The following is a 72,089-nucleotide window of genomic DNA, read 5'->3' on the forward strand; positions in this document are numbered from 1 at the left end:
CATAGGGCGATGTCAGGATAACCAATCCAGGCTAAATCCCTTGTAGCGACAAACACCAGTAATGAGCTCGGATCTGAGTTACCAGTCCAGGATAAATTCAGACCCTAGTCGGATTATCCGTCCAGGCTAAATCCACAATGCACACATATTCTTCGGGAGGCTCGATCACTCAAGGAACACCTGTCCGGGCTAGATCCTTCCTATATGTGAGATTAACGGATTACCCGTCCGGGCTAAATCCTTTTCTGCAACACATGCAGGATCTCAAGTCATGTAAGCCATGGTTTATCCATCAAACTTTCCTTTTTGACTTTCACACATTCATATTCACATATTTTAGACAATAATTATCATATTCAAATAATTTGGTGACTCGGTTTAGCGGTCCCGAAACCGCTTTCTGACTAGGGTCACTTTAGGGCTGTCACAACTCTCCCCCACTTAAGAAATTTTCGTCCCCGAAAATCTTACCGGTAAATAGGTTTGGGTATCGTTCTTTCATAAAGTTCTCGGGTTCCCATGTGACAGCCCAAAGTTGACCCTAGTCGGGAAGTGGTTTCGGGACCGCTAAACCGAGTCACCGAAATGTTTGAATGTGATACTTATTGTGTAGAATATGTAATTATGAATGTGTGAAAATTTCAAGCTTCAATTGGGTTGATTTCATGTGAATTTAGTCAATAGGACTTATGTGAGAAAATTCTAAAATGTGATAGGTCAGTGTAGTCGACCCCTGTAACATGGGAGACTTTGACTAATAAACTGTACTAATTGGCCCGACCAAAAATTCTAGAAAAAAATCCATAGGTGGGGACATGAGTCTAGTTTCAGGGAAAAATTACAAAACTGATTTTTGAGTTGTGAAACTCAAGATATGATTTTTGAAGCGACTAGTACTCAGACTGGGCAGTGTCTGGAAAAATTTTTCAAAGTTTGTTAACATCTCGTGTCCGACTCCGGTGTCGGTCTCGGGTTCGGGGTGTTACATTTTATTGGTATCAGAGCTACGGTTTAGTCGATTCTAGGACTACCGTAATGTTTTGGGTCTAGCTATACATGCCATTTTATGTGATTACTTGATAGTGTGGTGATTTCCGACAATTGTAAATGTGTTTATTTATAGTAATGGATCCCGATCGTGACCGAGAGGTAGCTGATGATCTTGAGAGTGTAGCGCCTGCTCCCGTACAAGGGACAGTGCCGGCAAACTCTCAACCTAATGCTAGTAATCAGAATGATGAAGCTAGACAAGCATTCTATAGCGTGATGAATGATTGGTTTAACCAATACATTCGAACTAATATGGCTGTTCCACAACCTCCATTCCCGAACAAATACTACCCCCGCACCTACAATACCGCCGGTAACGGACCAAATAAGGTCACATAAGCCCCAGTTGACAGAATCCGAAAATATGGGGCTACTGAATTTAAGGCTATGGATAGCGATGATGCCGAGCAAGCTGAATTTTGGCTGGACAACACTATCCGGGTACTCGATGAGCTATCTTGTACACCCGATGAATGCCTAAAGTGTGCTATCTCCTTGCTACGTGATTCTGCCTACTATTGGTGGAGTACTCTGACTTCTATTGTGCCCCGAGAGCAAGTAACTTGGGAGTTTTTCCAAACTGAGTTTCGGAAAAAGTATATCAGTCAGAGATTTGTTGATCAAAAATGGAAGGAATTTCTTGAGCTTAAGCAAGGCTCCATGTCGGTTACTGATTACGAGCGAAAATTTGTTAGACTTAGCAAATACGCTCGGGAATGTGTTTCGTCCGAAGCTGTTATGTGTAAACGCTTCGAGGATGGGCTGAATGAAGATATAAAAATGTTCGTTGGCGTTCTTGAAATACAAGAGTTCGTGGTACTTGTTGAACGAGCTTGTAAAGCCGAAGAGCTTAGAAAAGAAAAGCAAAGAGTTGATGAGGGAACTGGAGAGTTTCGTAAAACATCCTCAGGGAGGTCTCTTCAACAGACATCGAAGAGATTTCGAGATGATGCAGGCCAGTTTAGAGGCACTTCGGGCCTTTTTGGACGAGATCGTGATCGACCCCCTGTGGGTACACGAGGCACTTCGGTCGCCAGTGTTGGGAATGAACGTCGAGACAGGACGAAATGCCGATATTGCGGTAAATGGCATTCGGGGAGTTGTAGATTTCCTGACCGCTCCTGTTACAAATGCGGATCAGTGGACCACTTCATTAAAGATTGCCCGAGGTTGTCGGGACAGAATGCAAATCAGAGTGGGAGACCGGGTGCTACCACTACTCGAGGTAGACCATCTGGAAATATGGGCAATGCTGGTGGTGGTCAGAGAGGATCTAGAGATGATATAACCAGATCCGAAGCCCGTGCGCCTGCTAGAGCTTATGCTATACGTGCCCGCGAGGATGCTTCTTCGCCTGATGTTATTACCGGTACATTCACCCTCTTTGATACTAATGTAATTGCTTTGATTGACCCCGGTTCTACCCATTCTTACATATGTGAAACCTTAGCATCCAGTAAGACTTTATCTATTGAGTCTACTGAGTTTGTAATTCGGGTGTCAAATCCCTTGGGTCGTTACGTGCTTGTCGACAAAGTGTGTAAGAAATGTCCCCTGGAAAATTCGAGGTTCCTATTTTCCAGCGGACTTGATGCTTTTGCCGTTTGATGAATTTGATGTTATCCTTGGGTTGGATTGGTTGACTGCGCATGATGCGATTGTGAACTGCAAGAGCAAGACTATTGATTTGAGGTGCGCAAATAACGAAGTAGTCCGAATTGAGTCTGCGGACTTGGAGGGGATGCCAGCTGTAATATCAGCAATGTTGGCACAGAAATATGTAAGAAAAGGGTGCGAAGCATACCTTGCATATGTGCTTGATGACAAAGAATTAGAAAAGAAACCCGAATCTGTGCCGGTGGTTTGTGAATACCCGGATGTTTTTCCGGAAGAATTACCGGGTTTACCACATGTTCGGGAGGTAGAGTTTGGTATTGAGCTTGTACCTGGGACTACGCCGATTTCGATAGCTCCGTATCGTATGGCACCAACCGAGTTAAAGGAGTTGAAAGCTCAGTTGCCAGAACTGACGGAGAGAGGTTTCGCTCGACCAAGTTTCTCACCTTGGGGTGCACCAGTATTGTTCGTGAAAAAGAAGGACGGAACCATGAGGTTGTGCATTGACTATCGTCAGCTGAATAAAGTGACGATAAAGAACAAATATCCGTTGCCGCGCATCGATGATTTGTTCGACCAACTGAAGGGAGCCTCAGTGTTCTCAAAAATAGATTTGAGATCGGGCTATTATCAGTTGCGAATTCGAGATCCAGATATTCCCAAAACTGCCTTCAGAACGAGATATGGTCACTACGAATTCTTAGTGATGCCGTTTGGGCTCACTAATGCCCCTGCGGTATTTATGGATTTGATGAATCGGATCTTCAGACCGTATTCGGATCAGTTCGTAGTTGTGTTCATTGATGACATTTTGGTCTATTCAAGAGATGAGACCGAACATGCTGAGCATCTGAGGCTAGTGCTACAAATTTTGCGGGATAAGCAGTTATATGCTAAGTTCAGTAAGTGTGAGTTCTGGTTAAGAGAGGTTAGTTTCTTGGGTCATGTGGTATCCGCGTCGGGTATTCGAGTTGACCCGAACAAAATTTCAGCCATACTTGACTGGAAACCTCCGAGAAATATTACTGAAGTTCGGAGCTTTTTGGGGCTCGCCGGTTATTACCGACGATTTGTGAAAGGTTTCTCAATGATAGCCACACCAATGACGAAGCTACTTCAAAAGGATGTTAAGTTCGAGTGGACGGAGAAATGTCAGAAAAGTTTCAACCAACTGAAAACTCATTTGACTGAAGCTCCAATTTTGGTGCAACCCGAATCAGGTAAAGAGTTTGTCATTTATAGTGACGCATCCCTACTTGGGTTGGGTCGCGTATTGATGCAAGAAGGTCGAGTCGTGGCCTATGCGTCGAGACAATTGAAGCCACACGAGAGGAATTATCCGACCCATGATCTCGAACTAGCTGCCATCGTGATTGCTTTAAAAATATGGCGACATTATCTGTTTGGTGAGAAGTGCCATGTATTTTCGGATCACAAAAGTCTCAAATATTTGATGACTCAACTAGACTTGAATCTGCAACAAAGACGTTGGCTTGAGTTGTTGAAAGATTATGAGCTTGTCATTGATTACCACCCGGGAAAGGCTAACGTGGTTGCGGACGCCTTAAGCCGGAAGTCATTGTTTGCTTTACGAGCGATGAACGTGCATTTGTCTGTTTTACCAGACAGTGTGTTAGTAGCTGAATTAAAAGCTAAACCATTATTGACTCACCAAATTCGTGAAGCTCAGAAAGTCGATGATGAATTGGTTGCAAAACGGTCTAAGTGTTTTCCGAACGAGGAATCGGAGTTTCAAATTGATGATGATGATTGTTTGAGGTTCAGAAATCATTTGTGTGTTCCAAGGAATTCGGAACTCATTTCGATGATTCTGAACGAAGCCCATTGTAGCCGAATGTCAATTCACCCGGGGAGTACGAAAATGTACAACGATTTGAAACGTCAATTTTGGTGGCATGGTATGAAACGGGACATCTCTGACTTTGTTTCGAGATGTTTAATATGTCAACAAGTGAACGCGGAACATCAAGTGTCTTCAGGATTACTCCAGCCGATCATGATACCCGAGTGGAAATGGGATCGAGTCACAATGGACTTTGTGTCCGGACTGCCTTTGTCAGCAGTAAGAAGGATGCGATATGGGTTATTGTTGATAGACTGACTAAGTCGGCTCATTTCATCCCCGTACGTACGGATTTTTCATTGGATAAACTAGCTGAATTGTACGTTTATCAAATTGTGAGATTACACGGGGTACCTGTTTCTATCGTGTCGGATAGAGATCCGAGATTCACCTCACGATTTTGGAAGAAATTGCAAGAAGCTCTGGGTACCAAGTTGCATTTTAGCACTGCTTTTCACCCCCAAACCGATGGTCAATCCGAGCAGATAATTCAGATACTTGAGGATATGTTGAGATGTTGCATCCTCGAGTTCAGTAGTTCATGGGAACGGTATTTACCTTTGATTGAATTCGCTTACAACAATAGTTTTCAATCAAGTATTAAGATGGCACCTTATGAGGCTTTGTACGGTCGTAAATGCCGTACACCATTGTTTTGGACCGAGCTCGATGAAAGCAAAATTTTCGGAGTTGATTTGATTAGAGATGCTGAACAGAAAGTAAAGGTAATCCGTGAAAGTCTGAAGGTATCCACGGATCGTCAGAAATCGTACGCAGATTTGAAACGAAAAGACATCGAGTATCAGGTGGGAGACAAAGTGTTCCTTAAGGTTTCACCTTGGAAAAAGATACTCAGGTTCGGCCGTAAGGGCAAGTTGAGCCCAAGATTCATTGGGCCGTACGAAATCTCCGAACGAGTTGGTCCGGTTGCGTATAGATTGATTTTGCCCCCGGAGCTTGAAAAGATTCATGATGTCTTTCATGTTTCGATGCTTCGACGCTATCGATCTGATCCATCGCATATAATTAGCCCATCAGAGGTTGAAATTCAAGTCGACATGAGCTATAAAGAAGAACCGATGCGTATCCTAGCTAGTGAAGTGAAGGAGTTGCGAAACAAAAGAGTTCCGCTAGTAAAGGTGTTATGGCTCAAACTCGGGATCGAGGAAGCTACTTGGGAGACCGAGAGCTCGATGAAAGAACGATACCCAAACCTATTTACCGGTAAGATTTTCGGGGACGAAAATTTCTTAAGTGGGGGAGAGTTGTGACAGCCCAAAGTTGACCCTAGTCGGGAAGTGGTTTCGGGACCGCTAAACCGAGTCACCGAAATGTTTGAATGTGATACTTATTGTGTAGAATATGTAATTATGAATGTGTGAAAATTTCAAGCTTCAATTGGGTTGATTTCATGTGAATTTAGTCAATAGGACTTATGTGAGAAAATTCTAAAATGTGATAGGTCAGTGTAGTCGACCCCTGTAACATGGGAGACTTTGACTAATAAACTGTACTAATTGGCCCGACCAAAAATTCTAGAAAAAAATCCATAGGTGGGGACATGAGTCTAGTTTCAGGGAAAAATTACAAAACTGATTTTTGAGTTGTGAAACTCAAGATATGATTTTTGAAGCGACTAGTACTCAGACTGGGCAGTGTCTGGAAAAATTTTTCAAAGTTTGTTAACATCTCGTGTCCGACTCCGGTGTCGGTCTCGGGTTCGGGGTGTTACATCCCAAGTAGCTTCTTCCATCCCGTGTTTGAGCCATAACACTTTTACTAAAGGAACCTTTTTGTTTCGCAACTCTTTCACTTCCCGAGCTAGGATACGAATTGGTTCTTCTTCATAACTTATATCAGCTTGAATTTCAACCTCGCAGGGACTTATTATGTGTGAAGGATCAGATCTGTAACGTCGAAGCATCAAAACATGAAAAACGTTGTGGATCCTTTCAAGTTCAGGGGGTAAAAGCAACCTATATGCAACTGGACCAACTCGTTCGGAGATTTCATACGGCCTAATGAATCTCGGACTCAATTTGCCCTTACGGCCAAATCTGAGTATCTTTTTCCAAGGTGAAACTTTAAGAAACACTTTGTCTCCCACCTGATACTTAATGTCTTTTCGTTTCAAATCCACGTACGACTTCTGACGATCTGTGGCTGCCTTCAGACTTTCACGGATTACTTTTACTTTCTGTTCAGCATCTTTAATCAAATCAACTCCGAAAATTTTACTTTCACCGAGCTCGGTCCAAAACAATGGTGTACGGCATTTACGACCGTACAAAGCCTCGTAAGGTGCCATCTTAATACTTGATTGAAAACTATTGTTGTAAGCGAATTCAATCAAAGGTAAATACCGCTCCCATGAACCACTAAACTCGAGGATGCAACATCTCAACATATCCTCAAGTATCTGAATTATCCGCTCGGATTGACCATCGGTTTGGGGGTGAAAAGCGGTGCTAAAATGCAACTTGGTACCCAAAGCTTCTTGCAATTTCTTCCAAAATCGTGAGGTGAATCTCGGATCTCTATCCGACACAATAGAAATAGGTACCCCGTGTAATCTCACAATCTGAGAAACATACAATTCAGCTAGTTTATCCAATGAAAAATCTGTGCGTACGGGGATAAAGTGAGCCGACTTAGTCAGTCTATCAACAACAACCTAAATCGCATCTTTCTTACTTGCCGACACTGGCAACCCAGATACAAAATCCGTCGTGACTCGATCCCATTTCCATTCAGGTATCATGATCGGCTGAAGTAAACCCGTAGGCACTTTATGTTCCGCCTTCACTTGCTGACATACTAAGCCCTTCGAAACAAAATCGGAAATGTCTCGTTTCATACCATGCCACCAAAACTGACGTCTCAGATCGTTGTACATTTTCGTACTCCCCGGGTGAATTGACATTCGGCTACAATGAGCTTCGTTCAGAATCATCAAAATAAGTTCTGAATTTCTTGGAACACACAAACGACTTCTGAACCTCAAACAATCGTCATCATCAATTTGAAACTCTGATTCCATATTCGAAACACATTCAGCCCGTTTTGCAACCAGTTCATCATCGACTTTCTGAGCTTCACGAATTTGATGAATCAACAATGGTTTAGCCTTTAATTCTGCCACTAACACATTGTCGGATAGAACTGACAAGTGTACATTCATCGCTCGTAAAGCAAATAGTGATTTATGACTTAAGGCATCCGCAACCACATTAGCCTTTCCCGGGTGATAGTCAATGACAAGCTCATAATCTTTCAACAACTCGAGCCAACGTCTTTGTCGCAAATTCAAGTCTCTTTGAGTCATCAAATATTTGAGACTTTTGTGATCCGAATATACATGGCACTTCTCACCAAATAAGTAATGTCGCCATATTTTCAAAGCGAACACGATGGCAGCTAGTTCAAGATCATGGGTCGGATAATTTTTCTCATGTGGCTTCAGTTGTCTCGACGCATAAGGTACAACTCGACCCTCTTGCATCAATACGCAACCCAACCCAAGTAGGGATGCATCACTATAAATGACAAACTCTTTGCCTGATTCGGGCTGCACTAGTACTGGAGCTTCAGTCAAACAAGTTTTCAGTTGATCGAAACTTTTCTGACACTTTTCTGTCCATTCAAACTTAACATCTTTCTGAAGTAGTTTCGTCATTGGTGTGGATATCATCGAGAAACCCTTTACAAAGCGTCTGTAGTAACTGGCAAGTCCCAAAAAGCTCCGAACTTCAGTAATATTTCTCGGAGGCTTCTAGTTAAGTATGGCCGAAATTTTGTTCGGATCAACTCGAATACCCGATGCAGATACCACATGACCCAAGTAGCTAACCTCTCTTAACCAGAACTCACACTTACTGAACTTAGCATATAACTGCTTATCCCGTAAAATTTGCAACACTAATCACAGGTGTTCAGCATGATCGGTTTCATTTCTCGAATAGACCAAAATATCATCGATAAACACAACTACAAACCGATCCAAATACGGTCTGAAGATCTGATTCATCAAATCCATAAATACCGCGGGGGTATTAGTGAGACCAAACGGCATCACTAAGAATTCGTAGTGACCGTATCTCGTTCTGAAAGCAGTTTTGGGTATATCCGAATCTCGAATTCGCAACTGATAATAACCCGATCTCAAATCTATCTTTGAAAACACCGAGGCTCCCTTTAGTTGATCAAACAAATCATCAATATGCGGTAACGGATATTTATTCTTTATTGTCACTTTATTCAGCTGACGATAGTCGATGCACAACCTCATGGTTCCGTCCTTTTTTTTCACAAACAATACTGGTTGGTGCCATACGATACGGAGCTATCGAAATCGGTGTAGTCCCAGGTACAAGCTCAATACCAAACTCTACCTCCAGAACAGGTGGTAAACCCGGTAATTCTTCGGGAAAAACATCCGGGTATTCACAAACCACTGGCACAGATTCAGGCTTCTTTTCTAACTCTTTGTCATCAAGTACATACGCAAGGTATGCTTCACACCCCTTTCTTACATATTTCTGAGCCAACATCGATGATATTACAACTGGCAACCTATTCAAGTCAGTAGACTCAACTCGGATTATCTTGTTATTTACACACCTTAAATCGATGGTTTTTCTTTTGTAATTTACAATTGCATCATGTACGGTTAACCAATCCATACCGAGGATAACATCAAATTCGTCAAACAGTAAAAGCATCAAATCAGCCAGAAAACAGGAACCTCGGATTACTAGGGGACATTTCTTGCACACTTTGTCGACAAGCACGTAACGACCCAAAGGATTTGACACCCGAATTACAAACTCAGTAGACTTAACAGGTAGAGTCTTACTGGATGCTAAGGTTTCACATATATAAGAATGAGTAGAACCAGGGTCAATCAAAGCAATCACATTAGTATCAAAGAGAGTAAAAGTACAGATAATAACATCTGGCAAGGAAGCATCCTCGCGTGCGCGTATAGCGTAAGCTCTAGCAGGAGCACGAGCCTCAGATCTAGTTGTAGCATCTCTAGATCCTCTCCGACCGCCACTAGCATTGCCCGTATTTTTAGATGGTCTACCCGGAGCAGTAGTAGCACCAGGTTTCCCACTCTGATTTACGTTCTGTTCAGACAATCTCGGGCAATCTTTAATAAAGTGGTCAGCTGATCCGCACTTGTAACAGGAGCGGTCATGGAATCTACAACTCCCCGAATGCCATTTACCACAACACTGACACTCCATTCTGTCTCGACGATCATTTCCAACACTGGCGACCGAAGTGACTCGTGCACTCACAGGGGGTCGATCACGATCTCGTCTAGGAAAACCCGAAGTGTCTCTAGATCGGCCTAAATCATCTCTAAATTTCTTCGATGACTGTTGAAAGGGCCTCCCCGAAGACCTCTTAGAAACTCCTTTGCTCCCATATCAGCTTTTCTTTTCTCCATACTGAGCTCCTCGGCTTTGCAAGCTCGCTCGACAAGTACCACAAATTCTCAGATTTCTAAAATGCCAACATACAGCTTTATATCATCATTCAGTCCATCCTCAAAACGTTTACACATCACGGCTTCAGAAGAAATGCATTCTCGAGCGTAACGGCTAAGCCTTACAAACCTTCGTTCATAATTGGTAACCGACATGGAACCTTGTTTAAGTTCAAGAAATTCCTTCCATTTTTGATCCATGAGTCTCTGACTGATATACTTTTTCCGAAACTCGGTTTGGAAAAACTCCCAAGTTACTTGCTCTCTGGGCACAACAGAAGTCAACGTATTCCACCAATAGTAGGCAGAATCACGTAGCAAGGAGATAGTACATTTTAGGCACTCATCAGGTGTGCAAGATAGCTCATCGAGTACCCGAATAGTGTTGTCCAACCAAAATTCAGCTTGCTCGGCATCATCGCGGTCCGTAGCTTTAAATTTAGTAGCCCCGGGTTTTCGGATTCTGTCAACTGGGGGCTTATTTGACCTTATTTGGTTAGTTGCCAGAGGTATTGTAGGTGCGGGGGTGGTATTAGTCGGGAATGGAGGTTGTGGAACAGCCGTATTAGTTCGAATGTATTGGTTGAACCAATCATTCATCACGCTATAAAAAGCTTGTCTAGCTTCATCATTCGGATTACTAGCAATAGGTTGAGAGTCCGCCGGCGCTGTCCCTTGTGCAGGAGCAGGCGCTACACTCTCAAGATCATCAGCTACCGCTCGGTTGGGATCGGGATCCATTACTATAAATAAACACATTTTTAATTGTCAGAAATCACCACACATCAAATAATCACATAATGGCATGTATAGCTAGACCCAAACGTATTACGGTAGTCCTAGAATCGACTAAACCGTTGCTCTAATACCAATAAAATTGTAGTACCCCGTACTCGAGACCGTTGCCGGAGTCAAACACGAGGTGCTAACAGACTTAATTCATTTATTTTCACAGTCCTTTTTAAAAATTTCCAGACAAGCAGGCTAACTGCGTCACTGTCACATTAAAAATCATATCTTGAGTTCCAAAACTTGAAAACCAGTTTCGTAAATTTTACCTAAAACTAGACTCATATATCCATCTACAAATGTTTTTCTAGAATTTTGGTCGAGTCAATTAGTACAGTTTATTAGTTAAAGTCTCCCCGATTTCAGGGTTTGACTACTCTGACCTTCATGCATTACGACTTAAATATATCCTTGTACAAGGCTTCAATACTTATGTCGTTTGTTTCTAAAGAAACTAGACTCGAAAAGGAATCTGTACATATAGGGCATTACTTCTAATTATCTCTGGTTAATTTATAGTGAATTTCCAAAGTTGGAATAGGGGATCCAGAAATCGCTCTTGCCCTGTTTCACGAAAACTTAAGCATCTCATAAAATACGGCTCATATGATCGTTTCGTTACTTTCATATAAAAATAGATTCATCAAGGTTCGATTAAATAATTTATTTACTATTTAATTCCATTTCTACTATTTTTAGTAATTTTTAAAATCCACACCACTGCTGCTGTCAGCATCTATTTTTAAGGTAAACTTTACCTATTTCATGGTTTTCCGTGAATCAACTAGAATTTGTCATACAAAGCACCAAAATGATCATGATTAACCATTCCAATGGCTAATCGATACCAAACATTTCCATACCTCTCAATGAACAACATACAAAACGATTATAATGCTATGCTCAAAGTATATATAAGCCATTTTCGCATGGCTATCCAAATTTATACAAAACCAAAGGGTACATGACCAACAACAAAAAGGGTAGTCCTATACATGCCATTTTCAGAGTTCAACCAAAAGTGTACCAAAAGGGATTTGATAGTGTGGACGACTTCGACTTCGACAATCCCGAGTCCGATAGCTGACGAACCAAAATCTATAAAACAGAGATTCAAAGAACGGAGTAAGCATTTAATGCTTAGTAAGTTTTGAGCAATGAAATTAGGCACAACTGAAGTATAGCATTCATATAACTAAACAGATAATTTCAAATACACATATTCTCAAAAATCAGTCCTACTTCACATTTCCAACCCTTATATTCACACATAAGGGATCAACTTAACCAAAGGCCGGAAGCTCATTAATTGTCTGAGCGAATAATATTTAAAAGGAATCAACTACTCCAATGCATATACGAAACATACCTCATCGTTGGGATTTTACGAGCGTATTAATTGAAATTATTACAGCAAGATCGCTCATTCCCAAACCAAGTACCTTCGGAATTCAGCCGGATATAGCTACTTGCTCAAATGCCTTCGGAACTTAGCCCGGTTATAGTAACTCGCACAAATGCCTTCGGGACTTAGCCCGGATATAGTAACTCGCACAAATGCCTTCGGGCTTAGCCCGAAATTAGTCACTAGCACAAATGCTTTCGGGACTTAGCCCGGTTATCATCCGAATATCCATGCACATATCAATAAATCATGACACATCTATATTTCATTTTCATAACTAGAATTCAAACACAAGTCACTTATCAAGCATTATCATTTTTGGCTCAATAGTTACATACAAAGAGCATGATTTTGATTTACTTAAAACATGATCTAATCGAATCATAATCTAAGATCCATTACTCAAAAACTTACCTCGGATGTTGTCGAACGATTTCGGCGGCTATTCAATCACTTTTTCCTTTCCCTTATCCAACTTTGGTCCTCTAAGCTCTTGAGCTAATTCAAACAAATTTAACTTAATAAAGTCTCATTATGCTAGCTTATGGCCGAATATGACAAGGAGTTTGATAGGTCATATGGCCACCTTTAGCTCAAATACAAAATGGTCATACGTATTTTTAATCACATTGAGCAATTTAATACAATTAATCTAACATTTCCTCATGTGCACCTTTATGACCGAATACACACATCATTAACCTAATATCAATTAACTAAGCACTTTAACAAATTCTCCTTGAGCCGATTATCTAAGTCAAGATAGATTCATCATTATGCTCGCCTATAACCGAATACATGCAACACCAATCTATCTCATGTGGCTGAATATGCATGTCTATGTTGAGGCCAATTATATGCTTAATACTTCCTACAAATATGGTTACTTGTATTGACTACATACCATTTTGTTTCAAGTTCAAAAGTCGGCTAATACACATATATACACTAGTAATCAAATACTAACATTTGCACTTCACCTTACTACCATTTTTTATCCAAATAACATGAATTAACAACCATATTTCTCTTCTACTTCCTACCATGGCCGAATGCATCAAGACACCATACCATTTCAATTTTGGTCATGGGTTAAACAAAGAACTTGATGTCTAACTCAAAAATGCTAAAAAGAAAATCCAAGAGTCATCAATCCAACATCACATGTATCATTACAAAGCTTCACATTTAGCATTCAAATGACATCAACACAAATCCACCTTAGCCGAAACTTAACTCATCTTCATGCCTCATCACCACAACATCAAACACCAACCAAGAAGACAACACCCATGGTCGAATATCATCTCCATCACATAGCAAAGATTTACACCATGGGCTAGGTAGAACTCAAGCTAACAACTAAAAACATGCATGAATCTCATGGAACAACATCAAACATACCTCCTCCTAAACACCAACCAACCGAACATGAAGCAAGAAAATCCTCTTCTTCTTCCTTCCTCAAGTCACGGCAATGGAGGAGTAGCCTAGCTCCTTTTTTTTCTTTTTCTCTTTCTCCTCCTACTAACCACTATTATTTTATTACCCATGCTCCTTATTTTATCATTCCTCCCATAAAACACTAACATAACATGTTTATGACATGTTTTACCCATCACATTTTGTCCACCCTCATTGTCATGGCCGGCCACTACCAATTAAGTGGGGAAATTGACATGCAAGTCCACCCTTTTTAATTGCATGCACTAATAGATCCTTATAGATTAACCTATCACATTTCACAAGTGTCACACATAAGTCCTATTAACTAAATTCACATGCAATTAACTAAATCAAAGCTTAAAACTTTCACACATTCATATTCACATATTTTAGACAATAATTATCATATTCAAATAATTTGGTGACTCGGTTTAGCGGTCCCGAAATCGCTTTCTGACTAGGGTCACTTTAGGGCTATCACACCTTTTTTCATGGAGATACTTTCAAGAATACTTTATCTCTAACTTGGAACTCAATTTCTTTTCTTTTCAGATCATCATATGACTTTTGTCTATCCGATGCCGCTTTTAAGCAATCATGTATCACTTTAACCTTTTCTTCAGTTTTTTTGATTAGATCAACTCTGTGAATCTGATTCTCCTTGAGTTCTATCCAATACAATGGAGTTTGACACTTTCTGCAGTACAAGGCCTCATAAGGCACCATCTTCAAACTCGTTTGAAAACTATTGTTGTAGGCAAACTCTAACCAATGGCAGGTATTTTTCCCAACAGCCCTGAAATTCAAGGATGCAACATTGCAACATATCCTCAAGAATCTGAATCATCCGTTCAGATTGACCATCAGTCTGTGGGTGAAAAGCTAAACTAAAACTCAACCTAGTACCCAAGGCTTCTTGTAACTTCTTTTAGAATCTCAAAGTGAATCTCGGGTTTCTGTTTGAAATAATCGATAACGATACCCCCTGTAATCTCATGATCTTAGATATATACAAATCAACCAACTTGTCAAGTGAATAATCTGTCCTTACCGGAATAAAATGAGCCAACTTTGTCAACTTATCAACCACAACCCATATAGCATCTTTCTTTTTCGGGGTCAATGGTAAACTTGTCACGAAGTCCATAGTGATTCTATCCCACTTCCATTCAGGGACCATCACACACTATAGTAAACCAGAAGGTACTTGATGTTTAGCTTTGATTTGCTAACATATCAAGCATTTCGATACAAATTTAGATATGTCTCTTTTCATGCAGTTCCACCGGTACATTTTCTTCAAATCATTATACATCTTGGTACTTTTCGGATGAATAGACAAACGACTATCATGTGCCTCTTGTAAAATCCTCCGAATAATTTCATTGTTCCTCGGTATGCAAACTCTGTCTTTGAACATCAAGCATCCATCAGGACTACTCTGAAAATCTAATTCATTGCCCGACTCACATTGAGCTCTTTTAGCTTGCAGGACAATATCATTAGTTTGAGCATCATAAATTTCCTGAAGAAATATTGGCATAGCCTTTAGCTCTGCCAAAATCGAACCATCATTAAACAACGCCAATCGAACGTCCATGGCCCTTAGTGCAAACAAAGATTTTCTTCTTAACGCTTCGTCGACTACACTCGCCTTTCCTGGGTGGTAATTGATGATCAGCTCGTTATCTTTAATTAGTTCTAACCATCTCCGTTGTCTCAGATTCAATTCTTTGAGTCATCAAATACTTGAAACTCTTGTGGTCTATGAATATACGACATATCTCACCATATAAATAATGCCTCCAAATTTTCAAGGCAAAAACAATAGCGGCAAGCTCTAAGTTATGCGTCGGATAATTCTTCTCGGAAGGCTTCAACTGCCGCGAAGCATAGGCTATCACTTTGCCATCTTGCATAAGTACACAACCCAGTCCATTTAAGGACGTATTGCTGTAAACCACAAACTCTTTTCCTGACTCAGGCAATACTAGAACTGGAGCTTCAGTTAGCAATGTCTTCAACTTTTCGAAACTCTGCTGACACTTTTCTATCCATTCAAACTTCACGTCTTTCTGTAGTAACCTCGTCATTGGAGTCGCTATCATGGAGAATCATTTTACAAATCTTCAATAGTAACCAGCTAAGCCCAAAAAGCCTCTAACCTCGATTACATTTCTAAGTGGTTTCCATTTAACGATGGCAGAGATCTTACTTGGATCAACTCAGATGCCATCACCCGAAACAATATGACCCAATAACCCTACTTCTTGGAGCCAAAATTCACTCTTGCTAGAGTTAGTATACAATTGCTTTTCCTGTAAGGTCTGCAACACAGTCCTCAGATGTTTCGCAAGTTCTGTCTCATCCTTGGAATAGATCAAAATGTCGTCAATGAACACAACGATGATGTAACACCCCGAACCCGAGACCGTCACCGGAGTCGAACACGAGGTGTTAACAGACTTTTAAAAATTTTCCAGACACTGCCAATCTGCCTAATAGTCGCTTTAAAAATCATATCTTGAGTTTCACAACTCGAAAATCAGTTTCGTGATTTTTCCCTGAAACTAGACTCACATTCCCATCCACATATTTTTTTCTAGAATTTTTGGTCAGGCCAATTAGTACAGTTTATTAGTCAAAGTCTCCCATGTTACAGGGATCGACTACACTGACCTTTGCGCATTACGACTTGGATATCTCCCTGCACAGGGCTTCAATACTGATGCCGTTTGTTTCTATAGAAACTAGACTCAGAGAGGAATCCAGACATATATGAAATAACTCCTAATTACCTCTGGTTAATTTATAATGAATTTCCAAAGTCGGAACAGGGAATCCAGAAACCGTTCTGGCCCTGTCTCACGAGAACCTGAATATCTCTTAACATACTGTCCATATGATCATTTCATTACTTTCTTATGAAAATAGATTCATCAAGTTTCGTTTACATAATTTATTCACTATTTAATTCCAATCCTACTATTTTTAGTGATTTTCCAAATCTACATCACTGCTGCTGCCAGCATCTGCCTTTAAGGTAGACTTTACCTATTTCATAGTTTCCATGATACAACTAGCCCTTTTTGCATAAATAGCACAAATTATGATAGCGATTAACCATTCCATACCAAATGATTATAACATTATGCTCGAACATATATAAGCCATTTTCGCATGGTTATATACATTAACCATTATATTCTTCCGCCACTAGTCTATTTTATACATGCCATAAGACAATCCGAAACATAGCAGTACCAAACAGTGGATAGTGATAGTGTGACTAGTTGCTGACGATCCCCGAGCCTGTAGCTTCGCAATGAGATCTATAAAACAGAGGAAACAGAGTAAATGGAGTAAGCATTACAATGCTTAGTAAGTTTTAAGCAGTGGCAATAGATAACAATCAAATTATAACATAGTTGTTCGTATTTTTATTTCACTCGTCCTTCAGGCATACCATCCCTTTTCCGAATACGCACATCTCATCATATACAATAGGCAGATAAACTTTCACATAAAAGTGAGCTCATGTGACATAGATATATCGTATGATTTCACATCACCCCTCACACTGATCCGATGTCACATAATCATAAGAATAGTCTCATAGATTGCTCTCGTATGCATCACATAACTACCTTATGATTTAGTGCAAATCAAGCTCACATATAAACTTGGAGTACATACTTGTTTAACCTTTCACATTGAATATATTTATAAGCAATTCTTATTACGAAATCTTACCCGGACAAAATCTCCACACGAAGTTATCGGGTCTTACCCGGACAAAATCCCCACACGTAGTCATCGGGTCCTTAGAACTCGGATATAGTACGAGCATGAAGCTTAGGGACATTAATCAGTGATAATATTCTCGCATAAAGCCTGCGGGGTTTTAACCCGGATATAGTACTGACACAAATGCCCTTCGGGACTTATCACATTTATGCACTTTCACATCCATCACATTGGCCACTCGGCCCTGTCACATATATACACTTCATCACATCGGCCATTAAGCCTTATCACGCATATACACTTTCACATTCATCACATCGGCCATTAAGCCTTATCACGCATATACACTTTCACATTCATCACATCGGCCATTAGGCCTTATCACACATATACACTTTCACATTCATCACATCGGCCATTAGGCCTTATCACACATATACACTTTCACATTCATCACATCGGCCATTAAGCCCTATTCACATATATACACTTTCACATTCATCACATCGGCCATTAAGCCCTATTCACATATATACACTTTCACAGTCATCACATCGGCCATTAGGCCTTACTATCATTTCATATTCGAATACTCATAAACTTACAATACCACGATTTAGAATTCAAGTATGGGTTTAATCAATAGCTTATGAGCAACTAAAACCAGTTTATCAAGGTTCACAACAAAATCTCAAATTCAGCACAAGCTGTTTTTCCTGAGTAATAGTCACTAAATTATTTATAACTGGAGCTACAAAACTCCAAATCACTTTCCGTTAATTTTTTCCTGAATATAGACTCGTATATCTTCCATCCATAAAATTTCCGGAATTTTAAGTTTGGCCAATCAATACCAGATTTTTCTTAAAGTTTCCCCTGTTTCACTGTTTGACTAATCTGACCACTCTTCACTAAGAATCAAATTTCTCATTTTACAGAATTCAAAATGTGTTGTATTTGATTTCATTTGAAACTAGACTCATTAAGGAGTCTAAGCATACAAATTTTATCTTATAACCATTTTTGTACAATTTATAATGATTTTCTAAAAACCGAACAGGGGATTTCGGAGTCATTCTGACACCGTCTCACACAACTTAAATATCTCATTATCGGAAATTCCTTTGCTTACACGGTTTCTTTTATAAGAAACTAGACTCATTAAGATTTAATTTCATGTCTCATTCAGCCTCTAATTCAAATCCATGAATTTATGGTGATTTTCTAAATTCATGTTACTGCTGCTGTCCTGAGCAGGTTTATCACAATTTTACTCTTCTGACATATCCTTTCAGCACTTCATAATATCATATCCATTTGGCAACATATCATATCAATAACTTACCTATACTTCATAATAACCATTAGGCTATATGCATAAAGATTTACAATAGAGTTATGATTCTTTTAATATGTGCTTAACATATCATACTCAATCACATTATAGGCTTTAATACTTAAAACTTACCTCGATCGCTAATGTACGTCAATTCCGACTATTCGACCAATTTCCCTTTTTCCGCGATCCGACTTTGTTTCCTTGAGTTCTTGAGCTAATGAACCAAATTTAAACTTATCACATCACTATTGTGTAAAACCACATTCGATTATATTATAATTCGGTTAGCAAGAAATACACTTATTCCTTATAACATTTAGCTTCGAGATCACCACCTCAATCATCTCAAGTACCAAACATGCATTAATACTCTCTTTAGTACAATTTCGTCACTTTAACTAAATACTAAACATACCCTTTTGCTTATCTAAACACATCCGCATTTTAACTCATACCAATCATAACAAATAGCATAATATTTGTTAACATATAAAATTATGGTTGACATTACATCATTTACTTCCACTAACCATTTAAGCATAACCTAAGCGCATACATTGCATTGACAAACCAAACCAAAATATCCAATACATAGTCAAACATATAATTGTTATTTCACTCCTTTTCGAACTAATTTATAAAATGCATTCTCAAAGCCATAGCATATCATACATGAAACTTACCAAAGATGAATTAATCATAAGCTATTTATAGTACCTTAACCAAACACAACAACTAACTTCACACATATTTTATCTATGCAAATACCAAAGCCGAATCAACTAAATATACTTATGAATATATATATATCATCATCGAAATCACCTAAGCTTAGACATCATTTCTTAATTCCAAGCAAGTTGCCGAATGCAACCTTACTAAATTTTCATGGATTCAAGTCATGGATTCAATATACCATTACCATGAAATCAACAACCAAAAATTCATAGACAATTTAGGAAAATCACATTACAAATCTCAAATTCAAGCAAAGACCATGGCCGAAATGCACATATAACCACATAACAAAGATATTGAACCTTTGGTTGCCTAACTAGCTTAACATCCATCAAATTTTAAATCAAGAAACTCACCTCATCTATAATCAACCCTCAATACCCTAAAGCATCAAAAACGACATCAAAGAAATACAACCATCCATGGCCGAATGTCATCTTCTTAACTTTACAAAAAAAACATTTGCCATGAGCTAGCTTCTATACTTGATGGCCACTCCAAATATACAAAGATTTTCAATGATAGAGCATTAACATACCTTAATCCACTTAAAGGTGACCAAATGCCTTAACTTAAATTTCTTCTTTTCTTTCTTTAGGTACGGCTAGAACCCAAAAACAATGAAGTCTCCCCTCCTTCCCTAGCTCACGGCACTTCAAGAAAAGAAGGAAGATGAAGACTTTCTCTTGCTTTCTTATTTTATTCCCCCTTTCTTTTCCTTTTTTTTTTTGATCTATTTTAATCATTTACTAATAAAAGCATCATTAAAAATTCAACTTAATGGAAGAACCATCCTTGCTTGGCCGGCCACTACTTGAGGTTTGGGTGATTTGACATGCAAACCCAAGTTTCCTCACTTTGTTATCATTTGATCCTTACATATTCCCCTATCATATTTTCTTAGGTTCTCAACTAAGTCAATCACATGAAATTCACCTTCATAAGTCTAATTTAAAACATCAAATTTTCACACATGCACTATGGTTTAAATTCATGAACAATTACATAAAAATCACATTAACATACCTTTGATTTATGAACTAACCATGGCCGAATGCCTTGGCTTCTTCTTCTCCCCTTTTTTTTTCTTTCACTAGTTACGGCAATGGGGAAAAGAAAGATGGACATACCTTGTTTCTATCACTCTTTCCTTCTTTTAATTATTCTTTCTTCCATAATATAAAGCCATTAACTATTATCATGCTATAATAAAAATGCATATAATATCTATCAACTATCATTATGGCCGGCCACTAATTAAAAGTGGTCCATTTGACATGCAAGTCCCTCATGTCAATAACTCATGCATTATTTGGCCACTTTAAATTTCACCTATCACATTTTCAAGTCTTATCACATGGGTCCTTTCTTATAAATTAACACCGCCTTGATAAAAATCAAGGCACGAAATATTCACACATACAAATTCCACATACAATAAGCACAGAATATAACATCTAATTATTTTTGTGACTCGGTTTCGTGGTCCCGAAACCACTTTCCGACTAGGGTCACTTTAGGGGTGTCACAGATGAACTTGTCCAACTATGGCCGAAATATCCTATTCATTAGGTCCATAAATACGGTCGGTGCATTCATTAACCCAAATGGCATGACAAGGAACTCATAGTGGCCATACCTCATTCTGAAAGCTATCTTAGGCACGTCCGACTCCTTAACTCACAACTGATAGTAGCCGGATCTTAGGTCTATCTTAGAGAATACAGTGGCTCCCCTCAACTGGTCGAACAAATCATCGATCCTTGGCAAAGGATATTTATTCTTAATAGTTACCTTATTCAGCTCCCGATAATCTATACATAACCTCATTAAACCACCTTTCTTCTTTAGAAATAATACGGGAGCACCCCAAGGCGAAAAGCTTGGCCTTGCAAAACCCTTATCCGTCAGAACTTGCAACTATGCTTTTAATTCTTTCAACTCGGTTGGTGCCATCCTATACGGAGCAATAGAAATAGGGGCTATTCCTAGCACTAGTTCAATACCAAACTCTATCTCTCTATCAGGAGGTAATCTGGGTAATTCTTCCGAGAACAGGTCTGGATATTCACATACTATTGGTACGGGCTCAATCTTCAACTCTGTTTCGTTAGTGTTTCGTACAAAAGCAAGGTAGGGTTTGTACCTTTTTCTTATATATCTATGAGCAAATATTGTTGTAATTACAACCGGCGAAGTATCCAACTCTCTTGAATCAACCCGTAGAATCTCACCATCTAGGCACTTCAGTTCAATATACTTACTACCATAGTTTACAATTACATCATGCAGGGCTAACCAATCCATACCAAGTATTACATCAAACTCATCAAATGGCAGTAACATAAGGTTAGCCGGAAAACAATGACCCTGAATTGTCAAAGGACAATTCTTACAGACTTTATCAACCAGGACTGACTTGCCTAATGGGTTCGAAACTTTGATTATAAATTTCGTAGGATCAATAGATATATTCATACTAGACACCAATCTCATGCAAATGTATGAACGCGTTGACCCGGATCAATTAAGGCAACAACACAGGTATTAAAAAGAGAAAAAGTACTCGTGATGATGTCAGGAGCAGAGGCTTCCTCTCGAGCGTGTATTGCATACGTCCTTGCCGGAGCTCGAGCCTCTGATTTTACAGTGTCCTTGATTGCAACCCGACTGCCACTAGCACTTCCAGGATATCTTGAAGGTCTACCTCGTGAAATAAGAGCACTCGATTTCGGGGCTACTTCCACCTCTTTATCGGTTCGCTCTAGGCAGTCTCTGAGGAAGTGGTCAAGAGAACCACATCTATAGCATGCACCGCTCTTCATTTGGTACTCTCCGAAGTGAAATTTATTGCAGATTTTACACTTTGGCTTTTGGTCACACTCCCCACACTAGTCGCTATCGGGGAGGAAGACTTCTAATTATGTCGTTTGGAGCCTCTCGCTCTACTAGAATATCCTACCAATGAAGTGGAGCATTCATGTTGGCTCCTTGATTTCTTTGTGGTAAAATGAGAGCATCTTACTGCTGGATCTCTTGTTCGCAACTTGAGCTTCTCTCTTAGCTTGCTTCCTTTCATTACTGAGTTCCTCCGCTTTCTTGGCCCGATCAGCTGATGTAGCAAACTCTCGTATCTCAAGAATCCCAATCAATAGTTTGATTTCCTTATTCAGACCTTCCTCAAAGCATTTACACATTTCTGACTCTGTTTGAACCCATTCAGTTACATACTGACTTAGCCTTACAAACTCCCTTTCGTATTCCACTACAGTCTTATTTCCTTGTTTGAGTTCTAAGAACTCCTTTCGCTTCGAGTCTAAGAACCTTTGACTGATGTATTTTTTCCTAAACTCAGCTTGGAAAAATTCCCAAGTAATGTTTTCCTTTGGTACCACTGAAGACGCGGTCTTCCACCAGTGGTATGCAGTTTCTTTTAGGAGAGATATAGCATACTTTAAACACTCTTCAGGTGTGCACGATAATTCATCCAACACTCGTGTAGTATTCTCGAGCCAGAACTCAGCTGGTTCAGCATCATCATCAATCTTAGCTCTAAATTCTTCAGCCCCATACTTTCTAAGCTTGTCCACCGGGACTTTACCAACTCTTACAGGTGCCATACCTCGTGGCACTTCCTCATCAGGTCAGTTAGGGGGCGGGGGAGGTTGTGGTATATTGGGGCAATTCCTCAAATAATCCTCAAACCACTCATCCATCATGTCAAAGAAGGCAGCTCTAGCCTCTCCTGACCTTCAGACATAGGCCTTCTACTACTAGAAACAACTCGTTGTACGGAAGCTGGATCATGGCTTTCGGCTCTCTCAGATTCATCTTGTGCCTGATTAGAAGACATTTACTATATTCAAAGACAATTAAAGAGTTAGGAGATATCACACTATCAACGTTCGTATAATGACAGGTATAGCTAAACTCGATACACTCTACGGTAGTCCTAGAATTGACTAAACCGTAGCTCTGATACCATTAAATGTAACACCCTTTACCTGTACCAGAGACCGGGACCAAGTACAAGGCGTTACCAAACATGTACTCGAACATTTTCAAGAAATACCGGTTATAAAATTTTGTTTCAATTTGAACCTAATCAAACAACATCTTAGTATTTCTATTATGGGCCTACGACACCCAAAACATACATTGAGAGAGGTCAGAGACTAAACTGAGGACCTGAGAAAGTTCCTAAAAATTTTTTCTCAGTTAAGCCTCACACGCTAGTGTAGAGGCAATGCATACGCCTATGTGCTTCGGGACACGCCCGTGTCCCCTACTCGTGTGGAATTAATTGAATTATTTTCTATTTCGAACCTACAAGTGTTTTCACACAGCCAAGCACACATCCGTGTCCCTGGCCCATGTCCTTCATACGGCTAAATACACCCGCGTCCAAAAACTTGAGCATTCTGTTTATGACGTTAGCATTCATTTAGGGGCACATGGCCAAGACACATTCCCGTGTGCTAGGTCGTGCCCTCTACACGGTTGAGACACACGACCGTGTCTCTACCCATGTGTTTACTACCATTCATTCTTACATAATATTTTCAGGTGCAGGGGACACACGGCCATTTCAAACGCCCATGGGGCTATCCGTGTGTCACACACGAACTAGACACACGCCTGTGTGTCTACTCGTGTGGATCTCATAGGGCTATTTTCCAAGCCTTTGGTCACCCTGTAATATGCAAATCCACTTATAGTTTTCAATAACACTTGACATGGTCTTATTATACTCTTGAATGACCTTAATATTCTTCATTGCATGTAAACCTCATGTCATCAGTTTTTATACATGCTAGGTTATCCCCTTTATATTAAGGATTTCCATGACTTGTAACTCAAATAAGCTTGGCTCGTTATCTTAACTCATTGCCAAATTGTGGCCTAACCACCTCATGTGATTTGGTCATATTATATATGACTAATTGTATCACACCGTAGTTAATCATCACATGAACATTGGAACATAACATGCACAATTTGGTAGGTCATAACATACACCAAAACGAGGCAATTTCCATGGCCATATATAAGTGAATATGTATACTTTTATAAGCCTTCATATTGGCTAATCAAATGATACATATAACAAAATAACAAAAGCCCTATACATGCTATTGAACAAAAGAAGAGTATCTATATACCAAAGCTAGACAAGATGATAGTGTGTTGACTCTCCTACCGTCTCCTAATCTTCGTGAGTCCACGAGCTCTGTAAGAGAGGGAAAAGAGAGGAGTAAGCATTTACATGCTTAGTAAGCCCGAATAACTGGAAAGTAAACTTACCGATTAATTAGCATGCATCCATATTAGGCAATAAAACAAATAAGCATGAAATAGTTTCCCTATCACATGCACTCAAACCGACAAGTTAGTTCCATAACGATACACCATGTAATTTTTCTTAGATGAGCTCATCATCCAACATTTTCATTTTCATATCTCATGTTAATCCCGTTGAGTTTCTCGAAAGTCTCAATGGATTATCCATTTACCGTCAAGTCATAAGAGCAATGATCTCAAGTACGCACTCCCAAGAACCTCACATCTTCCAGCGGGATTACCGGTCTAGGCTAAATCCCCCGCAATGTAAACTGATAGGGTGATGTTGGGATTACCAGTCTAAGCTAAATCCCTTGTAGCAAAAAAACACCCGTAATGAGCTCGGATCAGAATTACCAGTCTAGGCTAAATTCAGACCCTAGTCGGAATATCCGTTCGGGTTAAATCCATAATGCACACATATTCTTTGGGAGGCTCGACCACTCAAGGAACACCCGTCCGGGCTAAATCCTTTTTTGCAACACATGCAGGATCTCAAGTCATGTAAGCCATGGTTTATCCATCGAATTTCCCTTTTTGACATTTATTATCATATCATTATTATTAACATATTTCACGAATTTTCATGCCATTATTATAACCAATTATCATACATTCATAAAACATGCAATTATACATATTAATAGTTTACTTAAAGTTATTCGAACTTACCTGATATCCGTTTCGATTTTGCGTCTCGGTTATTTTGAAACCTTTTATTTTCCTCGATCGACCTTTGGAATTTGTTCCTCGGGGTCTATAACAATAAAAATGAATCACTAATACCTCACAATATTATTTTCAAGTCTAAATTTCACCCCCGACCAAAATGATCGTTTTGCCCCTAACCTTTCACATTATTTACGATTTAGTCCCTAGGCTCGTATGATGAAATGCTTGAATTATCTACATTACCCAAGCCTAGCCGAATGTTTTTTCCTATATGGCAGCCCACAATTTTTCATTATTGCACATTTCTACCACATATTTTACACTTTTTTCAAAAAGGTCCTTTTATGGGTTTTTCATGAAAATCATCTACAAAAAAATGTTTAACACACATCCAACTTTCATATTCCTCCATAAATTATCAAAGAAGAAACATGTCACACATGGGTCACTTTACATACATGAAACCTAACTCAAAATATGGGTAGAAATGGAGAGAGTAAGTTACTGGGATTTAAAAAATACGAAGAATATTAAAAACGGGGCTTGGGAGCACGTACTATTGAGCTTAAAAAGTGAAGAAACACTAGCTATGGTGGCTCTCAAATTTCGGCAGCAAGGTGGAGAAGATGAGCTAATTTTTTGGCTTATTTTCACATTTTATTTCATTAATTAGCCAAATGACCAAAATGCCCTTAAGCCCTTTCTTTCAAATTTTATCCATACATGCCCATTTTTGTCCAAAAACTTATAAATTGGGAAAATTGCTCTTTAAGGACTTCTAATTAATAATCTAAAGCAATTTCATACAAACTGCTTCTAGAATCTAAGTTTTGCACTTTATTCAATTTGGTCCTTATTTCCAATTGGACACCTTACTCATAGAATTTCTTCATGAAACTTTAACACATGGATATTTTCATATTCTAGACCTCATAATAATCATAAAATAAATATTTCAATGTCAAATTTTTGGTCTCAAAACCACTATTCTAACTAGGCCCTATTTCGGGATGTTACATAGAACATGAGACCTAGTGACGCTTTCAGAGGGTAAAAAGGTTGTTTGTTGTAAATAAATGTTCAAGAAGAAAGAAAGGAATCAAATAGTTGAAGAACTAGATATAAAGAAATGCTAGTTGCAAAAGAATGCAGTCAGATTCTAGGTGTAGACTTTACAGATGTGTTTTCTTTAGTTGTGAAGCATAGTTCATTTGACTTGTAACAGCTCGATTTTGGGTCTTTTTGGAACAGTGGTTTCGGGACCAAAAATCTGACTTCGAAAAATTTATTTTTCTTATATTTTTATGGTCTACAGTTTTATGGAATTATTTTCTGAAAATTTCATTCAAAAATATTAACGTTTGGGCACTCAATTTGGTCAAAAGGACTAAATTATAATAAGTCCAAAATGTGAGTTCTATAGGTTAAAAGTGTCTAATTGTTATGAAATTTTAAATTGGAGGTCCTTAAATGATAATTAGACCATTGGTTAAGTTGGTGGACAAAAATGGACATGGTTAGGTATGTTTCTAAAGTTTTTCATTAAGGGCATTTTAGTAATTTGGTAATTAAATGGATTAAAAAGCCAAAATAAAGCCAAAATTTGTCCATCTCCTTCCTCTTATGGATGAATATACCAAGAAGCTATAGCTAGGGTTTTGGCTAAGCTTCCAAGCTCGATTGTAAGTCCGTTCTAGCCTCGTTTCTAATGATTTTTATGTTTTCAAAAACTTTGTAACATGATCTACCTATTTCTAGTACTAATTTGAGAAATGGTTGAAGGTCTAGGGTTTGACCCATGTTGAACACGTATGTATTTTGATGTTTAATGGTAGAAAATGGATGTTAGTTGTTAGATAAATAACTTTTGCTATGTGATTTTCGATGAAAATGCCTAAAAAGGACCTATTTGTAAAAAGTTGTAAAATGGGTATTAAAATGTGAATAAAAGAAAAATGTGGGCTGCTATAAGCATGTATAAGGTGCGGCTAGGCATGGGTATTGAGGAAATTGAGTACATTTCATTTTACAAGCCTAGGGACTAAAATGTAAAAATGTCAAACTTTAAGGGCAAAAATATAATTTTTTCCATAATATGATTTTGGGCTGATTTGAATAGTATAAAGATTAAATAAGTGAAATCTGATATTATAGATCAAGAAAAACAAGGTTCAAAATTGGAACGGGGGAAAATAAGTATTTGACGGTTAGGCCCTTTTCGCCATTTTTATGCCGAGGTAAGTTCGTATGCTAATAATGCAATGATATATTGTATTTTAAATGCTTTATTATTGCACAAAATGTATGTTTGACTTTATGGATGAGTTTGACAAAGTTTCGATAAGCGAGAAAAGAATCCCGGTTGAACCTTAGGAATATATTAGGATACAAGTGACATGTCACTAGGAAACCATGCGATTATATGATTTATGTGACTCTGGGTGCCGGTCATGTATGTCCTACCCGTGGCTGGGTATACCGTCATTTTTTACGGATACCTGACAACTTGTGTGAGTAGCACCGCGTAGCTATGTCTCGACTGACAACTTGTGTGAGCAAGCTCGTGGATAGCTCGAGAGCGAGCCTATATGTGTTATGAGATATGAGGTAGCATTGGCTACATACGTGGCACTTTTGTGCAAGATTTTCCGTGTATCCAATAGTATTCCAAGTGGTTCAACGGGAAATTCAACGTGTATGTCAAAGAAGAGAAAGAGTATGTAAGTATACGAATTGGTACAAGTTTGTACGTAAAGTTTATAAGCATTGACTTCATGAAATTGTGAGTTCATGATTTCCACGAGAATGATTTTGTAAAAACCTTGTGATTATTGGTCTATACTTGTGATGTATGAAATTCATGGTAAATTCGATTGAAGATCATGTGATTGGCTTTCGGGCCAAATTGAGTTGTGATATAGCATGTTTTATTCACTTAAATTGTGATTTATCGAATACGAGAAAAAGGAAAGATTGACATAATTTCCTATTAAAAATGGTTATGAAAGTAAGGGAAGATAAAAGTTTAGGCAATTGAATGATATTAAGATATATGTTTAGAAATATGAGTACACATAATTAATATGCATGTTTACTATGAGGATTGAAATGATTCGTTAATTATTGTAATATGTTACAAAGGAGAGATTACAGTTGTTAGGCTAATGTCAAGATATGTTAAATTATGCTTTTATGTTGATAAAGTAAACCTTGTAACTGAGTAAAATTATAATCATAAAATTCATAGCAATTTGTATTATCTTGTGTTTAAATTGTTGGACTTGATAAAAGATTGGTAAGAATTGCTTATTATTTTCGTACGGACTTTCTAAGCTATATAGTTTACCCCCTTATTTTCCCATATCTTATAGGGTTATTAAGCTAGCTTAGGTTGGAGATCGCTAGAGATCCTATCACACTATTAAGCTATCATATTGGGTATAAATGAATTCAAGCATTTTGAGTTTATGGCATGTATAGGGACTTGGTCTTTTGGCCATATGAGTCGGCTTATAATGGTTCATGGTTCATTTTATATATAGCCTTGGAAGTTGACTAATGTTGGTTACGAGTATATTTATATTAATGTCATTTGTGAATGTGGAAATTTGCCTAAATTAATGTGGAAAGCTTGATATTTTAAGTATGATTAATAATGGTATGAGAATGACATGTCATGGTCATTGTTGTGATTGTTTGCTTGCTCTTACATTCTTGAATTTGTGCCATGTGATGTTGTGTAGATGTGTGCAAGTGAGGGTGGCAAAATGGCTTGGTAAATAGCCTTGTTTTTGTCCACACGGATAGATACACAGGCGTATGTCTAGGTCGTGTGTGACACACGGTAAGCCCCATGGGCGTGTGATCCGGCCATGTGTTCCCTGTACCTAAATTGTTGGAAAGCAGAATGTTGAGTATCGAGCACAGGCCTAAGCACACGGGCGTGTGTCTTGGCCGTATGACTTCAATTTGCTCTTAGGTGACAAACAGAGAGTTATACGAGTTAGGGACATGGGCGTGTGTGAGTACATAGCCTGCCCACACGGGCATGCCCCAAGCCTCACACGGGCCTGTGGCCCTTAAAACATGAAAAAAATTCTAAGTTTTGTAAAATTTCCTTGAGCTCTCGGTTTAGTCCCGAACCACTCCTAAAGTAGGTTTTGGGCCTCGTAGGCTCGTATTAGGGACTTTATCATTAATTTCAAACGGTTTTAATTAGGACACAAATTTGTGACTCAGAATTGTATGATTGTTTGTGTGATAAATTTGATAATGGCTTGTCAAATATGGGTAAGAGGTGTTACATTTATTGGTATCAGAGCTATGGTTTAGTCGATTCTCGGACTAGCGTAGCATATTTAAGTCTAGATATACATGCCATACTGCTACCTGTGACAGTGTGGTATCTCCAGACTCTAATGAAATTGTTTTGTTGAGATAGAGATGCTTTCCAACCGAGCTATTTTTGAAAACGCTGAAAGTGATACTAAGATATTTGAAAATGTGTTTGTGATGAGTTGAAAATTGGAAAGGTATAACAAAGAGTTCATGATATGTATATGATGATGTACAAAATGAAATAACCATAAATTGAGAAATAGGGGTAAAATGTTATTGTTCCGGTTGAACATTGTATTTTGATGGATTATGGTGATTTTATGAAACGGATAAAATGTTATAAATGTTATGGAATGGATTTGGCCCAGATGGGTAATCTAAAGTAAGCCCTTTAGGGCATACGTTACTGGAAGGATTTAGCTTGGTCTGGCAATCCTGTTATATCATATGTGGCTCGAGAGTGTGCTCTATGAATATGTGCCAAAAGGGCACTTTTGAATATGAATTGACGGATTGTTGACATGCATACCTTGAGTATACTACTCGAATATCCATCGAAATGACAATAGTTCAATGGGAATTATTCTTGAAATATGCAAAAGTGAAACAAAATGAAAGTTTATATTGTGATAAGCTCATCAATGTTTGTTTTGCATTCATATGATGTTATGTGCTTAACTTGTTTGATTAAGTGAATGCAATAAATAAACTTACTCAAAAATTATGACATGTATGTATAGAATAAGATAATCGAAAAGTTCGTGTAACATAAATATGTATGTTAATTTGGTTGAAGTGAATTATATAACCGTGATGATATTATGATGATGATGAATGTTAAGTCACATGTGTGTATATATGAGAGTCGAGTTAGAGGCTTTACGACCTCACCCCCTTACCAATTTCGTATTTTATAACAAAATTTCACGAGATTTATGTTGAATGAGCTCAGAAGTGAGAGACTAAAGATTGCAGTAGTGAAATAACTAATAATGTGCTCAAAGTTGAGAATAGTTTGGCAAGTGAATACAATTTTGGAAAAGATGCCAGGTTATTCTAAAAATCATTTAGATTTCGCAATGTCACGGTTAAAGAAAAAGTTAATCTTAGCTAATCGACTCATTCAGGTATGATGTCTAAAGTATGTATTTGCTAGAATTTCTTCCAGATTGATTTTTGTTAGCGAATTGAATAATACGGGATTAGAGATGACAGGATTAGCCAGAGAAATGATGTTTGAATCGTAAAGATGTCTAAGTGTAACAGTTGTAATTGAATAGATTATGATGATCTCTCCTGGGTATTTTATATATTCATTTATCCTCAGAGATATATGTGAATGTTCATTTTCTAATGAAATTCTTATTGTATGAGAATGCTAGCTAATTATAATGTTAGATGAAAGTATTGTTGGTTTGGTTGGTTGATGATCAGTATATCTTATCTCTCTCTTTGGGGTTTTATTCTATTATGTTTGGAGTAAAAGTTGATAGTGAAAATTTATGTGAGGCTATTCTTCTGTTTCTACAGGATGTTGTTTTGTTTTATTTATATATTTGGAAAATATATTATCTCTATTACAATTGATTCCAAAGCATGTAAGCATTGTTTTTGTTCTGGTTTTCTCTGAGAAATCATCAAGATCTTTATTATTTTCTTATGGATTTTCAGTATGGTATCACATCTTGGATTTCTTTATCTTGGTCTTCTTATCATCCTAATTTTGTAAATTATCAATCAGGGCTCATCTATAAAGTGTGTTCTTCGACTTGTGATAACTATGTCTATTATGGGTGTATTTCTGGTTTGATCATAGGAACATGGTGATTCTGGTATCAGGATTTCTTTAATTTTCGTGAAAGGAATTGACATCGGCAAAGGTATAGATAGTGGAAGCTCAAGCTCAAATTGTATGATGGTTTTCTTTTCTCAGGTAAGTTTGATTAAAGTCAATGAGTTCAATCAGGATATTTTGTTTCCTTAAGCTAATGTAGTTGTAAGGATCTTTGATTAGCATTTTAAGGGAATTATAAAAGATTGTATGTTTGAGTTGTTTAACAGCATGAAGAAATGAGTATTTTGATATGTTATTATTTGATAGTTGAGATTGACTCAGCTGTTTTTATCTAAGCGAGCTGGTCAGTTGAAAAGTAATTTGAGTCATATGCATTTAAGTTTATCCTTAGGTAAGAAAATAAAATCTTGTACATTCTTGGGAGAATAGACGGAAAGTTTGAAGAAGAATTCATATTCTAGAAAGTATGATACAGAGATATACTTATTAGATTTGTTCTAATCGAATGATGTTGTTATGAGTTAAAACTGTTCCGATTGATAAAGTTATCACATTTGTGGAAGTTTGAATGGTCTGTTGCACAGTTGAAAACAGTCGAAGGTGTTATTAATCAAAGCACTGGTTCTAGGTTCTGTTTGAATTGAGTAAAGAATTCGCAATTTTTCAACGATGCACTATTGAACGGATTGGAATGTGTTTTAATACAAGAATTTAAAGTGACAGTTTATGCTTTCGGACGGTTAAAATCTCATTAAAAGAATTGTTTGACGAGTGATTTAGAGTAGACCGCTAGTATGTCTGTGTTGAGAAATTGATGACATCCTTTGTTCGACGAAAAACGTCATATGCTTCTTTATTCCAAGGGTATAAAATATCTAATGTTATAGAAAAATCTGAAATTAACACAACATTGATGGCTTGAACTATTGAAAGATTGTGAATAGTTAACGATTAAACTTTGGGGAAGTTGATATAGTTGCAGATGCTTGAATGGAAAGCCTTTGTTCATTTTGTGAGTGTTGGTTACATGATTAATCTTATTTGATGGAAGTCTGAATCTAGCTAAATTAAAAAGCTAAAGCGATGTTTTCTTTGTAAGATTAAGAACCTCAGGAATGTGATAGTAAGTTGTAAACTAAACGAGTACAGTGTGAGACAACTTTTGATTCTGATTTTTGTTATTATTACTCCGAGATAGAATTCGTGCAATGAATTATCCAGAGCTTATGCAGAAAATGTTGTACGAGACACAGTAGTAACTCATTTTTCATTCAGAGAGTAATTCAAATCTTTGATGATATGCTCCGACACTATGTTTTAGAGTTCAAAGGTGATTGGAAAGAGATATACGAAGGGGAATTGATTTGTGATTCTGAGGAAAAAGGTGAAAGTGATTCATAAAAGTTGAAAGAAACTTCAGACTAGACATAAGTAGTATACAGATTTGAAAATTTACGATATTGGATTCTAGATCGATGGTAGAATGCTTCTAGAAATATTGCCCTCAAAGAGGACTCTTCGATAAGGTAGAGGAAACTACGAGAACGTTACCCTAATCTCTTTTTTGGTAAGATTTTCGGGGACGAAAATCCCTCAGGGGGGAGAATTGTAACAACCCGATTTTGGGTCTATTCAGAACAATGGTTTTGGGACCACAAATTCGATTCAAAAAAATTTATTTTTCTTATATTGTTATGGTCTACAATTTTATGGAATGATTTCATGAAAATTTTGTTAAAAAATTTTGAAAGTTGGGCACTCAATTTGGTTAAAAGGACTAAATTGTAATAAGTGCAAAATGTGAGTTCTATAGGTTAAAGGTGTCTAATTGTTATGAAATTTTAAATTGGAGATCCTTAAATGGTAATTAGACCATTGGTTAAGTTGGTGGACAAAAATGAATATGGTTAGGTATGTTTCTAAAGTTTTTCATTAACGGCATTTTAGTAATTTGGTAATTAAATGAATTAGAAAGCCAAAATTTGTCCATCTCCTTCCTTTTATGATCGAATATACCAAGAAACTATAGCTAGGGTTTCGACTAAGCTTCCAAGCTTGATTGTAAGTCAGTTCTAGCCCTATTTCTAATGATTTTTTATGTTTCTGAAATCTTTATAACATGATCTACCTATTTCTAATACTAATTTGAGAAATGGTTGAAGGTCTAAGGTTTGACCCATGTTGAACATGTATGTATTTTGATGTTTAATGGTAGAAAATGCATGTTAGTTTTTAGAAAAACAACTTCTGCTAAGTGATTTTCGATGAAAATGCCTAAAAGGACCTATTTTTAAAAAGTTGTAAAATTGGAGTTAAAATGTGAATAAAAGAAAAATGTGGGCTGCTATAAGCATGTATAAGGTGTGGTAGACATGGGTATTGAAGAAATTGAGTACATTTAATTTTATGAGCCTAGGGATGAAAATACAATCTTATACATTCCTAGGTGAATAGACGAACAGTTTGAAGGAAGAATTTGTATTTTAGAAAGTATGATACAGAGATATACTTATTAGATTTGTTCTAACCGAATGATGTCGTTATGAGTTAAAGTTGTTCCGATTGATAAAGTTATAACATTTGTGGATGTTTGAATGGTCAGTTGCATGTTAGCATAGTTGAAAATAGTCGAAGGTGTTATTAATCAAAGCACTGGTTCTGTGTTCTGTTTGAATTGAGTAAAGAATTAGCTATTTTTGAATGATGCACTATCGAACAGATTGGAATGTGTTTTAATACAATGAAAAGTGACAGTTTATGCTTTCCGACGATTAAAATCTCATTAAAGAATTGTTTGACGAGTGACTTAGAGTCGGCCGCTAGTATGTGTAACAACTCAATTTAGACCCTAGTTGGAATAGTGGTTTTGGGACCACAAATCTGACTCAAAAAATATTTTAATATTATTTTTCTTGCTTATAATATGTGAATTGATATCTGTGAAAATTCAGTGATTTAATTTTATCGTTTGTGTGTCGAATTATGAAAAAGGACCTAATTGCATAAAATGCAAATGTTGCATTTTATATGTTAAAAGTGCCTATTTGCTATGGCTTTTTAATTGTGAGGTCCTTAAGTTGTGAATAGACCATTTTAAGCTTGAATAGACCATTATGGGCATGTATTAATGAGTTTTCATGAATTAACATTAAGGTTAAAATTGGAAACTGATATTTATGTTAATATTAACAAAACAAAAGCCAAAATTCATGCATTATCAGCTTGGTTTGCCGAAATCGAAAGGAAAAGAAAGCATAAAAGCTTTTGATCGGTATGCGTTTTTGATCGGTTTTTGATAATTTCTATGTTTTTGTAATTATTGTCAAGTATTCTATCAAGCCCATGTCTCAATTTAAGAAATTGATGAAGATTTTTAGTTAAGCCATTGATGCTTTTGTGAGTTATGTGTTGTTAATTGATGAAAAATGAAAGACATGTGTTAGATTAAAATGTTTCGTATTTGAATTTTTGATGAATTTTAGTAATTTGGGCTAAATTGTGAAAATGAGATTTTGAGGGACTAAAATGTGAAATAAATTAAAGATATGGGCATATATGGACTACATGAATATTCAGCCAAGTATGTGTATAAGGAAATTTTGTGTATTTTGTGATTTTATGAATTAAGGACTAAAGTGTCAAAATGTGCAAATGTGAGGGCTAATTTGTAAAATGCGCTAATTATTTGTTTTTGGATTGAATTGAATGATTTGGTGAATAAAGGATTTAAATTTTAATGTGTATAGATCAAGAACCAAAGAAAACAAAATTAGACCGGGGAAAGTCGAAAGTAGTTGAATAGCCATTCGTTTCCATTCATTCCCTTACGAGGTAAGTCTATATACAAATAAATGTGTTTTGAATTGAATTTTTATTGCTTATATGCTATAGAATAGTGAAGAATGGCTACTTGAGTTGAATATGAGAAATCCGAGAAGGTTCTGATGATGTGACAACGTCCGAAAAGTCTCGTACGAACAATAAGAATAGTTAGGATACATATGTCATGACATAGGATTCTGATATGTAATTTCGTGTAAGACCACGTTTGGGATGTTGGCATCGATTTGAGACTTACGTCTAAGACCATGTCTGGGACATCGGTATCATATTTGATTTCATGTAAGACCCTAATTGGGATAGTAGCATCGATATTTGATTACATGTAAGACCACGTCTGGGACGTTGGTATTGTATGAGCTTTCTGAGCTATCCGCGTATCCTATTTGATTCTGTACAGTTCAACGGGCATTCCAAGAAATGAATGACTATGTGAATGTGTATCCAATTCAGGTACGTTTGAAATGTATATTATGTTTGAGAATGAAAGGTAAGTATATGTACATTTGTGGACATATGATATATGTATGAATTATTATTATGAGAATGAGATGTGTTATATGTAAGTGAATTATGATCAAATGAGCTATATGTGATATATGGATATATGATTGTATTTTTCCATGAGCTACATGAATGAATTGGTTTAGAATTGTGTTATGTGATAAGTTTATTTGTATATGGCTTACTAAGCTTTTGAAAGCTTACTTTGTCTTTTTTTCATTTGTTTTATAGATTATCGAAGCTACCGAAAGCTTGGGGATCGTCAAGGATCATCATCACACTATCGAGCTCTATTTTGGTACCCTTTGAAAATGTGAATATTGAAGTATGGCATGTATAGGCTAGAAGTATTTGAATATGATTTTTTGAAGTGTATATCATGCCATGTGATATGGCTAGATTAAAGTTGCTATTTGGTTTGGTTTTTGGTATATAGGTTGTGTTAAGAAATGGTATGTATGAAGTGCATAATTGGCCTAGTGAGAAATGGTCAATTTGGTAAGTTAGTTATTTGAATTAGCTATGGAAATGGTATGATTGTGATATGAAAAATGTAACACCCCTAACTCACGTCCGTCGCCGGCGGGGTTACGAGGTATTACCGAAGAAAAACATAGTATTCGTACATTCACATAATTCTATAGATCTTATTCGTAAAATAAGATATAATAAATTATTAATCACACTGTATGCATGAATTATAATCCCCAAGTTCAAACGAATTCAAATCAAATATTAAACCTTTGACTTCATAATTATTTACAAGTACTACTTAACCAAATAAAACATTTCACATAGCTTACTATTCAAATCATGTACAGCATTAAAATTTGATATTATAAAGAAAAATAAAATAAAACATACTTGGCAGTTCATTTAAAAACCAAACATGTCTATTTGCTAATTACAAAGCCATAAGCATTTGACCATTTTAATATAACTAATTTTAGGAACACATACCAACCACTAGTGTATTAATTTCCATATCATCTATCATTTGTAGAGTATAATCGCATAATTAAAACACCAATTATATCTTAAGAATAATTCACATCCTATAATAGCATATTAATACATCCAAATATCATAATAACTTGATATAACTCAATCGATTCATATATCAACAATGACATATGCGCAAATTTAAAAGTATATATGTTCTATTAATTAACACCCTATAGCCGAACATATATATATTATGCAAATTATAATCTATATTTATCAAATGGATTAAAATCGCAACTAAACCATCAAACCAAACATATCAAAACATCTAACTAAGAAGATTTTAAACCAAGCATAACATATAATAACTAAGCCATTTTCGCGTGGCTTAAATAGCTTCTCATTCATATTGGATTCAAAAGATAGAATAGCTTATACATGCCATAAGTTTAAACTTAAGCTTTCAAGAGTACCAAAATATAGACGATAGTGTGATGAGCTTCACTGATGATCCCGAGCACGTAACAATGTCCAAAATCTATAAAATTAAGACAAGTAAACACATTCTCAAAGTAAGCTATTTTAGCTTAGTAAGTTATAAGCAATTCAAACAATTTAAAAGACATTAAAAACTCAATTTGAGTAACCAAGTCCTGCTACTAAAATCACATATTCAACCAAACTTGACTACCAATATATATCAATCAGTCAAGTTTAATACCTAACATGTTCGAATATACATAAACTCTAAAAATAATAATAATAATTACTTAACACTTCCCATCTTACCATCTAATACCTAGTCGAATGTTCACTCATATATAAAATAAATAATCAAACATTATTATATATATATCATATCATTTTATTATTATTATTATTTATTTTATTTTATACTTTTCAACTCATCCATCTCTCATTTTTCCAAATCTATCATACATATTATATTTATAACTACCCACCATATAATTTCAAGTTCAATAATATCAACCACAAAGGTTTGATTACGTACCTGCATTATTACGAACATAAATATTACACTACTACTCTTGCATTTGATAATTAGATCGTCTGATCATTTTCCTTCACCCGTTGTATTCGCACACTTAGTGCTATTGTTTAACCAGAAAAGCCATGAAATCGCACACTTAGTGCTTAATATTTTCCTTCGCACACTTAGTGCTCGATAATCAAACTCGCACACTTAGTGCTCATTAACCAAACTCGCATGCTTAGTGAAATTTTCATATTTATTATTTCTATTTGCATTCGACAACACCAAGATTTTATATATTTCAACTCGGCTCACACAAATATATAAATTATATTTATTTAAACCAACAATAAATATTTGCTTAACGACTTACCTCGGATTTCGACGGACAGTTGAATTCGACTACTCAACGATTTTTTTATTTTCCCCGATCCACGTCCGATCTTTTTGGTTCTTGATCTAAAAATTTCGAAATTAATCTCATTCAAATAGAATTTCCTTCATTTAGGTCCAAATACACATAATTGAGCAATTTACCAATTTACCCCTAATATTATGCACTTTTACAATTTAATCCAATTTTCTCAAAACACAAAATATGAAGAATTTGCATATACAATGCTAGGGCCGAATGTTCACTAAGCTTATATAAATCCTCCCATTTCACTAATTTCACAATCTAGTCCTTCAATTTAGTATTTTTTTCAATTTAACCCTAAATGCTCAAAATTACCAAAAATCCCAATACCAAAATGTTAATCTAACACATTTATTTTATTTTCTCATATCAAATGTAAATTTTATCAAACTATTAACAATGACACTTCATGAATATATCATCAATTTCAAAATTTCAAGCATGGGCTTTATAGTATTCAAAGCAACTATCTCAAAAGTGTAAAAATTAACAAAAAACCAAACTCAAATCACTTACCTAATTGAACATGCAAGGACCGAAAATATCAAAGCTGAAACTTTCTTTTCTTTCTCTTAGTTTCGGCCAAATAAAAATAAAAGAAAGATGAACACTTTCATCTTTTATTAAATATAATATATTAACATATATTAAAGTATACCATAATGCCATAAAATATAACAAACAATTCAAGTCATTAATCCATGCATATTGGTCGGCCACCAATTCCTATTTATGGCCAAATTGCAACCTTAATATTACATAATACAAAAACAATCATAATTTGGCCCATATACATTAACCCTTAAATTTTCCATTTTACGCGATTAAACCATTTTTTCATCAATCGACCTCCAAACACTAAAAATTTTAAACGAAACTTTCACAAAAGCAACTTCACACATTGTAAACATAGAAAATGATATTTAAATATTATTCTAACTCGGATTCGTGGTCCCGAAACCACCGTTCCAATTAGGGTCCAAATTGGGCTGTTACTTTATTTATTTTTATTTAATACATTTTAATATTCCATTTACCTTTTTGTCCTTTATAATAATACATAATTTCATATATGCCAAACCACCAATCTCCACTATCATAAATTAATGGTTTAATTGATAAATAGGGACTTCTACTTTAGTAAAACATGGAAAATAAACACCTAAACAATTAGAATGTAACTTTTTGCATTTTACGCGATTTAGTCCTTTTTGCTTAATTAACTATCGAAATGATAAAATTTTTCAACGAAACTTTAATACCATCTTTTTGCCACTTTGTAAATATTTATAAAAATATTTACGACTCGATTTATAGAAATGAGGTCCCGATACCTCATTTCCTAAACCCACTTGACCTTAGGGTCATACCACTTGAACTTAATAAATCACTTATAAAACAAATATCACAATATCAAAAATATTTTTAAAAATCACAATTAACTTGTAAATATTAAATATAATATTTACAAACCTACTCGTCGGATTTGGGGACCCCGAAACCACTGTTCCAGTTAATCCTAAAAACGGGCTGTTACAAAAAATGGATGTGAAAAATTGGGGTAATGACATGTATGAATGAATGATTTTGGTATGTTTTAGATTGGATGATAAGGATGAAATTGGTTGATGATTATATGACATGAAGGATGTATGTTTTGTGATTGAAATTGGTTGAAATTATGGTGCAATTGCGCTTTGATTTTTGGACTTGTAGAGATGACCATTAAGGGTGGCAAAATGGCTTTGCAAATAGCCTATTTTTGTCCACATAGGCAGAGACACAAGCGTGTGTCTCAGCCGTGTGCGACACACGGTCATGTTACATGGTCGTGAGTCCCCTAGGGGTAGTCCTACAATTTAAAGTTAGTTTCAAGCACAGCCTATACACACGGGCATGTCTAGTGGCTGTGTGAGGCACACAGCCTTGGCACATGGGCGTGTGTGGCCATTTCGAAAGGTACATGGGCTAGACACACGGGCGTGTGGTTAGCCATGTGACCCAAGTCAGTTTTGACCATGACCAAGGCACGGGCATGTCTACTACTGTGAGGTATAAGTCAGTATGTATGCCCTATTTAGCCACAGCTTAGACACACGGGTGTGTGACCTCTGTAACTTTGAAATTTGTTAAGTTTCTGAGAAATTTTGTATATGTTTGGTTTAGTCCCGACCCTTTCCTAAAGTATGTTTAAGGTGTCGATGACCTAAGAAAGGGACTTTGAAATGATGTTTGACTATGATGCTATGATGTGTGGATGATATTTGTGAATTGATTATTAAATGTTCCGATATGTCCGGTAATGCCTCATAACCCTAGTCCAGCAATAGATACGAGTTAGGGGTGTTACATTTGGTTGGTATCAGAGCTACAGTTTAGTCGATTCTAGGACTAATGTAGTGTATGTGAGTCTAGCTATACATGCCATATTTATAAATTGCGATAGTGTGATGAATCCTAACAGTTAAAAATGTGTATTTATATAGTAAATGGATCTCGATTGAGCCGTAGTTGACGATGTTGAAAGTAATGCACCCGCTCCCACTCAAGGGGCAGTGCAATCTGATTCTAGACTTGTTTCAAGTAGCCACGAGGGAGAGGCTAAGCAAGCTGTAACACCCCTTACCCAAGTTCGAGGTCGGGACAGGGTACGAGGCATTACCAGACTTAAACATACATAACTATGTAAAACTAGGCCATAAAAAGATATTTCGTTCAAATTAAAAACATTCATTTATATTCATAATGTCCCTTATATGGGCTTACGAGGCCCAAAACATGCATCGATGGTGGTTCGGGACTAAACCGAGAACTTACAAACTTTTTACAACCCTTAGAAAACTTTCTAGTTTTGGAGAGTCACACGCTCTTGTTGGTAGACTGTATGGTAACATACGCTCGTGTCCTCAGCCCGTGTAACTCTCTGTTTATGACGCCAGCAATATTTTAAGGTCACATAGCCAAGACACACGCCCGTGTGCTAGACTGTGTCTTCCACACGGCTGAGACACGCAGCCATGTCTCTGTTCTTGTGGCCAACACTTAGGCTATTTTCCAAGCCTTGGTCAACCTTAATTCCTCACACACTTATGCAACATCAAAGGCATAGAACATGGTATTCAATTAAAGATTAAACGTCCTCAATTAAGTTACAAACATAACATTTGCATGTCATCATACTTATGTTTCTCATACTCATTTGGCCTTGTCTATTATAATACCACTTATACTTTTATACCACGGTTATCATCATACTAATTAACTTCAACTTAATTATAGCAAACATGTATAACCACATCACACAAGATCTCGTTACATATAAACACATGATCACATTTCAAGGTGTTAGCACATTGCACATGGGTAAATAGATTTACAAACACATAACCAATATAAGCCACATCTCATGGCTATATACACTTGAATCATTATAAGCCAATACATTTGGCCAAACCATTAAACACATAACACAAAGGACTAAGTCTCTATACATGCCACTCACTTGAAAATATTTAAGGTTTATCAATACCCTAAAGATGATAATTTGATAGTGTGATGCTGCCTCCGACAATCTCTAGCCCCGAGCTAACCTGGCAACACTAAAGAAATGTAAAGGAGGGCGTAAGCTATATAGCTTAGTAAGTCTGTATGAAAATGATAAGCAATTTATTAATATGCTTCTACCAATTCTCACATCATCTCAAGGTAAAACAATCATAATTGCACTTAATTCCACTATTTATTCATATTCCAGCCAAGCTGTCTACTGAGTCATAGTAACTAAATTATTGATAACTTGAGCTATAGAATTCTAAATTAAGATCCATTAAAATAATTTGAAACTATACTCATATATCTTTCTACCATAAAATTTTCAGAATTTATGGATTAGCCAATAAGTACAGTTTATTCTTCAAAGTTACCCCGTTTCATTGTCCAATAGTTTCGACCCCTCTTCACTAAAAATTAATTATCTTTTAATACGGGATTTAGATGATGTTCCTATTTATTTATTTTGAAAATAGACTAATTAAAGATTTTAAACATATAAATTATAACCCATAATTATTTTTGTACAAATTTTAATGATTTTCCCACATCAGAATAGGGGATTCCGAAATCATTCTGACTCTACCTCACAAAAATTCAAAGATCTCATAATATAAGATTATTTTGCTTACCCTGTTTCCTTTATATGAAAATATACTCAATAATCTTTAATTTCATATTTTATTCAGCCTCTAATTAGAGTTCCACAATTTTTGATAGATTTTCAAAGTCAGGCTGCTGCGGCTGTCCAAAACTGTTTTAGTGCAATACAATGATAACTATCATAAAATCATTTCCAACTAATCATGAACTCACCTCCCATCTTACCATCTAATACCTAGTCGAATGTTCACTCATATATAAAATAAATAATCAAACATTATTATATATATATCATATCATTTTATTATTATTATTATTTATTTTATTTTATACTTTTCAACTCATCCATCTCTCATTTTTCCAAATCTATCATACATATTATATTTATAACTACCCACCATATAATTTCAAGTTCAATAATATCAACCACAAAGGTTTGATTACGTACCTGCATTATTACGAACATAAATATTACACTACTACTCTTGCATTTGATAATTAGATCGTCTGATCATTTTCCTTCACCCGTTGTATTCGCACACTTAGTGCTATTGTTTAACCAGAAAAGCCATGAAATCGCACACTTAGTGCTTAATATTTTCCTTCGCACACTTAGTGCTCGATAATCAAACTCGCACACTTAGTGCTCATTAACCAAACTCGCATGCTTAGTGAAATTTTCATATTTATTATTTCTATTTGCATTCGACAACACCAAGATTTTATATATTTCAACTCGGCTCACACAAATATATAAATTATATTTATTTAAACCAACAATAAATATTTGCTTAACGACTTACCTCGGATTTCGACGGACAGTTGAATTCGACTACTCAACGATTTTTTTATTTTCCCCGATCCACGTCCGATCTTTTTGGTTCTTGATCTAAAAATTTCGAAATTAATCTCATTCAAATAGAATTTCCTTCATTTAGGTCCAAATACACATAATTGAGCAATTTACCAATTTACCCCTAATATTATGCACTTTTACAATTTAATCCAATTTTCTCAAAACACAAAATATGAAGAATTTGCATATACAATGCTAGGGCCGAATGTTCACTAAGCTTATATAAATCCTCCCATTTCACTAATTTCACAATCTAGTCCTTCAATTTAGTATTTTTTTCAATTTAACCCTAAATGCTCAAAATTACCAAAAATCCCAATACCAAAATGTTAATCTAACACATTTATTTTATTTTCTCATATCAAATGTAAATTTTATCAAACTATTAACAATGACACTTCATGAATATATCATCAATTTCAAAATTTCAAGCATGGGCTTTATAGTATTCAAAGCAACTATCTCAAAAGTGTAAAAATTAACAAAAAACCAAACTCAAATCACTTACCTAATTGAACATGCAAGGACCGAAAATATCAAAGCTGAAACTTTCTTTTCTTTCTCTTAGTTTCGGCCAAATAAAAATAAAAGAAAGATGAACACTTTCATCTTTTATTAAATATAATATATTAACATATATTAAAGTATACCATAATGCCATAAAATATAACAAACAATTCAAGTCATTAATCCATGCATATTGGTCGGCCACCAATTCCTATTTATGGCCAAATTGCAACCTTAATATTACATAATACAAAAACAATCATAATTTGGCCCATATACATTAACCCTTAAATTTTCCATTTTACGCGATTAAACCATTTTTTCATCAATCGACCTCCAAACACTAAAAATTTTAAACGAAACTTTCACAAAAGCAACTTCACACATTGTAAACATAGAAAATGATATTTAAATATTATTCTAACTCGGATTCGTGGTCCCGAAACCACCGTTCCAATTAGGGTCCAAATTGGGCTGTTACTTTATTTATTTTTATTTAATACATTTTAATATTCCATTTACCTTTTTGTCCTTTATAATAATACATAATTTCATATATGCCAAACCACCAATCTCCACTATCATAAATTAATGGTTTAATTGATAAATAGGGACTTCTACTTTAGTAAAACATGGAAAATAAACACCTAAACAATTAGAATGTAACTTTTTGCATTTTACGCGATTTAGTCCTTTTTGCTTAATTAACTATCGAAATGATAAAATTTTTCAACGAAACTTTAATACCATCTTTTTGCCACTTTGTAAATATTTATAAAAATATTTACGACTCGATTTATAGAAATGAGGTCCCGATACCTCATTTCCTAAACCCACTTGACCTTAGGGTCATACCACTTGAACTTAATAAATCACTTATAAAACAAATATCACAATATCAAAAATATTTTTAAAAATCACAATTAACTTGTAAATATTAAATATAATATTTACAAACCTACTCGTCGGATTTGGGGACCCCGAAACCACTGTTCCAGTTAATCCTAAAAACGGGCTGTTACAAAAAATGGATGTGAAAAATTGGGGTAATGACATGTATGAATGAATGATTTTGGTATGTTTTAGATTGGATGATAAGGATGAAATTGGTTGATGATTATATGACATGAAGGATGTATGTTTTGTGATTGAAATTGGTTGAAATTATGGTGCAATTGCGCTTTGATTTTTGGACTTGTAGAGATGACCATTAAGGGTGGCAAAATGGCTTTGCAAATAGCCTATTTTTGTCCACATAGGCAGAGACACAAGCGTGTGTCTCAGCCGTGTGCGACACACGGTCATGTTACATGGTCGTGAGTCCCCTAGGGGTAGTCCTACAATTTAAAGTTAGTTTCAAGCACAGCCTATACACACGGGCATGTCTAGTGGCTGTGTGAGGCACACAGCCTTGGCACATGGGCGTGTGTGGCCATTTCGAAAGGTACATGGGCTAGACACACGGGCGTGTGGTTAGCCATGTGACCCAAGTCAGTTTTGACCATGACCAAGGCACGGGCATGTCTACTACTGTGAGGTATAAGTCAGTATGTATGCCCTATTTAGCCACAGCTTAGACACACGGGTGTGTGACCTCTGTAACTTTGAAATTTGTTAAGTTTCTGAGAAATTTTGTATATGTTTGGTTTAGTCCCGACCCTTTCCTAAAGTATGTTTAAGGTGTCGATGACCTAAGAAAGGGACTTTGAAATGATGTTTGACTATGATGCTATGATGTGTGGATGATATTTGTGAATTGATTATTAAATGTTCCGATATGTCCGGTAATGCCTCATAACCCTAGTCCAGCAATAGATACGAGTTAGGGGTGTTACATTTGGTTGGTATCAGAGCTACAGTTTAGTCGATTCTAGGACTAATGTAGTGTATGTGAGTCTAGCTATACATGCCATATTTATAAATTGCGATAGTGTGATGAATCCTAACAGTTAAAAATGTGTATTTATATAGTAAATGGATCTCGATTGAGCCGTAGTTGACGATGTTGAAAGTAATGCACCCGCTCCCACTCAAGGGGCAGTGCAATCTGATTCTAGACTTGTTTCAAGTAGCCACGAGGGAGAGGCTAAGCAAGCTGTAACACCCCTTACCCAAGTTCGAGGTCGGGACAGGGTACGAGGCATTACCAGACTTAAACATACATAACTATGTAAAACTAGGCCATAAAAAGATATTTCGTTCAAATTAAAAACATTCATTTATATTCATAATGTCCCTTATATGGGCTTACGAGGCCCAAAACATGCATCGATGGTGGTTCGGGACTAAACCGAGAACTTACAAACTTTTTACAACCCTTAGAAAACTTTCTAGTTTTGGAGAGTCACACGCTCTTGTTGGTAGACTGTATGGTAACATACGCTCGTGTCCTCAGCCCGTGTAACTCTCTGTTTATGACGCCAGCAATATTTTAAGGTCACATAGCCAAGACACACGCCCGTGTGCTAGACTGTGTCTTCCACACGGCTGAGACACGCAGCCATGTCTCTGTTCTTGTGGCCAACACTTAGGCTATTTTCCAAGCCTTGGTCAACCTTAATTCCTCACACACTTATGCAACATCAAAGGCATAGAACATGGTATTCAATTAAAGATTAAACGTCCTCAATTAAGTTACAAACATAACATTTGCATGTCATCATACTTATGTTTCTCATACTCATTTGGCCTTGTCTATTATAATACCACTTATACTTTTATACCACGGTTATCATCATACTAATTAACTTCAACTTAATTATAGCAAACATGTATAACCACATCACACAAGATCTCGTTACATATAAACACATGATCACATTTCAAGGTGTTAGCACATTGCACATGGGTAAATAGATTTACAAACACATAACCAATATAAGCCACATCTCATGGCTATATACACTTGAATCATTATAAGCCAATACATTTGGCCAAACCATTAAACACATAACACAAAGGACTAAGTCTCTATACATGCCACTCACTTGAAAATATTTAAGGTTTATCAATACCCTAAAGATGATAATTTGATAGTGTGATGCTGCCTCCGACAATCTCTAGCCCCGAGCTAACCTGGCAACACTAAAGAAATGTAAAGGAGGGCGTAAGCTATATAGCTTAGTAAGTCTGTATGAAAATGATAAGCAATTTATTAATATGCTTCTACCAATTCTCACATCATCTCAAGGTAAAACAATCATAATTGCACTTAATTCCACTATTTATTCATATTCCAGCCAAGCTGTCTACTGAGTCATAGTAACTAAATTATTGATAACTTGAGCTATAGAATTCTAAATTAAGATCCATTAAAATAATTTGAAACTATACTCATATATCTTTCTACCATAAAATTTTCAGAATTTATGGATTAGCCAATAAGTACAGTTTATTCTTCAAAGTTACCCCGTTTCATTGTCCAATAGTTTCGACCCCTCTTCACTAAAAATTAATTATCTTTTAATACGGGATTTAGATGATGTTCCTATTTATTTATTTTGAAAATAGACTAATTAAAGATTTTAAACATATAAATTATAACCCATAATTATTTTTGTACAAATTTTAATGATTTTCCCACATCAGAATAGGGGATTCCGAAATCATTCTGACTCTACCTCACAAAAATTCAAAGATCTCATAATATAAGATTATTTTGCTTACCCTGTTTCCTTTATATGAAAATATACTCAATAATCTTTAATTTCATATTTTATTCAGCCTCTAATTAGAGTTCCACAATTTTTGATAGATTTTCAAAGTCAGGCTGCTGCGGCTGTCCAAAACTGTTTTAGTGCAATACAATGATAACTATCATAAAATCATTTCCAACTAATCATGAACTCACCATTTCATGGATCCCATACTCATTTACACAATAGAGCTCAATATAAAAGTCGTTATTTCTCATGGGCATACTTAACCATACATTCAATCGATCAAGGTAATTTTTACTAAATACCTACACTCAATCAACAAGTTAGTCACTTGTATATCAATATGCATAGATGAGCTCATTATATCATGTACACATTCAAATTCATATTTCTCAAGTCATTTACATGTACTTTATCCATTGAATTCCCAATTGATATTTCATCATTTAGTACACTCTAGATGTACAATTTACTGACAGTCAATTCATATTTAGTAGTGCCTTTTCGATACACTCTCGAGCCACATCTTTTACAGTAGAATTACCAGTCCAAGCTAAATTCTAGCTGTGCCATGTACTCTAAGGGCTTTTTCAGATTAGCAGTCCAAGTTAAATCCTCTTTATGACAAAGAATTCCTTACAGAGTCTAATATGGATTACCAGTCCAGGCTAAATCTAGTCAATTAGGATTACCAGTCTAGACTAAATCCTAATTGAAACATATGATCGATAGGCTCGTTTCAGAATTACCCATCTTGGCTAAATCCTTTCTACACTGAGATCAATGGATTACCCGTTCGGGCTAAATCCTTTCTGCAACACATGTAAGATCCCATTTCACATGAGAAATAACTTATCCATTGAAATTTAGTATTTGAACGGATTATAATTCTTTTCACTCAATTTCAGGATTATGGACATTTTCATACAATTCAATATTCAAACGGAATATAATCCTTCTTAATAATTTCCAACATATATCATTTCATTCATTGCAATGTCCATATAAGTTACATACATAATCAATGTAACATAACATTCAAATCAACACATTTTCATGTTTATTTAAGCATTAAACATATAATAAAAATAACATGTTGTATTATTTTCATACAAGCTTACCTCGATACCAAAAATGGTGAAAAGACCTAACCGTCACATATTTGTTTTTCCCCTGTTCTAAGCTTGAATCTCGTTTTGTTTGATCTAAAATATCACATTTAGCTTACTAATTAGTCACATTATTCAATGTGACCAAAAAATCATATTATGCAAAATTATGTTTTTGCCCCTAAACTTTGTCATTTTACACTTTTTCCCCTAGGCTCGTAAAATGATTTTTATTCAATTTCTTTGCATTTTAAGCTTAGAAAAATCATTTTCATAACTATAGCAGCCCAAAATTTCCACTAAATCACACTTTTATGACAAATTTTATAACTTTTACAAATTAGTCCTTTTTAGCATTTTCACCGTAAACTACTTAGTAAAATTTGTTTAACACACAACAAACATTCATATTCCTCCCTTAAACATCAAAATGCACACATGTAGCACATGGGTAAATTTTTAAACATCAACTCTAGCTTAAATAAATGGTAGAAATAGATAGATCTTGTTACGGGGATTGTAAAAACGTAAAAATAATTAAAAACGGGGCTAGAACAGACTTACAATCGAGCTTGGAAGCTTGAAAAACCCTAGCCATGGTTTCTCCATGAAAGTTTCAGCCGTAGCTTGAAGATGGACAAAAATTGACTTTTCATTTTGTTTTTAATTCATTTTAATTACTAAATGACCAAAATGCCCCTAAATTAAAAATATTTTATTTCACCTATTTCATGTCCATTTTTATCAAAAAATTAACCAATGATCTAATTACCATATAAGGACCTCCAATTTAAAATTTCATAACAATTGGACACCTCTAGTATGTAGAACTCAACTTTTGCACTTTTTACGATTTAGTCCTTTTGACTAATTTGAGTGCCCAAACGTCAAAATTTTCGAACAAAATTTTCATGAAATTATTTCGTGAAATTGTAGACCATAAAAATATAATAAATATAAATTTTATTATGTTAGATTTGTGGTCTCGAAACCATTGTTTTGACTAGGCCCAAAATCGGGCTGTTACACAAGCCTTTTACCAAATGATGAATGATTGGTTCACTTAATATATGAGAACCAATCCGGCTGTGCCACGACCTTCACCCTCGCCTAATCCTTCACAAGTCCCTGTCACGCCACAAGTTGTAAATCTGATTCAGTTGAGTAAGCCACCAGTTGATAAAATTAGAAAGTACGAGGCTAAATAGTTTCGAGTACTACTGATGATGATGCTAAGAGAGTTGAGTTTTGGCTCGAGAATAAAATGCGAGTGTTGATGAATTGTCATGTACTCCCGATGAATGCCTTAAATGTGCTATTTTGCTTTTGAGAGATACGACGTATCATTGGTGGAAAACATTGATATCGGTGGTTTCGAAAGAATAAGTCACTTGGGAGTTCTTTCAGACTGAGTTTAGAAAGAAGTACATCAGTCAAAGATTCATCGATTAGAAACATAAAGAGTTTCTTTAGTTGAAACAGGGTCGTATGTCTGTTACGGAATATGAGCAAGAATTCGTGAGATTGAGCCAATATGCACAAGAATGTGTCTCAATTAAAGCAATTATGTGCAAGAGATTCGTCGATGGCTTGAATGAAGACATCAAATTGTTAGTTAGGATTTTGGAAATAAAATAGTTTTTTGTGCTTGTTGAACGAGCATGTAAAGCTAAAGAGCTCGGGAAAGAGAAAAGAAAATCCAATTCAAAAGCTAGAGAGGTGCGAAAAAGATCATCGAATAAGTCATTTCAGTCAGCATCAAAAAAATTCCAAAATGATTATAGCCATTCAAAGGCTAATGTGGTACATTTGAGTAGAGATCGTACTAGATTACATTCGAGCTTCAAAGCTCCAGCTACTTCTGTTGCAAGTGTTGGAAATGTCCGATCCAATTGAACCGAGTGTAGACACTTTGGTAAAAGACATCTGGCAAGTTGTAGATTGAATGACTGAGCTCACTTTAGATGTGGATCCTTAGATCACCTTATCCATGAATGTCCTGAGTCTGTAGAGTAAGAGATTATGCAAAATCTGAGGTCGAGTGGAAATACAGCTCGAGGTAGACCACCGAGAAACACGGGTAATGTGAGTGGCACGTAGAGAATGACTAAAGACACCACTGTTAGATCTGAGGCTCGAGTACCTGGTAGAGCTTATGCTATTCGCGCTTACAAGGAAGCTTCATCTCCGGATGTTATTACTGGTACTTTCACTCTTTATGATACTTCTGTGATTGCAGTGATTGATCCTGGATCAACTCATTCTTATGTATGTAAGACTTTAGTCTCCAGTAAGACTTTGCCTATAGAGTCTACTGAGTTTATGATTAGAGTATCGAACCCATTAGGTAAATGTGATCTGGTTGAAAAAGTATGCAAGAACTGTTCGTTGAGATTTAAGATAATTGCTTTCCAACTAATTTGATGTTGTTACCATTTGATGAATTTGATATAATTCTGGTATGGATTGGTTAACACTGCATGATGCGATAGTGAATTGTAAATGAAACACGATTGATCTGAGATGTCAGAATAATGAGATAGTTTGGAATGAGTCTAATGATTTGAGCAGTTTGTCATCAGTGATTTCTTTGATGTTAGCTTAGAAATATGTGAGAAAGATTGTGAAGCTTACTTCGCTTATGTGCTTGACTCGAAAGTGGCTAAAAAGAAGATTGAATCAGTGCCTATTATGTGTGAATACCCGAATGTGTTTCCTGATGAGTTACCGAGTGTACCACTGATCCGAGAGGTTGAATTTGGCATTGAATTAGTGCTAGGGACTACTCCGATTTTGATAGCTCCGTATAGAATGGCTTTGACCGAGTTAAAAAAGTTAAAGTGTCAGTTGCAATAGTTGACCGATAGAGGATTTACAAGACTAAGTTTCTCACCTTGGGGTGTTCCCGTTTTGTTTGTTAAAAAGAAAGATGGCACGTTGAGAATGTGTATTGATTATCTTTAGTTAAATAAAGTGACTATCAAGAACAAATATCCTTTACCTCGAATTAACGATTTGTTTGATCAGTTGAAAGGAGCTACCGTGTTTTCAAAGATAGATTTGAGATAGGGTTACTATCAGTTACGAGTAAAAGATTTAGATATTCTAAAAATTGTATTCAGAACACAGTATGGACACTATGAGTTTTTAGTTACGCCTTTCAGATTAACAAATCCAATTGCTGTTTTTATGGATTTGATGAATAGAGTTTTCAGAACGTGTTTAGATCGATTTGTTTTCGTATTCATTAATGACATTTTGATTTATTCACGTGATGAAACTGAGCATGCCGAGCATTTCAGAGTTGTGCTACAGACTCTGCGTGATAAGTAACTATTCACGAAATTCAGTAAATGTGAACTCTGGCTCCAAAAAGTCAGTTTTCTAGGACATGTTGTATCAGCATCGGGTATTAGAGTTAATCTAAGCAAAATTTCTGCAATTTTAGATTGGAAGCCTCCGAGAAATATTTTTCGAAATCCAAAGTTTTTTGGGACTCGTTGGCTATTATAGACGATTTGTAAAAGGTTTTTCTATGATCACGAATCCGTTGATGAGATTGCTTCAAAAAGATGTGAAATTTGAATGGTCTGAAAATCAGTTGAAAACCTTATTGACTAAAGCTCCAGTGTTAGTACAACCAGAATCGGGTAAAGAATTTGTAATTTACAATGATGCTTCGATGAACGGTTTAGGATGTCTTCTGATGCAAGAAGGAAAATTTATAGCCTATGCTTCGAGACAGTTAAAGCCATATGAAAAGAATTGTTCGACACACGACCTTGAATTAGCCGCGACTGTGTTCGCTTTGAAGATTTTGCGTCACTATCTATTTGGTGAGAAATGTCACATGTTTTCAGATCATAAAAGCCTGAAATATTTGATGACTTAGAAAGATTTGAACCTACTACAGAGAAGATGGCTAGAATTGCTAAAAGACTACGAGCATGTTATTGATTATCGTGCGGGAAAAGCAAATGTTGTTGCTGATGCTTTGAGTCGGAAATCATTGTTTGCATTACGTGCAATGAATATTCATTTAGTTCTGTTTGATGATGGTTCGTATTAGCTGAATTGAAAGCGAGACTGTTATTTATTTAGCAGATTTGCGAAGCTCAGAAGGTTGATAATGAGATTATAGCAAAACAAGCCCAGTGTGATTTGGATCTGATTCTGAATATTGACTTGATAATGATGATTGTCGGAGATTCCAAGATCGGATTTGTGTTCCAAGAAATCCAGAGTTGATACAGATGATTCTAAAAGAAGCGCATCACAATTATCTATCGGTACATCCTAGTAGTACGAAAATGTAAAATGATTTGAAACAACATTACTAGTGGCCTGGAATGAAAAGAGATATCTCTGACTTTATTTCGAAATGTTTGATCTGTCAGCAAGTTAAAGCTAAACATTAGGTGTCATCTGGTTTGTTACAATCGATTATGATTTCACAGTGGAAATAGGATAGAATAATGATTGATTTTGTTTCAGGTTTGCCCTAATCTCTAAGAAAAAAGAGATGCGATTTGGATTGTGGTTAACCTATTGACGAAATCAGCTCATTTGATTCTAGTATGATCTGACTACTCGCTTGATAAATTAGCTCAGTTATACATTTTTGATAATGTGAGATTGCACTGGGTGCCATTATCTATTGTGTTAGATAGAGATCTGAGATTCACTTTGCAAATTTGAAAGAAACTGCAAGAGGCTTTAGGTACAAAATTGCACTTCAGTACTACTTTTCAGCCACAGATGGATGGTTAATCCAAGCGAATTATTCAGATTCTTCAGGATATGTTGAGAAGTTGCATTCTTGAGTTTGAAGGTACGTGGGAACAATATTTTCCATTGATTGAATTCGTTTATAATAATAGTTTTCAATCGAGCATTAAAATGGCACCGTACGAAGCCTTATATGGTAGAAAATGCCGTACACCTTTGTATTGGACTAAGCTCAGCGAGAATAAGATTCACGGGGTTGATTTGATTAAAGAGACTGAACAGAAAGTAAAAACAATCCGAGATAGTCTTAAAGCAGCTTCTTATCGTCAGAAATCATATACAGACTTGAAATGAAAAGATATTGAATTTGAGATCGGCGACAAAGTGTTTCTGAAAGTATCACTGTGGAAGAGAGTACTTCGATTTGGTAGAAAAAGGAAAATTGAGTCCAAGGTTCATCGGACCGTATGAGATTACAGAAAGTATTAGGACGGTCGCTTATAGATTGTTATTGCCACCTGAGTTAGAAAAGATTCATAATGTATTTCACGTATCGATGCTTCGACGATACAGATCCGATCCCTTACATGTGATTTCTCTGTCTGAGAAAGAAATTCAGTCTGATATGACCTATGAAGAAGAACCTATCAGTATCTTAGTTCACGAAGTTAAAGAACTGCAAAATAAGAAAATTCCATTAGTAAAGGTAATATGGCATCGACACGGTGTTGAAGAGGCTACGTGGGAGCCTGAAGATACTATGAGACGGCAATATCCGAATCTGTTCAATGGTAAGATTTTCGGGGACCAAAATCCCTAAGAGGGGAGAGTTGTAACAGCTTAGTTTAGACCCTGTTGGAATAGTGGTTCAGGACCACAAATCTGAGTCAAAAAAATATTTTAATATTATTTTCTGTGCTTATAATATGTAAATTGATATATGTGAAAATTTTGTGATTTTATTTTATCGTTTGTGTGTCGAATTATGAAAATGGACCTAATCACGTAAAATTCAAAAGTTGCATTTCATATGTTAAAAGTGTCTATTTTCTATGGCTTTTTAATTGTGAGGTCCTAATGTTGTGAATAGACCATTTTAAGCTTGAATAGACCATTATGGGCATGTATTAATGAGTTTTCAAGAATTAACATTAAGGTTAAAATTGGAAATTGATATTTATGTTAATATTAACAAAACAAAAGCCAAAATTCATGCATTATCATCTTGGTTTGCCGAAATTGAAAGGAAAAGAAAGCATAAAAGCTTGTTAGGGTTCATCTATGGTTTTAGCTTAATTAAGGTATGTGTTTTTGATCGGTTTTTGATAATTTTTATGTTTTTGTAATTGTTGTCAAGTATTCTATCAAGCCCATGTCTCAATTTAAGAAATTGATGAAGATTTTGAGTTGAGCCATTGATGCTTTTGTGAGTTATGTGTTGTTAATTGATGAAAAATGAAAGACATGTGTTAGATTAATATGTTTTGTATTTGATTTTTTGATGAATTTGAGTAATTGGGGTAAAATTATGAAAATGAGATTTTGAGGGACTAAAATGTGAAATAAATGAAAAATATGGGCATATATGGACTACATGAGTATTCGGCCAAGTATGTGTATAAGGAAATTTTGTGTATTTTGTGATTTTATGAATTACGGACTAAAGTGTCAAAATGTGCAAATGTGAGGGCTAATTTGTAAAATGCCCTAATTATATTTTTTGGATTGAATTGAATGATTTGGTGAATAAAGGAGTTAAATTTGAATGTGTATAGATCAAGAACTAAAGGAAACGAAATTAGATCGGGGAAAGTCGAAAGTAGTTGAATAGCCACTCGTTTCCGTTCATTGCCGTACGAGGTAAGTCTAGATACAAATAAATGTGTTTTGAATTGGATTTTTATTGCTTATATTGTAACACCCCAAACCTGGCCTAGAAGTTAGGCCCGAATCTGGCATGTCACAGTGAAGTGTTTTTCAAAAACCATGTTCTCAGTGAAAACCTTTCTTACTACTCAAAACCTCTAGCCATTTTAAAACTTGTGAAATGTTAATTCCCTTAAAACCTTACTTGTTGCGGAAGCTTACTTCTAACAGATATTAAGCATACTAAATAAATTTTCCAAATAAAAAGTTAAGAAAATAAAGAGGCCTTAATACAACCCAAATCAAAAACCAAGGTGCTTAACTAAATAAATGAAATAGAAAAACATGTGCAGTTGTATGGTCGTCTCCGAGTCCCTCTGCGACACCGATCCACCTAACACTAGGGATTACCTGCACATTTAATAAACGGGGTGAGTTTACGAAAACTCAGTGTGTAATCCCTTACTAGAGTAACAGTCAGTAAATAGATAGAATTCAAAATCAGTCTGGGTCGGAGCCCATTACAGTAACAGTACAGTCCAGTTCAGAGCATACGTGGGCCAAAGCTCGTTACAATATCACTTGGGTCACAGCCCATGATAGGATCAATTGGGCCTAGCCCATCTTAGCCTCAATTGGGCCGAAGCCCATATCGCAATAATATCAGAATAATATCATACATGCAATGCTGTGCAACCCACCCCAATAATCCAACTGCTACACACCAACTCCGTCCCTCAGTACACATTATGTGGGGATATAAATATCGACCCACCCATCCGATACACATCAATGATAGCCCGGTTGTGGTACTACCTTCATTGCAACAAACTGCTAATCAAATATTAGGCTTAATAGCCATCGGTGAATCCACGGTCGTCAAGCAACCATGCGATCCTCATATACTTCCTCTGTTCCATAATTCCCAACCCATGCAATATGTCGTGTATGTCATGCTCAATCATCACACGTGTATGCAGAATGGCCATACTCAGTAACAGTCTTTTAAACATATATTAAGAGCATATCAGTCATACAACCACAGTCAAGTCAATTAAAACGTAGTCATACATTCATAATCAAATCAGTCAAATTCGAAGTCTAAGTCGGTCATTTACCCTCAAGGGCAAAACAGTTATTTTACCCTACAGGGTTATGTTGGTTTACAAATCGAGGGTGTTTCATAATTTTACAAATCGAGGGTGTTTCAATAATTTCACAAATCGAGGGTATTTTGGTAATTTCAAAAATTGAAGGTATTTTGATAATTTTACAAATCGAGGGTATTTTAGTAATTTCACAATTGAAGGTTATTTGGTAATTTTACAAATTGAGGGTGTGTCGGTAATTTTACAAATCAAAGGTGTTTTGGTAATTTCACAATTCGAGGGTGTTTCAGTAGTTTCACAAATTGGGGGTATTTTGGTAATTTTACAAATCGAGGGTATTTCGATAATTTTACAAATCAAAGGTATTTTAGTAATTTCACAATCGAGGGTATTTTAGTAATTTTACAAATCAGGAGTATTTCGATAATTTTACAAATCAAGGTATTTCAGTAATTTTACAAACTGGGGGAATTTTGGTAATTTTATAAACTGGGGGTATTTTGGTAATTTTACAAATCGAGGGTATTTCGATAATTTCTCTTTATTATGGGTTTATTACTTACCTTGGCCTGTTAACAAGTCCTCGTTGGCTAAAGTGAACAGATACTATGCACCAGGTAGGATTTCAGAGAAGAGGAGGTGAGTCATTAAGACCGCTTAAGTACCAAGCTCTCCCTAGATCCAATCCTAGACATGCATATACCCATTGCCACACCTTAACCTTATGACTCGTCCACAGTCGCGATTAATTAATTATTTAAGTTTTGTGTCTGCTTGAGTAGTTACCAAAAACTAGGTCCACAACCCCTTTACTAAACACTAACAGATCCACACTTATTCATTTGGCCCTTTAGGCCCAATCTCATTCACATGGCCCATCAGGCCCAATCACATTCATATGGCCCATCAGGCCTAATCACATGCATATGGCCCATCATGTCGAACTACTTCCCACCTAACAGTTAGATTTACACAAGCGGGCCAACGGGCCCATTGAGGCCCAGAATAGCCCTAGCACACGAGAACGCTCGTGGCGGCTTTCAGCTTTTTCCTATTTCTAACAAAGAAGGGCGTGAATACACACCTGTTTATGAGAACGCACCGAAGTCCACGATCACCAACCTTGGCACATCCTGTTTCTTTTTCACCAACTCATCTGGTTCACTCTATTTAAAGCCAGCTTCTCACCAATTCCCATTGTAGCTTCCCCATGTGGGATTACTTTCAACCATTAGAAAAATTCCTTATTTTCTTATGACCACTTCAACCACAGAGTTCAAGTCCAACTCCACCTCCTACACAGCTCAAACAACAAAATAAATACTCCATTGCGCATCCCAAGACTTGAACCTTAGACCTCACAGTTACACAACACGCCACCTTGCCACTCCACCATAGGCTCTTTCTGTGTCATATTTTATCCTCAATTAAATATAAGGTCTATAGGCCAGAGTCTAGTTCCTTTAAAAGAAAAACCAAAATAAATTGCAAGAGCCAAGACTTAAACCCAGGCTCCCTTACAACCTTAATGACACCACAACCACTAGACCACAAGCTTCCTTGTGTCATTTATTTACCACAATAATTTAAAAGGCCTTCATCCAAGCACCCAAGGTTTTATTCACTTATTACAAAATTTTTTTCTAAAGCCCAAGTTTGAACCCAAGATTTCTCCAACACTTCTCAAGGCCGTTAACCACTAAAGCAGACATTTAATTGTGTCATTTCCTTGTACAATTAAATGCTTATATACAACCCCCTTACGGACCCGTACTAAAGTCCCAATACTTTTAGGCCCAAATTTGGGGCGTTACATATATGCTATCGAATAGTGATGAATGGCTATTTGAGTTGAATATGAGAAATTCGAGAAAGTTATGAAAATGTGACGACGTTCGAAAAGTCCCGTACTAACCATAGGAATAGTAAGGATACATATGCCATGTCATAGGATTCCGATATGTAATTTCGTGTAAGACCATGTCTGGGATGTTGGCATCGATTTGAGACTTATGTGTATAACCATGTCTGGGACATCGCCATCGTATTTGATTTCGTGTAAGACGCTGTCTGGGACAGTGGCATAGATATTTGATTACATGTAAGACCACGTTTGGGACGTTGGCATTGTATGAGCTTTCCAAGCTATTCGCGTATCTTATTTGATTCTTTACGGTTCAACAGCCATTTCGAGAAATGAATGACTATGTGAATGTGTATCCAATTCAGGTACGTTTGAAATGTATATCATGTTTGAGAATGAAAGGTAAGTATATGTAAATTTGTGGACATATGATATATGTATGAATTATTATTATGAGAATGAGATGTGTTATATGTAAGTGAATTATGATCAAATGAGCTATATGAGATATATGGATATATGATTGTATTTTTTCGTGAGCTACATGAATGAATTGGTTTAGAATTGTGTTATGTGATAAGTTTATTTGTATATGGCTTACTAAGCTTTTGAAAGCTTACTTTGTGTGTTTTTCAATTATTTTATAGATTATCGAAGCTACCGGAAGCTCGGGGATCATCGAGGATCATCATCACACTATCGAACTCTATTTTAGAACCTTTTGAAAATGTGAATATTAAAGTATGACATGTATAGGCTAGAAGTATTTGAATATGATTTTTGAAGTGTATATCATGCCATGTGATATGACTAGATTAAAGTTGCTATTTGGTTTGGTTTTTGGTATATAAGTTGTGTTAAGAAATGGTATGTTTGAAGTGCATAATTGGCCTAGTGAGAATTGGTCAATTTGGTAAGTTAGTTACTTGAATTAGTTATGGAAATGGTATGATTTTGATAAGAAAAATAGGTGTGAAAAATTGGGGTAATGACATGTATGAATGAATGAGTTTGGTATTGGTTGATAATTATATGACATGAAGGATGTATGTTTTGTGATTGAAATTGGTTGAAATTATGGTGCAATTGCACTTTGATTTTTGGACTTGTAGGGATGACCATTAAGGGTGGCAAATTGGCTTTGCAAATAGCCTATTTTTGTCCTTACGGGAAAAGACTCGGGTGTGTGTATTAGTGGTGTGCGACACACGGTCGTGATACATGGCCGTGAGTCCCTTAGAGTAGTCCTACAATTTAAAGTCAGTCTCGAGCACGGCCTAGACACATGGGTGTGTCTGTTGGCGTGTGAGGAACACAGCCTTGGCACATGGGCGTGTGTGGCCATTTTGAAGGGTACACGGGTGTGTGGTTAGCCGTGTGACCCAAGTCAGTTTCGACCACGGCCAAGGCACATGAGCATGTCTTCGGTCGTATGGTGTAAGTCAGTATGTATGCCCTATTTAGCGACGGCTTAGACACACGGGCGTGTCTAATGTCGTGTGAGATACACAGCCTAATCACATGGGCGTATGACCCCTGCAACTTCGAAAATTTTTTAAGTTTCTGAAAAATTTTGTATGTGCTCGGTTTAGTCCCGACCCCTTCCTAAAGCATGTTTAAGTCTCGATGACCTAAGAAATGGACTTTTAAATGATATTTGACTATGATTCTATGATGTGTGGATGATATTTGTGAATTGATTATTAATTGTTCCGATATGTCTGATAATGCCTCATAACGCTAGTCTGACAATGGATACGGGTTAGGGGTGTTACAGTATGTTTGTGTTGAGAAATTGATGACATTGTTTGCTCGACGAAAAACATCATATGCTTCTTGATTCCAAGAGTATAAAGTATCTAATGTTATAGAAATCTGAAATTAACACAACGTTGATGGCTTGAACTATTGAAAGATTGTGAATAGTTAACGGTTAAACTTTGGGTAAGTTGTTATAGTTGTAGATGCTTGAATGGAAAGCCTTTGTTCATTTTGCGAGTGTTGGTTACATGATTAATCTTATTTGATGGAAGTCTAAATCTAGCTAAATTAAAAAGCTAAAGTGATGTTTTCTTTGCAGGATTGAGAACCTCAGGAATGTGATAGTGAATGGTAAACTAAACGAGTATAGTGTGAGATGACTTTTGATTCTGATTTCTGTTATTATTACTCTAAAATAGAATTCGCGCAATGAATTATCCAGAGCTTATGCAGAAAATGTTGTACGAGACTAGTAGCTCATTTGTTCATTCAGAGAGTAATTCAGATCTTTGACGATATGCTCCGACACTATGTTTCAGAGTTCAAAGGTGATTGGAAAGAGATATACTTGGTGGAATTGATTTGTGATTCTGAGGAAAAAGGTGAAAGTGATTCATGAAAGTTGAAAGAAACTTCAGACTGCCATAAGCAGTATACAGATTTGAAAATTTAAGATATTGGATTCCAGATCGATGACAGAGTGCTTTTGGAAATATTTCCCTCGAAGAGGACTCTTCGATAAGGTAAAGGAAACTACGAGAACGTTACCCTAATCTCTTTTTTGGTAAGATTTTCGGGGATGAAAATCCCTAAGGGGAGAGAGTTATAACAGCCCGATTTTGGGTCTAGTCAGAACAGTGGTTTTGGGACCACAAATTTGACTCAAAAAAATTTATTTTTCTTATATTTGTATGGTCTACAATTTTATGGAATGATTTCGTGAAAATGTTGTTCAAAAATTTTAATGTTTGGGCACTTAATTTGGTCAAAAGGATTAAATTGTAATTAGTGCAAAATGTGAGTTCTATAGGTTAAAGGTGCCTAATTGTTATGAAATTTTAAATTGGAGGTCCTTAAATGGTAATTAGAAGTGGACAAAAATAGGCATGGTTAGGTATGTTTCTAAAGTTTTTCATTAAGGGCATTTTAGTAATTTGGTAATTAAATGGATTAAAAAGCCAAAATAAAGCCAAACTTTGTCCATCTCCTTCCTCCCATGGCCGAATATACCAAGAAGCCATAGCAAGGGTTTTGGCTAAGCTTCTAAGCTTGATTGTAAGTTCGTTCTAGCCTTATTTCTAATGATTTTTATGTTTTTGAAATCATTGTAACATATCTACCTATTTCTAGTACTAATTTGAGAAATAGTTGAAGGTCTAGGGTTTGACCCATGTTGAACATGTATGTATTTTGATGTTTAATGGTAGAAAATGCATGTTAGTTGTTAGATAAACAATTTTTGCTATGTGATTTTCGATGAAAATGCCTAAAAAGGACCTATTCGTAAAAAGTTGTAAAATGGGTGTTAAAATGTGAATAAAAGAAAAATGTGGGTTGCTATAAGCATATATAAGCTGCAGCTAGGCATGGGTATTGAAGAAATTGAGTACATTTCATTTTACGAGCCTAGGGACTAAAATGTAAAAATGTTAAAAGGGACTAAAATGTAAAAATGTCAAACTTTAGGGGTAAAAATATAATTTTTTCCATAATGTGATTTTGTGTTGATTTGAATAGTATAAAGATTAAATAATTTAAATGTGATATTATAGATCTAGAAAAATAAGGTTTGGAATTGGAACGGGGGAAAACCAAGTATTTGATGGTAAAGCCCTTTTCGCCATTTCTATGTCGAGGTAAGTTCGTATGCTAACAATGCAATGTTATATTATATTTTAAATGTTTTATTATTGCACAAAATGTATGTTTGACTCTATGGATGAGTTCGACAAAGTTTCGATAAGCAAGAAAAAAATCCCGGTTGAACCTTAGGAATAGATTAGGATACAAGTGACATGTCACTAGGAAACCATGAGATTATATGATTTACGTGATTACGGTGCTAGTCTTTTACATCCTACCGGTGGCTGGGTATACCGGCATTTGTTACAAATACTTGACAGCTTGTGTGAGCAGCACTGCGTAGCTACGTCTCGACTGATAGCTTGTGTGAGCAGATGTGTTATGACAGATGAGGTAGCATTGGCTACATATGTGGCACTTATGTTCAAGATTTTTCGTGTATCCGATTGTATTCCAAGTGGTTCAACAGGAAATTCAACGGGTATGTCAAAGAAGAGAAAGAGTATGTAAGTATTATGAATTGGTACATGTATGTTAGAATGACAAAAATGTGCAAGTGTACACAATCGCAACAAGTAATAAAGTGACAAGTAAATGTCGAGTTATCATACCAATAGGGTCTGTGAAAAGAATTATTTATGGATGCAGCTTAAAACACTTTGGAGAAGAAAAATATTTTGTTTTGAAAAGGGTGATTAAAAAATAAGATTTTAAACTAAATAAAAATAAAAGTTCTAATGCACGATTTCAAAATATGATTTAATCAAGATGACATAATTGTGTTGGATTAATTACATTTCTTTAACTTAGAATTATTAAACTCATGTTTATGTTGTTATGAATAAATTCATGGCAACTCGGTAATTTGCTGTGACACCCCTAAAGTGACCCTAGTCGGAAAGCGGTTTCGGGACCACTAAACCGAGTCATAAAAATAATTAACCGTCATAGTTGATGCTTATTATATGTATATATGCATGTGTGAAAATTTCATGTTTGAATTTTGTTAATTGTAAGTGAATTTTATCAAATAGGACTTATGTGAGAAAATTTATAAATGTGCTAGGCAAATGTAAAGTGGCCTAATAATGCATGTTGTGAAAATGATGGGTTTGCATGTCAAATTACCCAAAATTAAAGCATAGTGGCCGACCATGCTATGGGTGGAAACATGTTGTAAACATGTTGTGTAGTGTGTTATGTTAGAAAGAATACAAAAAAATGGGTTAGGATTAAAGTAATGCAAAGGGAGGAGTGATGAAAAAAAAAATTGTCTCACCCATGCCCCCCCTCCATTGCCGTGAATGGAAGAAAGATAACAAAAGAAAAAAATTATATGCTCATCTTTCTTCTTGGTTGCCGAATTTGGGAAAAGGAATATTGAAGAGGAAAAACCAAGGTATTCGGCCATGGCTATCCTAGTTTAAGGTATGCATTGTGATTATTTTTTTATGGACTATGAGATTAGATTGATAAGTGCATAACTTATTTAAGCCATAGTTTAATTTCATGCATCAATAGACAAAGGTCCATTCGGCAAGTGCTAAATTGGTGTCATTTTGATAAGTTTTTTTGAAAGATGTTAATTATTTGTTAAGTAGCTTAAATGATGTTTGAATGAGTAGAATTCATGGTTGAAAAGTATAAATTGAAGGTTGCCGTATGAGTGTATATACATTTTAGATAGAAAAATGTTGTTGTTTAGTTGAATTTTCATTTGATAAATGTTCATTCGGTCAAATGGGAGAAGAATAAGATGAATTTGAATGTTGTGGTTTATTATTTTAGTTGTTAAATGATTGGGTATGAAGTATTTGATTACCTAATTGAAAGTAAGTTAAGTTGTTATTTGATATTAAATGCAAATTCTATATATGATAATATTGTAAATGTAGGTGGATTCATGAAGTATTTTCGGTTATATGCTATGTATAAGTATGAGTTTTTAAAGTTGGATTTATGAGTATATGTATATTAGTCTAGGAACATTCGGTTATAGGGTGTTAATATGCCTTTGAAATCGAATGATATTTTGAGTATATATATATATGTACATTCGGTTAAGATAAGGTTTATTATAAAAGCTAAGTGGTGTGGTTAGGGCCGAATGGCATATATAAGATATTAAAACATGTTATAAATATATATTGGTGTACATGGTTGTAATTAATCCTCTACTTGAATTCGATTAGATAAGGTCATGGTATGAGTTTAGTAGGGTTAATACCATAAAATTGAATGGAGTTTTAGTTAATCTTTTGTGTCATGTTCGTTAAAATAGTTGATGATTTGGGTGTTATTATACGCATTTAGGCTAAAGATTTTTCAGCTATGTTTTATATCTATGAAATAATTATAATGGATAATATGTAGGAGTAATTTCGGCTTGTTAAAAATGTGGTACGTGTATGGCAAATGGTATATACATAATGCATTGAAGTTACCCTATAAGGTTGAAATGAGTAATTAAATTATTGGTGTGTATGCATTTTTTTATTTTAACTTGGCATGTGAAATGGGTGTAGAATAGTTAATATGTGTGCTTAAGGTGATGTGATAAAATAATTAGCTATATGGTTTGGTTAATTATTGAGTATAAGGGTTAAGTGCTTTAAAAGAGCTTTTAATGTTCGAAATGATTAAACAAATTCATTCGTTTATATTAAGCCCAAGAGCAAAGAGGATCAAAGTCGGATAGGGGAAAAGAGAAAGTAAACGAATAGCCGTGGATATCTAGTCGTCGACCGCTTCTGAGGTAAGTTTTAAGTGATTAAACGTTGAGTAAATTCAATCATAATATGACATAATGAGTTGATTTAATAAGATATGATGTGGCCATGATATGTCTTAAACTCAAATGGTAAGTTCATAGGTGTTTGGACTTGGAAATTTAAGAGCAAATTGTAATAATTTGCTTTGGACAGCAGCAGTAACGTGATTTTAGAAAATCACTATAAATTGTTGCTGTGGAATTATAGGCTGAACAAAATATGCAATCAAAGCTTAGTTAGTCTAGTTTCTTATAAAAGAGACCGTGTAAGCAAAGAAATTTCCTATAAAGAGATATTTAAAGTTGTGTGGGACAGTGTCAGAATGACTCCGAAATCCCCTGTTCTATTTTTAGAAAATCATTATAATTTGTAAAAAAATGGTTATAAGATAAAATTTATATGCTTAGACTCCTTAATGAGTCTAGTTTCAAATGAAATCAAATAGAACACATTTTGAATTCTGTACAATGAAAAATCTGATTCGTAGTGAAGAGTGATCAGATTAGTCAAACAGGGAAACAGGGGAAAACTTTAAGAAAAATCTGGTATTGATTGGCCAAACCTAAAATTCTGGAAATTTTATGGATGGAATATATACGAGTCTTTATTTAGGGAAAATTAACGGAAAGTGATTTGGGGTTTTGTAGCTCCAGTTATAAATAATTTAGTGATTATTGCTTAGGAAAACAGCTCGTAGTGAATATGTGATTTTGTTGTAAACATGGATAAAACTTGTTTTAGTTGCTCATAAGCTATCGCTTAAACCCATACGTGAATTCTAAACCGTGATATTGTAAAACGTTATATGAGTGTTAGATGGATCTTGGATATTAAAATTTGTGAAATTGTAAGTTCATGAGTATTCGAATATGAAATGATAGTATGGCGTGAAATTGAATTATTCATTGGAAAATAATTGATGTAGATTCGGCCAAGACAAAGTGTATACATGGTAGTATATGTGGTATGTGAAGTATATTTGGATAATTGTGATGTGAATACATGAAAATTTATATTTTGATTTAGGATTTTATGTGATGAATGTGAATGTGTATATATGTGATAAGGCCGAATGGCCAATGTGATGAATGTGAGCATGCATATGTGTGATAAGGCCGAATGGCCAATGTGATGAATATGAACATGCATATATGTGGTAAAGCCGAATGGCTAATGTGAAATATGTATGAGATATGTATGTATATGTGGTAAAGCCGAATGGCTAGTGTGAAATATGTAGGCGATGTGCGTATATTGTGGCCGAACGACCAAATGTGAAAGGTGTGTATTATTAGATATTTGATGAGGCAAATGAATTACAAATATGACAGTCGATGTGAATGTTGTAACATGTGATTAAATGTACATGAAACTTGGAAATATATCCCGGGTAAGACCCGATGACTACGTGTGGAGATTATGTCCGGGTAAGACCCGATGACTACGTGTGGAGATTTTGTCCGGGTAAGACCCGATAACTTCGTGTGGAGATTTCGTCTGAGCTAAAGGTCTCGCCGATAATCCGAGTAGAGGTTAAAGCTATAAGACTTCGTAATAAGAATTGCTTATAAATATATTGAATGCGAAAGGTTAAACAGGTATGTACTCGAAGTTTATGTGTGAGCTTGATTTGAACTAAATCATAAGGTAGTTATGTGATGCATACGAGAGCAATCTATGAGACTATTCCTATGATTATGTGACATCGGATCAGTGTGAGAGGTTATGTGAAATTATACAATATATCTATGTCACATGAGCTCACTTTTATGTGAAAGTTTATCTGCCTATTGTATATGATGAGATGTGCATATTCGGTAAAAGGGATGGTATGCCCGAAGGAAGAGTGAAATAAAAATACGAACAACTATGTTATAATTTGATTGTTATCTATTGACACTGCTTAAAACTTACTAAGCATTGTAATGCTTACTCCGTTTACTTTGTTTTCTCTGTTTTATAGATCTCATTTCGAAGCTACATGCTCGGGGATCGTCAGCAACTAGTCACACTATCATTATCCACTGCTTGTCACTGTTACGTTAGAATTATTTTATGGCATGTATAGAATAGACTAGTGGCGGAAGAATATTTTTGGTTAATGTATATAAGCCATGCAAAATGGCATCTTTTGAATGTTTACATAGAGAAGTTTAAATTTTATCCCTGGCTGTGCTTAGTACTTATTTAAATGAATGATCTTTATTTTAAGAAAAAGTTCAAAATTTTACTGTTCTGACATGAGTTACAAGTCCGGTAATGCCCCTTACTATTCCGGCGACGGTTACGGGATAGGGGTGTTACATTTTATTGGTATCAGAGCTACGGTTTAGTCGATTCTAGGACTAACGTAGCACGCGTGAGTCTATTTATACATGCCATGAAGTGATAAAATGATAGTGTGATGATTTTTGACTATTAAAATGTGTTTACTGTATTGTAATGAATATTGATCCCGATCGAGCTGTAGCAAGCTTCTGACTATGAGAATTTGCGATATCACTTCACTTAGATATGCCTAAATTATTAAGTTGATCAGGTATGTATCATGTACTCGTATTTGAATTTCAATTTGGATTGAATTATAAGGGTATAAGTGATGCAATTTTGAAAGAGTGTTATGACTATAAATGTGATTTTTGTATGTGGCTATGGAACTGGAAGTTGAATGGTCGATAAACATGTTGTGTTTGTATTCAAGTAATGTAAATGATATACTAATGTGTATTGCTATATGTGTACATGTACATGAGAATTGAGAGTGATATATCCGGGCTAAGTCCCGAAGAGCATTCGTGCTAGTGATATATCCGGGCTAAGTCCGAAGAGCATTCGTGCTAGTGATGTATCCGGGCTAAGTCCCGAAGAGCATTCGTGCTAGTGATGTATCCGGGCTAAGTCCCGAAGAGCATTCGTGCTAGTGATGTATCCGGGCTAAGTCCCGAAGAGCATTCGTGCTAGTGATGTATCCGGGCTAAGTCCGAAGAGCATTCGTGCTAGTGATGTATCCGGGCTAAGTCCCGAAGAGCATTCGTGCTAGTGATGTATCCGGGCTAAGTCCCGAAGAGCATTCGTGCTAGTGATATATGCGGGCTAAGTCCCAAAGAGCATTCGTGCTAGTGATATATCCGGGCTAAGTCCCGAAGAGCATTCGTGCTAGTGATGTATCCGGACTAGGTCCCGAAGAGCAATCATGCTGGTGACGTGTATTCGGGCCTTCGTGCCTAGTAGGCTTTGTGCCGATAATTTGAGCAAAGTTTAAGTGTTCATTACTATACGAATTCAAATTTAAATGAGATGATATGTTTAAAAGTGTACGTACATGATGTTTATAGACTTGGTTAAGTCATTTCAATCTGTAATAATGAATGAATAAGAGCACTATGTGTGTGAATGATTAGAGGCACTGTGTGTGTGCGAATTCCTTTAACCGAGCACTATGAGTGCGAGATCGGTCAGTGGGCACTAAGTGTGTGAAGTGGAATTCATGTAAGACCTCGTCTGGGACGAAGGTATTGATTTGAGATAGTGTGTAAGACCATATCTGGGACATGGCATCGGCTCGATATGTGAGAATGTGTAAGACCATATCTAGGATATGGCATTGTAAGAGCTATATGTGCTTAATGAGTATCCGTAATGATTTCGAATGATTCAACGGGTATATTTAAGATGGTAAATAAAGTGAGATCAGAATAAGTGATACAGGTATGTATGATAGGTATGTGAAAATCAAATGAAAGTAAAAATTTGTGAGTTCATATTATATTATGTTTTGTATACTAAATAAGTGAATACGTAAAAAAAAAAGATGGTGGATATGTTGTTAAGAAATGAATTCATGTTATAAATGTGTTACAGATTTAGTCTATGGTATGCTTGGTATATGAAGTCATAGGTGCTATTGCTAAATGACCCCTATTTTTTTTGTTAATCATATTCAAGAAATTATTTCGATTAAGTTCGACATTTGAAAGTCTGTAAGAATTTTTGATGAATGCTGATAATATTGGATATATGGGTTATGTGCTAAAATAAATCCCATGCCGATGTACTATACGAGGCTTTATGCCTAATCGACTGTATACGGGTAGGTTAACGGTGATTGAATGTGCTGAATGAATTAAATGTTCAGGTATGTGGAAGTTGAATTTTCTGTTAGAAATAAGTTAAGTTGAATATTGAGATACGATGGAGTTATAAAGGATATTTATTGGGATGTTTGAGTATGTGTGTACTTTCGGTCAGGTTACAGCTTATACATGAATGAATATGTGGGTTGATGATGTGAATTATACATGTTAATATGTGCTTAATATGTGTTTGAAATGCATTGTGAATTAAATTAAGTGATTATTGCTTATGAAATCAAGAAAATGAGATATGTGTGCATACTTGAAGAAATGTTTATGTCTTTGTTTTAAGATAAGGAAATGATTTTATAGTTCAATGCCAAATCAGTAATGAATTACAATTGCTATCAATGAGCTAATGTTTACATGGATATAATTCAATAAGAGGACGTTATCCTAAACTATGCATCGGTAGAAATTTTCGAGGACGAAAATCCCTAAAGGGGGGAGAGTTGTGACACCCCTAAAGTGACCCTAGTCGAAAAGCGATTTCGGGACCACTAAACCGAGTCATAAAAATAATTAACCGTCATAGTTGATGCTTATTATATGTATATATGCATGTGTGAAAATTTCATGTTTGAATTTTGTTAATTGTAAGTGAATTTTATCAAATAGGACTTATGTGAGAAAATTTATAAATGTGCTAGGCAAATGTAAAGTGGCCTAATAATGCATGTTGTGAAAATGATGGGTTTGCATGTCAAATTACCCAAAATTAAAGCATAGAGGTCGGCCATGCTATGGGTGGAAACATGTTGTAAACATGTTGTGTAGTGTGTTATGTTAGAAAGAATAAAAAAAGGGGTTAGGATTAAAGTAATGCAAAGGGAGGAGTGATGAAAAAAAAATTGTCTCACCCATGCCCCCCCTCCATTGCTGTGAATGGAAGAAAGATAACAAAAGAAAAAAATTACATGCTCATCTTTCTTCTTGGTTGCCGAATTTTAGAAAAGGAATATTGAAGAGGAAAAACCAAGGTATTCGGCCATGGCTATCCTAGTTTAAGGTATGCATTGTGATTATTTTTTTATGGACTATGAGATTAGATTGATAAGTGCATAACTTATTTAACCCATGGTTTAATTTCATGCATCAATAGACAAAGGTCCATTCGGCAAGTGCTAAATTGGTGTCATTTTGATAAGTTTTTTTGAAAGATGTTAATTATTTGTTAAGTAGCTTAAATGATGTTTGAATGAGTAGAATTCATGGTTGAAAAGTATAAATTGAAGGTTGCCGTATGAGTGTATATACATTTTAGATAGAAAAATGTTGTTGTTTAGTTGAATTTTCATTTGATAAACGTTCATTCGGTCAAATGGGAGAAGAATAAGATGAATTTGAATGTTGTGGTTTATTATTTTAGTTGTTAAATGATTGGGTATGAAGTATTTGATTACCTAATTGAAAGTAAGTTAAGTTGTTATTTGATATTGAATGCAAATTCTATATATGATAATAATGTAAATGTAGGTGGATTCATGAAGTATTTTCGGTTATATGCTATGTATAAGTATGAGTTTTTAAAGTTGGATTTATGAGTATATGTATATTAGTCTAGGAACATTCGGTTATATGGTGTTAATATGCCTTTGAAATCGAATGATATTTTGAGTATATATATATGTACATTCGGTTAAGATAAGGTTTATTATAAAAGCTAAGTTGTGTGGTTAGGGCCGAATGGCATATATAAGATATTAAAACATGTTATAATTATATATTGGTGTACATGGTTGTAATTAATCCTCTACTTGAATTCGATTACATATGGTCATGGTATGAGTTTAGTAGGGTTAATACCATAAAATTGAATGGAGTTTTAGTTAATCTTTTGTGTCATGTTCGTTAAAATAGTTGATGATTTGGGTGTTATTATACGCATTTAGGCTAAAGATTTTTCAGCTATGTTTTATATCTATGAAATAATTATAATGGATAATATGTAGGAGTAATTTCGGCTTGTTAAAAATGTGGTACGTGTATGGCAAATGGTATATACATAATGCATTGAAGTTACCCTATAAGGTTGAAATGAGTAATTAAATTATTGGTGTGTATGCATTTTTTTCTTTTAACTTGGCATGTGAAATAGGTGTAGAATAGTTAATATGTGTGCTTAAGGTGATGTGATAAAATAATTAGCTATATGGTTTGGTTCATTATTGAGTATAAGGGTTAAGTGCTTTAAAAGAGCTTTTAATGTTCGAAATGATTAAACAAATTCATTCGTTTATATTAAGCCCAAGAGCAAAGAGGATCAAAGTCGGATAGGGGAATAGAGAAAGTAAACGAATAGCCGTGGATATCTAGTCGTCGACCGCTTCCGAGGTAAGTTTTAAGTGATTAAACGTTGAGTAAATTCAATCATAATAGGACATAATGAGTTGATTTAATAAGATATGATGTGGCCATGATATGTCTTAAACTCAAATGGTAAGTTCATAAGTGTTTGGACTTGGAAATTTAAGAGCAAATTGTAATAATTTGCTTTGGATAGCAGCAGTAACGTGATTTTAGAAAATCACTATAAATTGTTGGTGTGGAATTATAGGCTGAACAAAATATGTAATCAAAGCTTAGTTAGTCTAGTTTTTTATAAAAGAGACCGTGTAAGCAAAGAAATTTTCTATAAAGAGATATTTAAAGTTGTGTGGGACAGTGTCAGAATGATTCTGAAATCCCCTGTTCTGTTTTTATAAAATCATTATAATTTGTACAAAAATGGTTATAAGATAAAATTTATATGTTTAGACTCCTTAATGCGTCTAGTTTCAAATGAAATCAAATAGAACACATTTTGAATTCTGTACAATGAAAAATCTGATTCGTAGTGAAGAGTGGTCAGATTAGTCAAACAGTGAAACAGGGTAAAGCTCTAAGAAAAATATGGTATTGATTGGCCAAACCTAAAATTCTGGAAATTTTATGGATGGAAGATATACGAGTCTTTATTCAGGGAAAATTAACGGCAAGTGATTTGGAGTTTTGTAGCTCCGGTTATAAATAATTTAGTGACTATTGCTCAGGAAAACAGCTCGTAGTGAATATGTGATTTTGTTGTAAACATGGATAAAACTTGTTTTAGTTGCTCATAAGCTATCGATTAAACCCATACGTGAATTCTAAACCGTGATATTGTAAAACGATATATGAGTGTTAGATGGATCTTGGATATTAAAATTTGTGAAATTGTAAGTTCATGAGTATTTGAATATGAAATGATAGTATGGCGTGAAATTGAATTATTCATTGGAAAATGATTGATGTAGATTCGGCCAAGACAAAGTGTATACATGGTAGTATATGTGGTATGTGAAGTATATTTGGATAATTGTGATGTGAATACATGAAAATTTATATTTTGATTTAGGATTTTATGTGATGAATGTGAATGTCTATATATGTGATAAGGCCGAATGGCCAATGTGAT

This window comes from Gossypium hirsutum, chromosome A08 (assembly GCF_007990345.1).
Source record: "Gossypium hirsutum isolate 1008001.06 chromosome A08, Gossypium_hirsutum_v2.1, whole genome shotgun sequence".
NCBI classification, from domain to species: Eukaryota; Viridiplantae; Streptophyta; class Magnoliopsida; order Malvales; family Malvaceae; genus Gossypium; species Gossypium hirsutum.